Source organism: Chanos chanos, chromosome 11, assembly GCF_902362185.1.
Source record: "Chanos chanos chromosome 11, fChaCha1.1, whole genome shotgun sequence".
Lineage (NCBI taxonomy): Eukaryota > Metazoa > Chordata > Actinopteri > Gonorynchiformes > Chanidae > Chanos > Chanos chanos.
In genome coordinates, this window is record NC_044505.1 from 1,577,223 (window position 1) to 1,642,500 (window position 65,278).

The 65,278-nt window shown below is 42.8% G+C and overlaps 5 protein-coding genes across 5 annotated transcripts; 2 read left to right on the forward strand and 3 right to left on the reverse strand.

Annotated features, from left to right (window-relative positions):
* Nucleotides 1–1,079: 1,079 nt before the first annotated feature.
* plrg1 (pleiotropic regulator 1) lies at nt 1,080–7,928 on the reverse strand. Its single transcript, XM_030788036.1, has 15 exons — nt 7,847–7,928; nt 7,560–7,666; nt 7,076–7,212; nt 6,672–6,725; nt 6,418–6,511; nt 5,809–5,899; nt 5,271–5,372; nt 4,775–4,867; nt 4,379–4,528; nt 4,062–4,163; nt 3,660–3,762; nt 3,177–3,285; nt 2,789–2,928; nt 2,170–2,363; nt 1,080–1,288 (listed from the first exon to the last, which is right to left on the reverse strand). The coding sequence occupies exons 1-15, from the start codon at nt 7,853–7,855 to the stop codon at nt 1,229–1,231; spliced, it is 1,545 nt and encodes a 514-aa protein (XP_030643896.1). The 5' UTR covers nt 7,856–7,928; the 3' UTR covers nt 1,080–1,228.
* A 3,333-nt stretch (nt 7,929–11,261) lies between these two features.
* fgg (fibrinogen gamma chain) lies at nt 11,262–16,753 on the reverse strand. Its single transcript, XM_030787993.1, has 9 exons — nt 16,638–16,753; nt 16,480–16,527; nt 16,099–16,282; nt 15,752–15,836; nt 15,468–15,598; nt 14,968–15,101; nt 14,179–14,363; nt 12,284–12,561; nt 11,262–11,705 (listed from the first exon to the last, which is right to left on the reverse strand). The coding sequence occupies exons 1-9, from the start codon at nt 16,701–16,703 to the stop codon at nt 11,506–11,508; spliced, it is 1,311 nt and encodes a 436-aa protein (XP_030643853.1). The 5' UTR covers nt 16,704–16,753; the 3' UTR covers nt 11,262–11,505.
* Nucleotides 16,754–28,607: 11,854 nt separating this feature from the next.
* Nucleotides 28,608–30,120, forward strand: lrata (lecithin retinol acyltransferase a). The gene is made up of 2 exons (XM_030787994.1): nt 28,608–29,129; nt 29,397–30,120. The coding sequence occupies exons 1-2, from the start codon at nt 28,608–28,610 to the stop codon at nt 29,547–29,549; spliced, it is 675 nt and encodes a 224-aa protein (XP_030643854.1). The 3' UTR covers nt 29,550–30,120.
* A 15,446-nt stretch (nt 30,121–45,566) lies between these two features.
* On the forward strand, nt 45,567–46,691 carry npy2r (neuropeptide Y receptor Y2). The gene has a single exon (XM_030788249.1). The coding sequence runs from the start codon at nt 45,567–45,569 to the stop codon at nt 46,689–46,691; it is 1,125 nt and encodes a 374-aa protein (XP_030644109.1).
* A 2,751-nt stretch (nt 46,692–49,442) lies between these two features.
* Nucleotides 49,443–60,359, reverse strand: map9 (microtubule-associated protein 9). Its single transcript, XM_030788250.1, has 13 exons — nt 60,282–60,359; nt 59,941–60,055; nt 56,339–56,935; nt 55,764–55,978; nt 55,487–55,586; nt 55,043–55,095; nt 54,005–54,078; nt 53,339–53,501; nt 52,544–52,630; nt 52,190–52,351; nt 51,924–52,069; nt 49,943–50,078; nt 49,443–49,562 (listed from the first exon to the last, which is right to left on the reverse strand). The coding sequence occupies exons 1-13, from the start codon at nt 60,357–60,359 to the stop codon at nt 49,443–49,445; spliced, it is 2,046 nt and encodes a 681-aa protein (XP_030644110.1).
* Nucleotides 60,360–65,278: the final 4,919 nt, after the last annotated feature.

The window sequence follows — 65,278 nt, forward strand, 5'->3', positions numbered from 1 at the left end:
CAAACCTGTTTTACAGACTGACTCAACTTTTTACACCGATCAACTCAGACCTTGTGAAAACAGTCTTCCTCTGCTTCTTACTTCCTCAGGGGAAAAAAATTATAGTATTTCTTTTAAGAAAAACACCAGGGTCTGTTTAGACCCAAACTCATTCTGCTCTGTCACTATGTCTTAGGGGAACAGAAATTTCACCCTGTCAGCGAGACCAGAAACACGGTGGAACTCAGCGACCATCCCGGAGACAACGGTTACTGGGAGGAACTGAAAGGGGACGGGTGCAAACACTACCGCAACACCGTTACCAACGGTTACCTGGGTAAACCGCACCCTTCACTCACATTTTCAGCCTCTCATTCTTTTCAGTCCATCATCTCTGTGAACATCTCTCACAGTTCAGGAGCGCTGTCCGTCATTTTAACTGAAAAAAAACAAAACAGCAGCGACTCAGACGTGACTGTGGTAGGGAAGAAACCGCCCACAACCGCTAATGTTCGCATTCTTTATTTTACAGCACAATAAGTCAGTGGTTTTAGACGTGGTACTGAATCTGAAAAGGTATTTTTACAAAATGGGGGGGGGGGGGAGAGGGGGTGATAATGAAGTAGCCTAACGGAGAGTGTTGTACAGGACAGAAGTCATTCTTTAAGTACGAAAAACACGAGCGTCTTTTAAAACGCTTTACCTCCCCTGAGACAGGTTCCCCACCATTTCTGCACCAATAGTCGACTGTAGCAAACTGATATACATGTATTTACAAACCTCACCCTCTTCCAAACTTGGCTAAACTTAAATCTGGTCTGTTTTAAGGATTTGACCCGAATGGTGGCTACGTTTATACGAAAGCGAATCACTACGGAGCGGAGGAGTGGCTTCTGAGAGCTGACGACAGTGACCAGAGTCACGAGAGAGCCGTGGTCCTTCAGAGCAAATACTGCAGAAAGTTCCTGGCCGTCAAGAGCGGACGCCTGGTGGGACTGCCCTCCTACACCGAGGACTGCAAATGGATCTTAGAATAGCCAGAGCTCAAATCACACTCAGAAACATCTGACAAGCTTTTTATTAAAAAAAAAGTCATTTTGTTAATGTGTGTGAGAATACTCTTGAAGCATTTGAGTAAAATTACAGATGTGTGTGAACGTAATTGTTGTTTCAGATGCGAACAAACTAAGAGGCTCAACAATTCAGATGAAATAATTAATAAAATAAAAAGTATTGTTTAGAAAACAGTTCAAAATCTCTTTCTCTTCAGGATCTCTGGTTTCCAGTTGAGAGGGTGGGTTTCCTCAGTCTGCAAGACATCAAAAACAATGTAAAATAATCAGACAAACAGATGTAACAGACACACAGATGTAACAGACACACAGATGTAACAGACACACAGCAAACTGTCTGCCACACTCATCAAACAGGAGCACAAAAAGTAAACAGCATCTACTAGCACAGTTAAACTGTAAACACCACCCACTAGCACAGTTAATAAACTGTAAACACCACCCACTAGCACAGTTAATAAACTGTAAACACCACCCACTAGCACAGTTAATAAACTGTAAACACCATCCACTAGCACAGTTAATAAACTGTAAACACCACCCACTAGCACAGTTAATAAACTGTAAACACCACCCACTAGCACAGTTAATAAACTGTAAACACCATCCACTAGCACAGTTAATAAACTGTAAACACCACCCACTAGCACAGTTAATAAACTGTAAACACCATCCACTAGCACAGTTAATAAACTGTAAACACCATCCACTAGCACAGTTAATAAACTGTAAACAACACCCACCAGCACAGTTAATAAACTGTAAACACCATCCACTAGCACAGTTAATAAACTGTAAACACCATCCACTAGCACAGTTAATAAACTGTAAACACCATCCACTAGCACAGTTAATAAACTGTAAACAACACCGACTAGCACAGTTAATAAACTGTAAACACCACCCACTAGCACAGTTAATAAACTGTAAACAACACCCACTAGCACAGTTAAGAGCAGCTGGGTTGAAGTGAACCAGATGATGTTTGCTTAACCATTATATTATTACAAACATACTCCCCAAAAACAACAACAACGACAACCTTCAAATTCAAATGAACTGCTGCACTCAGAGGTGTGTGTGTGTGTGTGTGTGTGACTGGTGTGTAGAGTCTTACCGCTGTGTCGTCTTCTTTGTAAACTTTAATGGTTTTGTCAGCCTCTGCTGTGATCAGCCGACTCTCAGAGTGATCGAAGACGCAGGCGAAGATCCCGGACTCGCTGTCCAGGGAGCCGGGCTGCACCGCCGCGTGGATCCGCTGGAAGTTATAGCCCGTTCTCCAGTCCCACATGTGGATGGTGCCGTTATCAGCTGCATGGGAGAGACAAGCCAACTGTCACATCTGAGAACTTAACTGGGAGCTATGCTGGATATTTAAGTCATAGTGGAGTTATACTGGGGCTTTAGCATTATACTGGGCTATACTGGAGAATAGGGTGGGCTGATGAATGGGCTGTAGCCCTCCATGTGGCTGAGTTTCTCACTGGTCTGGCTGTGAGTTTGTGTGAGGGACGATTAAACCATACTATTCAGACTGGTTATCAATCAATCAATCAATCAATCAATCAATATCAGCCAAACCCATATCAGGCACCATCACTCTGTATCACTCTACATCGCTAACGCCTGCAGCTCAGGGACAGGATTCGCTCCAACACCACTGTGTCCTGTCCTACTGTTTCTGTTCATGGATTATATTAGATTACAGCGCTGCCTGAGAGATGACAGTCTCTCACCTCCAGACACCAGGACACCGTCAGAGTTGACGGCCAGCGTATTAATGATGGCGTTATGCCCAGACAGATTCTGAATGAAGTTTCCGTCTGGAAATTTCCACTGTTTGATGTTGTCTGGGGAGCCGGAGGCAAAGGTGTATCTGCGGAAAAACGAATCAAACTCAGTGAGGATCGAAAACGAAATGACATGGCTGTGATCAACAAACCGGGATCCAAACTCCAAGCTCCCGTCACAGGAGAGAGGAAAGTGCATTTCATTCACCTCTGCAACATTAGTTTTTATTCATTTAACAGTTAATAACAGTTAATTTTTCATTAATTCTTGTCAAGTAAGTCATTCATTTTGTTGTGACTGTGAGTAAAGTGGGCGTGTCTGACTGGAACTCACTGTCGGGGGTGGAGAACCAGAGCTCTGACAGACTTCTTGTGATTGGTCAGTGTGGCTCTCGTCTTCCCAGCAATCAAATCCCACAGCCGGATGGTGGTGTCATGACTCCCTGTCCAATCAGATGAAATAACGTTACATAACATACATAATGACACACAGGAAGTGACATCACAGGCAGTAGAGGAGACCCATGAGGGGGAGAGGACATGACGGTGGAGTGACATCCCCATGAAAGAAATGACATCAACAGGTGTCACGTGTAGTGTGAAATAAACATGAAATCACAGTTAAGATGTGACCTCATTCAGATAGTGACATCACCATAACGGATGTGTCACCAGATGAAGTTTACCACCCTGTTGGTCATCTAAGACAATTTTAAAACCATGAGCTGATCCGTGTGCCTGGCTGGAGAGGCGTGGAGAGGGTGAGAGAGGCGTGGAGAGGGTGAGAGAGTGAGAGGGGGAAAGAGAAGTAACGCACCTGTGATAATCTGAGGCTCTGCACTCTGACACTTCACTGTGGCCACTGTGTTAGTGTGTCCTGTCAGCGTGTGCACGTTGGCCTTGGTCCTGATGTCCCACACCTGACAAAGTCAGACACACACACACACAAAGTTAGAACTATTAGTCTGTGGATATCAGATTCTTTTTTAATTAATTACTCTTCACAATGAATGTCTTTATTAAAAAAAAAAAGTCAGGTGCTAAAAATCTATGATAGATATAAACACTCGAGGAGAACTGATATGAGAGGGACAGAGAGACACTGAGTGGGAGAGAGAGAGAGAGAGGCAGATAGACACTGAGTGGGAGAGAGAGAGAGAGAGAGAGAGAGACAGATAGACACTGAGTGAGAGAGAGAGAGAGAGAAAGAGACACTGACTCTTGCGGTGGAGTCCCGGCTGCAGGTCACCAGGACGTCTATGGTTGGATGGAGATCCAGGTCATACACTGCGCTCAGGTGGCCGTGGTAGTGCCTGATCACCTGAGATTAGCAGACAGACGTTAAACGCACAGAAACAAACTCGCCTACGCACAGTGAGCAACGCCTCGTCAGGAATCTGGGAGTGACTACAGAGGAAGCAGGAAGTGCTTCTGTTACACCAGCAAAACAAAACAAAGTATGTGTGCAGAAAGTCCCCGCCGAAAAGCACTACAAACATGAACCCCCCCTGACGCGCGTCTGTGGTAAAACCGTACCTTGTTATACTCGAGATCCCAGCATTTGACCTGTTTGTCCTCTCCACAGGAGAACAGGTAAGGACTCCGCCCACTGACGGCCACGCCCCTCACTGTACTGATGTGTCCAGTCAAAGACAGTTTCAGTCTGCCACTGGCTAGGTCCCAGATCTGAGCAAACACACACACACACACACACACACACACACACACACACACACATTAGACTGGGGTATAGTGTGCTCTTTAAACACAGATTCATGGACTACTGCCAGAAAGATCTCTGCGGTTGTTCTGCTGTCTGGGCTTTGAAAAAATAAGAACACTCTTATTAATAAAATGCCAATAATAAACAAGAGCTCTTGGATATGAAACGTCATCCCTGCTGACACAGACACACACACAGAACCAGCTCACCTTTATGGTTCTGTCCGCCGAGCCCGTCACAAACCACTGGTTCCCCGGTTCCACAGCAATGGACCGTACCCAGCCAAGATGACCACTGATCACCTGGAGGAGGAGGTACCAACAGACCACATATGTCAATGTTGATTGGCTATCACTAATAAATCACCTTTTTTAATTGGCTGACAATGAAATGATCAGTTGGTTGTTGGGTAAGATTAGATGACATCGACCATTATCAGCTGTGGGACACGATGTGTGATGGACACAAAAACATCAGGCTCAAAAAAACAACATCAGTACCACTCATGTGTCCCTGGGCCATCTCTTCAAATCAACACCGACCAGCTATTCTGGGTTTTCACCAGTGCTGAGATGAAGAGATGACATCCACTGTGGGAGAACTGTTCATGCATATGTATAATGTAATCTGTAATCTGTGGAGGTGTCTGATGATGTCATCTGTAACATGTCTGGTGATGTCATCTCTGACAGCCATAGGACTCACTCTGTAGAGTTTCCAGGGCGGGTGCCACTGTGGTTTGGGCATCGTGGGAGCCTTTCGCACGGCCAGCGCCGAGCTCTTTGTCCCGCCGCTCTCCAGCAGAGCCTTAAATAAAGAAGTAAAAAATTACACTACAGAGCAACCAGAGTAAAAGATTACACTACAGAGCGACCAGAGTAAAAGATTACACTACAGAGCAACCAGAGTAAAAAATTACACTAGAGAGGAACCAGAATAAAAGATTACACTACAGAGGAACCAGAGTAAAAAGATTACACTACAGAGCAACCAGAGTAAAAAGATTACACTACAGAGCAACCAGAGTAAACGATTACACTACAGAGCAACCAGAGTAAACGATTACACTACAGAGCAACCAGAGGAAAAGATTACACTACAGAGCAACCAGAGGATGTGACTGAATTCTTAACACACCAGGCTTCACCCCCATATGGAAAGCAGCAGCCCAGCTGAGCTCTGTGACATCACTGTGGGAAGGATTAAGAGTGTGATTGACAGCTTGGGGGAGTGGTTAACTTACCATAGAGTGTCCAGGTGGATGAGATCTCTCTGGCGCTCCTGCATGTCTGTGAATGTCGCTCACACTGGCCGCTGTGCGACTAGCATCTTGTCTGTGAAACGCCACATGACACACATGTTAACCCGCACGTTAACTGGCACAGGCTTTCTGAATTAATCAGTGTGACTTGTGCAATAATCTAACAGGACATATTAACTGACTTCATTATGTCTAACAAAAAAAAAAAAATTCAGATTTTGACATTAGTTGACAGTCACATGGTGCATGCCTCATGTGAACAGAATGAAAACGTTTTGACACTGAAATTCTATACTGAGGAGAGTGACTGGAACTGTGTGGGAGTGGTCGGGGCTGTATGGGCGTGGCCGGGGCTGTACGGGTGTGGTCGGGGCTGTATGGGCGTGGTCGGGGCTGTATGGGCGTGGTCGGGGCTGTGTGGGTGTGGTCGGGGCTGTGTGGGCGTGGTCGGGCTGTATTGGCGTGGTCGGGGCTGTGTGGGTGTGGTCGGGGCTGTGTGGGCGTGGTCGGGGCTGTGTGGGCGTGGTCGGGGCTGTGTGGGCGTGGTCCAGGCTGTGTGGGCGTGGTTAATTGGCGTGTGGGGGCGTGTACCTGGCCTGTGATGGGGGCAGGGCCAGAGCCAGAGAGTGAACGCCAGCCTCACTGGGCATCTTCTGTATCTGTGTGTCCGCCGTGAGAGCCACACCTACAAACACACACACACACACACACACACACACACACACACACGACTTGCTCATTACACTGCCAAACACGAGGTTCATTGAGAAAACATGGATGTGAAGCAGGTACCAGCCCAAAACCTCAGCTTCCCTTCCCACAAACCCACTCCCACAGAGCAGTACCTGGTCCGGACGGATATGGGTGGGTTCCCGTGACCAAGTAATCGGGTTCTGAACCTGTAGGGAGAAGAGTGGACTCCATCATAAAACATGTTTACCTTCACACTCTCAATAAGGTCACAGGATTCCGAACTTTTAACATTTCTAGTTGGATTACTCTGACTGGGCCGTGAAAGGCACTGCCTGCAATTTACAACAGATAACTGGTCTAAAAACGATTCATAAAAAATTTGTCTCAATCATCATGAATGGTCTCAGAGGGACAGAAAGCACAGTCAAGAAAAGTGCGTGTGTATGTTACAGTCGTGAGGGAAGAATGGTTTCATAAGTAGCGTTACACTGAATGTAAACAGTGCTGTGCCCATATGAGAGGGTGTTTCGCGATGTGACTGTTGAGCGACGCTCACCAGTGAGCGGATGGCCCTGCAGGCCGTACGGGTCTGTGGCGCGAGCGGGTCCTTTCTCTCGGCCTTCCTTTAACACAGGCATATGCAGGACCGGTCCGTACTCCGCGCGCAGCTTCGCAGCCATCTTAATCTTCTGGCTGACGTACAAAACAACAACGAAATATTTCACAAGGATCCATCTGTCACGGATTTACAGCACCAACTCACGAGCGCGGGCTAAAACCTTGCTTTCCCTCAAAGCCTCCCCCCATTTATAGCTCAACTTGGGGGTCTGATGTGCACAATTCTGAGCCGAAGTTTTCAAATACAAACTACATGTGAACAATTTTCCCGAAAATTAATTCACGGTATGTGCAGTTCCTGCTGCAATGTACAAGCCACTTCTACAGAAATCCAATACGCTTACGATTAGCATTAATATTTTCAGTTTTGTACAAGTGGAAAGCACGTAAAGCAATATTTAGTGGCAGCTATGGTAACATACCTTTCTTCATCCAATGCCAATGGTTTGGCGTGATCGGATACAAACATGTCATGTGTTCTTTTCAAAGACCTGAAGACAAGTGTATGGACCGAGTGTTTCTGAACATCCTGAGAGTGAAGAACGACAGAAAGTTACATAAACACCGAAAAATGAAAACTCTTAAGGCGCTAAGCAGGCTAGCACAAATCAAGCCCATCTTCCAGCAAAAATCCACCAATGCGTTGGAGTTTGCGCTGCGCCCCAAAGACTTTAAAGAATATAAAGAATATGTAAAGTTGGACACATACCTCCGTCATGTTGTAGCTGAAATGTATTGGCGTGAAAGGCAAACAAAAAACACAAACAACTTTACAGGATTCAATCCAGAAACACGCCGAACACGACGTACAGGAAGTGAAAGCCGATTGAGCGGTCATTTCCGTTATAGCGTACATTTTTGCGGCGCCATCTATTGCCCGGGAGAAACACTTGCATTTTGTGTTTGTCAAGTGAATCCATCGCTGTCTGTAACGAGATAAAATAAAAACGAGATTCTTCAAGTCGAGCATTGTTTTGTTTTGTTTTTTTCAGTCAGTGTGTATTGCAATAACAGGATAAAACAGATAGAAGCTTACAAAAATGCACAGGGATAACATTTCAGTGAGGAACTATAAATGTGCAGTCATAAATATATATACATATAGGGCCTATATATAAAGATATTTATCCATTAATCCATGTGACAACAAGCGTAGGTGGTTGACTGATGAGAGTTGCTGAAACCTGAGGTGGAGTGATTGGTAAACTAGGCTAGCTATAACTATGTTTCAGAACAACTTTAAAATATTGCGGCATTTCGAACTTTTGAAGGACAACCCTAACAAACTTAAATGCAAACTCTGTATGCAAGAATTCGCTTATTATTCAACAGCATCGAACATGACAAACCACTTGAAAAGGGTAAGTTGCATAGCTAGGCAGCCATACTGCATTCGTTTCAGACCTATTAGCTATTTGTTGTGCAGGAAAAATAGATTGAAGACAAACGTTTACTTTTTCATTTTAAAGGTTTCAAATCTTAAATTTCAAGTGTTTAATTTGTTTATTTATTCGTTTACACTTAAGATTTATTTATTATGTTTAAGGAGAAATACAGTAGCCTAATAAGACGAGAAGTTATTGGCCCTGTTTCGGAAAGCGGGTTTAGTGAAAACTCAGAGTAAGTAGTAAACCTCCTAATAGAAGAGCGCTATGACTTTATTTTGCCGGGAGAATGAAGCCATGGGGCGCTTCTATTAGGAGGTTTACTACTTACTCTGAGTTTTCACTAAACCCGCTTTCTGAAACGGGGACATTATTTCATAGCGGGCAATGTCGTGAATTTATTCGAAACTATTTCATTTGTTTATTCATTTACATGCTGTTTTTAATGTTTAAAGTAAAAAAAAGGGCTATAAGAGATTGATTTAAAGAGAAATACATGTGTGCTGGCTGTCTCATTATTCCGATAAATCCATATGGGATATGTCGGCAATTCAGTGGGCCGCAATTCAAATCCTGCATCATATGCAGCTGTCTTTTATCGTTTTTTTTAGTTCTCAAAAATATGTTCCCATAAATCTGTTGCACTTGATTATGTTAATGTGGTCGAAATCATCACTGAAACTCATGCCAGTGGATTTTCTATTCGTCAGATAGTCTATACGAAAAAAAAAGGAACGAATAGTCGAATCTTCTCATTGAACAGCCAAATTCAATATTTATGTCTGTCATGAGATCCACATAACAGAAACACTCACACGCACACAAACTCAACTTGTGGGCGTTTAGTTAATCAGCACACAAAACTGTACTGGTGTATATATATATGTGTGTGTGTGTGTGTGTGTGTGTGTGTGTGTATATATATATATATATATATATATGTATATGTATATATATTTATATTTATATTTATATATATACTGAATGAACTGCTGGTCTAAACTAATTAACAGTGCTGTCTCTAGTGATATACAGATACATCGTCCAACTCTTTCTCCTCATCTCCAAAACGAGAATGCACATGACAGTAAGGTAAATTTCACAGTAATTATGGATATTGTTTTTCACAGAGAGTCACTGAGGTAGCCCTGGCATGACAGAGAAATGGGTAAACAGGAAATAAGGACAACTGGTGGGCGGATGCTGGCCGCTGACCCGACCTCTAAAGCAGTTCAAAGTACTGACACACCAGAAGTGACTGGATGTTTACTGATTCTTACAGGGTTCAGTGAGGGATTATGAAACAGTTCCAGTGCAGAGAATGTTCCGGCGTCCGTCTCACAGAACTGTGAGCGTCTGTGTGTACTCACTCACTCAGAAAAAGTGGGGCAATATTGACAGATCGATCATGTTTTTCTGAAGCAGTTACACAGGAGTAAATACACCCACTTTCAGGAGCAAACACACACACACACGCACATACACACACATACACCAGTGCTTGTCAAGGCCTGAGTTTGGTGATGAAATGGTACAGAAGACCTCTCTCTCAAACACAGTGTGACATTAAGCCGTTTGGATGGTTGTCATCCTCTGTCACAGAGATCTTCAGCAGGGGGGTCCGCGACCCCTAGGGGGTCCCCAGAGTTACTGCAGGGGGTCCACCACATTATTTGATCCCAAATTTTTTTTTTCTTCCAAAAATTAAAATATGTCCAAAATTATACTTTAACATAAAAACAACCTATAATAAGAAAAAATAAATCTTTTTATCCTCCACTTATTTGGTTCACTTCTGTACAAGTAATGTAAGTTAAAATTGTGCATGCTTGATTTTCCTAAATAAAAGAAGAATTACAAAAAAAACATGTTCTATAAATGTATGTCAATAATTATTGTTTTAATGGCTTAGCATTGTGTACAACCATTACAAAGTACTTTTATACGTGGCGCTATAGGCCACTCTACTCATTATTGTCGGCCTGGTTTAATAAACAACACAGTTTTCTATGATATGTTAGGGGGGGGGTCTCTCTGCCATGTCTCTATCAGCCAAGGGGTCCTTGGCCTGAGAACCGGTGAAGACCTCTCTGCTATCATTGACCTGTTCTATCATTGACACAGAGCTCTCTGGGAATATTTAACCTTTTTTTTTCTTTTTTTTTTGGTCATCTTTCTTCCTCCCTCATGAAGATGCCCCAGTTCACATATGTCTGCACACGTGTAGTTCACAAATCATCTCACATACGTGTCCTGACACAGTTACCACCTCAGACAGCCAACACTGTCAGACACCCCCCCACACACACACACATTTCACCTCATAGGTATCATCAAAAACAAAACACAAACAAACAGACAAACAAACAAACAAGCAAAACCCTTCAAGGAGAATGAATTTCCCTTAACTTTGCATCTGCTCAACCTTGTGTTGCACAGAGTTAGAGCAAGAGAGAGAGAGAGAGAGAGAGAGAGAGAGAAAATGTGGGCTTTGCGCCAGTCAAACCTCAAAAGGGAACATGACCCCCAGGCTCAGAGTCAGTCACGATGACGTAACTTTGACCTTTCATCGGTAAATATTTAGTCTTTTTCTGTACTTTCTTTGAGGATGGCATGAGAATCTGTGCTGTTTTTAAAAACATACGTAAACTCTTTTTCTTGTGTCATTTTAACTATAAACATGACGTTATAGACTACTGGGTTGGCCATATTTTTTTATGGATCACACGAGACCACACGTTTTAGAAAAGGAACCTTTTATTGTCTGATCGATACACTTGCCAGTTTACTCAACTTTATACAAAAATATTGTGTCAAATATAATCATGAGTCTAAAGGAAAATTAAACGTCAAAAACAAAAAGACTAAAAACTATAAACGAAATTACGGAATCAATTTTTTTCTTCTTGAATTTTTGGAAACACCGCTGTGAGAATCCGTGTTGTGCTGTTGAGGTCCTGTGTCTGTAGGCTGGCTTTTTGTTTTAATGTGGAATGTCTCCCATGCCTCCAAACTGTTTGGCCCCTGCAAACTGGCCTTCTTGTCCTTTTCCGCCGATTCTGTTGATGGGAATAATTTTCATGGTGGTCTCCTTCAGGGAATACCAGCGGCTGTGCCACGTGGCCCAGATTATCCCGTTGTCGTATCCGTATTCACCCGCATCCTTCTGTGTGTATTTCCCACCTGTCGAAGACAAATCGAAAAACTCGTCAAATGCTGTTGTCTTTTCAACACAGTCCTGGCCTTAACACCTGTTCTACACTGTTCTGATTCATCTCTGTGTAATCAGACCAGACTCATCTGATCAGCGCATTAACAGGCAGTGAATGATTTAACTCAAGCCAGGCCACAGATAAAAACAGAACGCGCAGGAGAGGGAGGCTTTGATCAGCAGGTTGAGAAACAGTGTTATGATCATTGTTGTTTTCTTTAACAGTGATTTAACCACAGCACTGAGCAGACATGCTCTTTCTCACAGCCGCTGTGACTTGCTGTTTCTCACAGCCGCTGTGACTCACTGTTTCTCACAGTCGCTGTGATTGGCGGAAACGAGAAATGGCATGGTGCTAGAGTATAGGTGCCTCAGTGAAGAGCCCCAGGGGAAACAGAAAAACCCCCAAAAAGACCCTGAGACCATTTGGCACTGATCAAACACCTCCCTGTCTCTAGTCCCTGGCATGGCGTTTTAACCCAGCTCAGTCTGGCCAGAGTAACGCACTTGCCCATTAGCAATATTGGCACTTGGCACTCAAGTCATGTACCTGGGTAGTATTTTCCATTGAGGTGGGCAGCATGACATCTGTTCATCCACCAACCGGAGCCGTCTTGGAGGGCACAGTTACCCTGGAACTTGTCGTTGTCTTTGTCGGGCGTGCTGAACTGCATACCAGCGTGTGATGTATAGAACTTGTCGCTGGGGTCGTCGCCGAAGTCAAAGCCATCGAACGCGTCTCCAGCGTCTCCGCCAAAGTAATACCCGTAAGTCATACGGTACATGTCCGCCTCAGGACCCACTTTAAACATTGCGTAGTCGGCATACCTGGCACGGAACAGAGTAACGATGTCAGCGCATGTTTAATGGGGATCTGAGCCAGTGGCCCGAAGTCTGTGATTGGATGTTCAGTGCGGAGGCGACAGCATGATGTCTGTGATTGGATGTTCAGTCCTGAGCCAACTGCCTGAAGTCTGCTCAGGACTGAATATCCTGAACATCATACAATCTGGCCAATAAATACAAGAATCAGAGCAGAACAAAGTCCAAGACAGTAAAAAGAAAAAAAGAAAAGCATGTTATCTGAGGGGGACAGATTCACTGACAAGCTTACATGAAGAGACAGTGACAGACGGCTCTTCCAAAGTCTAACATTCATTACAGGAAATACAAACAGCTCTAGACAGCCACGAGCTTTTCTCTGATTCTCTCTAAACGTTGGTAAAGCCACTTGAGGAAAGCATTCTGAAAATTCAGGATCAGACGTCTGTTTACTGTCTTCATATCAGAGTGTCCAGCTGACACTGAAGCTGAGAGCAGAGGAGTGGAGAGGTGTTATGAAGCTGAGAGCAGAGGAGTAGAGAGGTGTTGTGAAGCTGAGAGCAGAGGAGTAGAGAGGTGTTGTGAAGCTGAGAGCAGAGGAGTAGAGAGGTGTTATGAAGCTGAGAGCAGAGGAGTAGAGAGGTGTTGTGAAGCTGAGAGCAGAGGAGTAGAGAGGTGTTATGAAGCTGAGAGCAGAGGAGTGGAGAGGTGTTATGAAGCTGAGAGCAGAGGAGTGGAGAGGTGTTATGAAGCTGAGAGCAGTAGAGAAGAGAGGTGTTATGAAGCTGATAGCGGAGGAGTGGAGAGGTGTTATGAAGCTGAGAGCAGTAGAGAAGAGAGGTGTTATGAAGCTGAGAGCAGAGGAGTGGAGAGGTGTTATGAAGCTGATAGCGGAGGAGTGGAGAGGTGTTATGAAGCTGAGAGCAGTAGAGAAGAGAGGTGTTATGAAGCTGAGAGCAGAGGAGTGGAGAGGTGTTATGAAGCTGATAGCGGAGGAGTGGAGAGGTGTTATGAAGCTGAGAGCAGTAGAGAAGAGAGGTGTTATGAAGCTGAGAGCAGAGGAGTGGAGAGGTGTTATGAAGCTGAGAGCAGAGGAGTAGAGAGGTGTTATGAAGCTGAGAGCAGTAGAGAAGAGAGGTGTTATGAAGCTGATAGCAGAGGAGTGGAGAGGTGTTATGAAGCTGAGAGCAGAGGAGTGGAGAGGTGTTATGAAGCTGAGAGCAGAGGAGTAGAGAGGTGTTATGAAGCTGATAGCGGAGGAGTGGAGAGGTGTTATGAAGCTGAGAGCAGAGGAGTAGAGAGATGTTATGAAGCTGAGAGCAGAGGAGTAGAGAGGTGTTATGAAGCTGAGAGCAGAGGAGTAGAGAGGTGTTATGAAGCTGAGAGCAGAGGAGTAGAGAGGTGTTATGAAGCTGAGAGCAGAGGAGTGGAGAGGTGTTATGAAGCTGATAGCGGAGGAGTAGAGAGGTGTTATGAAGCTGAGAGCAGTAGAGAAGAGAGGTGTTATGAAGCTGAGAGCAGAGGAGTGGAGAGGTGTTATGAAGCTGAGAGCAGAGGAGTGGAGAGGTGTTATGAAGCTGAGAGCGGAGGAGTGGAGAGGTGTTATGAAGTGGGTGGATTTACTTTGTGTTTCCCTCCCAGTCCTTCATCTCCAAGCGGAGCACATAGGGGAGGGAGGACTGAGTCGTCAGCAGGTGCATCTTCTCGTTACCCAGCCAAAACTCGGTGGTGTCGGTCGGGGACAGGTAGCCAAAACCGTTCTTATACGGGATCCAGTTCCTGTTAAAGTCCACGCTGCCATCACGTCTCTGGGTAACAGACAAATGTCAGATTTTAAATTTCAGGGTCACACTAAGACTGTGTGATGAATACACACTGGGACTGATCTCTTTACTCTGTTTCCCCTCTGTTCTCAGTTTGTGGCAGTAAAAGGCAGAGTCAGGGAAGGGAGAGAATATTTATGAGACACGAGTTCACAGTGAAATGTGCCACCTAGGCGACAGCGCTAAAGAGACCCTCCACAGCCAAACGGACAGACGTCGTGCCCTGTGTCTGTGAGGACAGAGTTATTCCCACACAGGCCTGACCATACGCCTGTCACAGCTAATTTTAACTTCTCAAGTTTCAGATTTAACAGAGAGATGAAGCTAAACTAAGCCCACATCATCAAGAACCAAGTTGAAAATGAGATAAATTTGATAATTAGTCATCCTAAACATATAAAACATTTTTAAATGTTTGCAGATGTGAGCTTAGTCACTCAAGCTGTTAGCGTCAGTCCTAGGACCGTTAATAAAACAATAAAAGCATTCTGGAGACAGATCTGTTATAATGTCCCTTATGAGGAAGTGTTTTACCGTATCCTGTTAAATATTTGTGTTAAGTGTGTTAAGTGTTTGAGATGACACCGACCCTCTGAAGCACAGTCCAGCCACGCCCGGTGCTGTCGATCTCACAGTAGACCAGGAAGGACTCCTCAGCTTTCTCGGGTTTCACGTAGTACAGGCCGCTGACCTTCCCGCCGCGGTTCGCCACATCCTGACAGTCTGGAGAACACACAGCAGGAATGTCTCACTTTTCAGCATTTCCCATTCTAACAGTGACGTTTCAACTAACGCGCGACAAAATACGGACAGCTGTTAAAAAAAATGCTTTCACATCACAATCTGATGAAGGATCAAATCTGGTCGTCTGACTTCAGAGAAACATACGGTCGGACCTCATGTTGCGAGATGTATTTTTTCATGTTGTCTTGTTTAAAACTTTGTGAATGAGGTTGTTCTGTCAGTTAAGTGGACAGAGCAGACAGTCAGTGTGTTATGAGAGTGGGCTAAATTGAAACAGCAGAGGGTTAATTAATGTGTTTTGGGCGTGAGGCTGGAATAAGCCAAAAGAGCAGATGAGTGTGGTACCTTTTCCTGTGACGGGCTGGATCCCCACAGTGTCTTTACATGGCTCCTTACACTTCTGTTCCAGCTGCAGAGACAGCTGCTTCAGGTCCAGCATTCTCTTCTCATTGGCTGACAGAGCCTCCTGCAGCGCACTGATTACAAAAACGTGTATGGTGTAAACAAAGCCAAACAATGTATCATCAAAAACCTGTGTGTTAGTGTGTGTGTCTGTTAGTGTGTGTATGTGTGTGTGTGTGTGTGTGTGTGTGAATGACTGTGTGTATTTATTTGCACATGCCACTCACTAGATTTGCCCCTCCTGAGCGATGATGGTTTTTTCGAATCGTAATATGTCATCCAACATGTTGGACGACTGTCTCGTGTGGCCGGCTGTGAAATAAAAGAAAAAGAAAAAGAAAGAAATGTATGCTTTATACGCTTCAAGACATCACAGGGGACATGACTGTCATCCTGTAATATCTTAGATACACCTATAAATAGAACATCTGTGTGTGTGTGTGTGTGAGTGTGTGTGTGTGTCCACATCAGTGTCCTGCGTTAGCCAAGCTCAGAGCATGGGTGCCAGCCCCAGGTGGCTGGTCTGTGTTGTGGACTCAGCCCTGGGCTCTGAGCTCCCTTCGCCCTGCCGTACCTGTAGAGGCTTTCTGAGCCTTGGTGGCTGAGTCTTTCAGGTAGACGATTTTATCACTGGCTCCCTTGGTCAGGTTTGTAATTTCGTCCAGGATGTCCTCCAGCTTGGTCAGTTCTTCATCCATCTCTGGTTTGTATTTTTGCAGGTAGTCTGCCACGCCGCAGGTGGTGGGGCAGTAAGTGCCCTGTGGAGGACAGAGGCTCCGTGTCAAACAGAGACTTTCCAGTTTCCAGTTCCATTAAAAACAGCTCGGCTTTCATTCGGCTCCATTTCTCGCGCATTGACGTTCAAGCAAGCGTTTCTTAAAGGTAGTTCCTAAATATGATTTTTAAATAAATAAACCAAATAAACAAAATCTTTTATGCCATAAAGGGTACTTACGAAAGCGTCGGTAATTTTACATGATTCGTAGAAGTCTCCTCTGATTTGCTGCGTGAAAAAGAGTAGCAGAAACGAGTCATTCTTTCCATTCTCAGACTCACACAGAGGCCAGCGGTGCTGCCCGTGAGCGCTAGGCTTTACTGTGGGGCTGTACTCACCGCTGAGGACAGAGAGCAGAACAGCAGAAGGCAAGCGGCAGAGTAGAGGAACGAACCCATTTTCATCTCCCAACAGCAGCAGACGAGTCGTCTGAAATCTGAGCAACCACTGAGCGGTCAGAGGATATTTATCCGATCAAGGTCCTTGTCCTGGATGGAGATAACGGATCACTGTGCAAACAAATGCCTACACACACACACACACACACACACACACACACACAGACCTCTTACTCAGGCCTCTGAGTCACCCACACACCTGCGAAACACCAGGACAAATTTGCACAATCATTGACTGGAAAAGCGATTTTATGTAAGAATGGTAGTGAGTAAAATACATGACAGATAATAAAACACACTGCTGGCCAATAAGGACAGATTATCAGAAACAAAAGTCATTTGTGACGACACAGATCACTGGAAACCGATCACTGATGGCAAAGCAAATGGCTAGTAAAGTAGATCGCCGAAGCAGAGATTGTTCGATTAATGTAAAGCAGTGTTAAACTGGGCCAGCTACACATATGGCTGCAAAAGAAGGCCTTTAACCTGCTCACAGTGTTTATTACAATCAAAAATGAACCTGAGGTCCATAATTGTTGACGTACACAATGAAAAATGATAATCATTGTAAATTAATGTATCACATGACTCATATGAATCTCTACTATGAAGCTGTCTTCCGGAGCGAAGTCTGTGGGTGCTTTGTATCGACAATCAGAGCGCGTGCATCTGCGCAGAATCACCAGACCCCATCAAACGTCGCTGCAACCCGTCCCGTTAATGATTATCAACTGTCCGAAATGAGGGAACGCTCGAGAACCATACCCAAAAACAAATGTACCCACACCCCCCCCCACACACACACACACACACAGAGTGACTCATTTGATGACAGAAAATCAGCAAAAGTACTCCAAACAGAGTCAGAATGGAGCAAATTTGTTTGGAGAGACAAAGTGTGTGAGTCATGAAGAAGTATTGCTTATTGATTCCCGTCAACGGCATCATTTCCATACTCATATTTTAAGACTGCTGACTCAACTGTCCACTCCCAAAACCCAACATGCATTGCTTGCGCTTTGCATTAGCAGTCTGAGGCTCAAATGATGATATCACACATTTCAGTCACTGGACGCCGTCAGATGTTTGAACAAAGCGGTTTAGATCTGGCAGATAATTGCCGTGGTTATAACTCGTCAAACAGTCTATTTTGAAAAGCTTCTAACACCTGTTGAGATACTTTGCAGAAGGAGCATGGAAGATGTTATACACAGACTACCCACCAGAGGGAGGCAGAGCACAAATAAACGTATAGTCCAGCAGAGTGTTGAGTGCACATACAATCTTGGCCAGTGGTAACAACATTTGGCACCAAAACCAGCATTACATATATTAAGCATGTTATACAACAATTTGAACAGCGGCAGGGTTTATTTTGACACGGTTTTAACCCCTCTTACAACTGGAAAAGCCCCTGGTTAGATGTACTTGTTAATGCTTATATTCAAGACTCATTACTACACTTATAACACAGGGTACTAGTAGGTCAGAGAACTGACCAAATCTGATGTAGGGTCTGCTGTTGTTAGTGGTTGGTCGTATCCTGGGATTTTCCCTGAACAACGCAGTCATCACGGCAAGGCTGCGAAAAAACGACATCTTCGCCGCGTACAGGTAAGTCACAGCTCCTACTAAGCTGGAGTGTCTCGCACGTTCCTGGTCGCTCGCTCAACCTCAACGCGCACAGAAACCTGACGTCATACATGACGTCTTCATGTTTATGTTTAAGAATATTTAAGAGTTTATTTGTCGGTTAACACAGGGTCAACGGTACAATGAAATGTGTGAGAAGAGAGAAACAGGTCAACTCAGCAATAAGAGCACAGGTATAAATGTCATACAATATCATATATAACGTTATATTCATGTTGTGTATTCGTATCCTGACAAAGACATTTAATTTTGCAGAGAATACGCACAGAACACGAATATACATGAATTATTTATACATGAATGGCTTGATTTTTTCCATGCGCTTGCTGACGTATTACGAGGGGGAAAGCAAGACAAGCCCGAACAATGAACGGTGACAGTCATTTAAACTTTAGCGATGACAAACACGCTTCACCTGTATGATAACGTTTTAAGTGATAATGAAAGAGCGACAACCTTGGAATGTTTTTAGCGGCCAGCACACTCTTTTCCTCTGCAGACAGAACCTCTGCTTCACTCCCAGCTATTTACCCATTGTCCACTGCCCCCCCCCCCTCCCCAAACACACACACACACACACACACACACACACACTAAAACTCTAAGTAACAAACCCTCTATGACATACCGAGACATACTCACACTGAGACGGTACGTACAAATCTTTAATGGCTGCAAATTATTGCATAACACAGAAAAAAATCGTTAAATACTAAAGAACAAAAATCAAACCTAAGCAATCTTATAACATGTCATGGCATGGAAAAAATGTTATTTTCATTACTTTTCTTCTTAGAGAGGGTTTGGGTGGATTTACTGCACTGATGCTTTGAGCGTGTGAGATACTTAGTCCCATTGCAGAAACACGGTTCCCTCAGCTATTCAGAGGTGAAGAAAGGAGCCTTTTAATGTGGATGTAAGATACTGGTGGATTCCTGAGTTTCTCTGAGAAACCATTGAGAAAGTTTCACAGCTCTGTGAGTTTGTGAATTTCAGCCAAACGCCTCTTGTCAATAAGCTTTGGGGAAACTGAATGGCTCAAAAATACAAACTTTGTCTAATTCTGTTGTACCAACATCACATGCCCAGTGGCCTTATTCTCCTACTCTGTTTACACCACTTTAATATGGAAATATGCAAATCACACAAACAAACCAGGTCAATTAGCTATAATTCAATACTTTTTAAACAAATAAAAAAAAAATAGAAATATAAACTTTTTTTTTTTTTAATTTCTCAGCCTGAAACATCACTTGATAGTGATGCATCCGCAACTGCTATTTTACAAAGCCCCTTCTCCTGAGCACAGACTGCGCAGACGTCTCCATTCACCTGCAACTGCGCAGACGCCCTGGAGACATCAGGGGTCGCAGAGACAGAGCATTTTGCAATTGCCTAACCTGTATATATGTCCCCGTATGTATGCGTGTGTGCGTGTGTGTGTACATGCGTGTGTTTGTGTTTTTTGTGTGTGCATGCATGTGTGTGTTTGTGTTTGTGTGTGTACATGCATGATTGTGTTTGTGTGTGTACATGCATGTGTGTGTTTGTGTTTGTGTGTGTACACGCATGTGTGTGTTTGTGTGTGTGTGTGTGTGTGTGTGTACATGCATGTGTGTGTTTGTGTGTACACATGCATGCATATGTGTGTGTTTGTGTGTGTACATGCATGCGTGTGTTTGTGTTTGTGTGTGTACATGCATGCATGTGTTTGTGTTTGTGTGTGTACATGCATGCATGTGTTTGTGTTTGTGTGTGTACATGCATGCGCGTGTCTGTGTTTGTGTTTGTGTGTGTACATGCATGCATGTGTTTGTGTTTGTGTGTGTTTGTGTTTGTGTGTGTACATGCATGCGCGTGTCTGTGTTTGTGTTTGTGTGTGTACATGCATGCATGTGTTTGTGTTTGTGTGTGTTTGTGTTTGTGTGTGTACATGCATGCATGTGTTTGTGTTTGTGTGTGTTTGTGTTTGTGTGTGTACATGCATGCATGTGTTTGTGTTTGTGTGTGTTTGTGTTTGTGTGTGTACATGCACACACTACATTACAGAGACATGCAGAAAAGAGACACAGTAGCGAGCACATTGGTAACTTAATCCCAGCAAAGAGTTTTATGACAGATATATGTGCATGTGCTTTCCTGAAAGACCCAATTTTCACACAAAATGAAAAGGTAAAATGGCCTGCGAATTTTCATATCAAATTACCAATACGTCAATGTCAGTATTAAAACAATCACCTCAGAGCACATCCAACATTCTTCTCACTACTTCTCCCAGGATTTTACTCTCAGGACTGTCTCTCTCTTCAATTCAGATGACCAAGGGAAAATTCTCCAAGGTTATCCAAGGTCATCACCGGATCTACCTCCCTCCCTGAATGTTTTCTACCACAGTTATCTTATTCTCTTCTGTTCTGACAACACCTCACTCTCCTGAGAAACTCATTTTAATCACAATCCTTAACATCACAGGATGTTTACTGGTATGTTTACATCTGTAAACAACTTTACTGTTTGATAAACATGAACATTGATGATGGGTAAATAATGTTACGCAACTTAATCCAAATAGTCTCACATTTTACGGATGTTCTATCTGATGCTGACGCTGTCAGAGTGAAGCCTTGTAACTTGCTGGAGTTTATTCTCCGACATGACACAGAAAGTGATTTTAGAGAAGGTCATGACACAGGAAATGATTTTGGAGAGGGTCATGACACAGAAAGTGATTTTGGAGAAGGTCATGACACAGGAAGTGATTTTGGAGAATGTCATGACACAGGAATTGATTTTAAAGAATGTCATGGCACAGAAAGTCATTTTAGAGAATGTCATGGTACAGAAAGTCGTTTTGGAGAAGGTCATGGGTGACTCTGGCCAGATGCCTTTGGAGCTCCTCATTGGTCACGACTGTGTCGGCCCTGACGACAGGGTCTTTGATCTAGCGTTGTCGACAGGGTAGGCCATGGCAGCTGTAACCCAAGCTTTATATAACTGTCCGTACACGGAGGGTAGAAAAATTAAGCCTTACCAGACAGGTCCTCCAATGAAATGGATCAGACTGTGTTCTTACAGTCCAGAGTTAGAGCTGTCAGGAACCTAGCATGAGCGGAGCCCTGTCTGAGGAGGGAGAGAACACCATCGACGACGGCTTCGTCGGTGAGCGCTGAAGAGGAAGAACGCTCGCCAAGTGGAGAAACACAATCCAGCGTCTCCTTTGAGTGGGTGGTGCAGACATGGTTTGTCTCAGGAGGAAGTTTTTGATTCGGGCCTGGGCTCCACAATCAGAGATCCAGGTTTACAACGCTGCTGCCAGGCCAAACTCCTCTCCACTCAGCCACAGAAAGCAAATCACCTTCAGCTTCCAATGATGCCATTCACAAGGTCACTGGAAAAGTTCTGGCAATTTCTTCAACATCTCAAAGCACCCAGGTTCCCCAGACTCAAGGCATGTTTGAGATTGAGTTTATATGGAGGAGCATGTTGATCAATGGGGCTCTGAGAAGATTCCAGAAGTCCCTGTTGAGTGGCAGGGTTCTGGATTTGGTAGAGTGCTGATCAGAACTTTGTCCCCGGTTCTTCCCGAGGCTGTGACCGGGATGGAGCAGAGTCAGAGTCGTTTCTCAGAGCGTGATGTTGAAAACAATGAGCACAGGAGGATTCAAGCTCCACATCCCTAAGTTCCAGGAGAAACATAAGAAAAAACCCCAAAAAACTGAACTTTTACTCAGGTGTTGTCTGTGTGTGTGTGTGTGTGTGTGTGTGTGTGTGTGTGTGTGTGTGTGTGTGTGTCTGTCTGTGTGTGATTATTTGAGTAATGATAATTTTCATTTACATATGAACAACATACCTTTGAAATCTACCTGATCATCTATACTGACTGGGTACGATAAAACCTCACACACACACACACATCACCACTACATACATATTAACAACAAAACTTCACACACACACATCACCACTACATACATATTAACAACAAAACCTCACACACACACATCACCACTACATACATATTAACAACAAAACCTCACACACACACATCACCACTACATACATATTAACAACAAAACCTCACACACACACATCACCACTACATATATATTAACAACAAAACCTCACACACACATATCACCACTACATACATATTAACAACAAAACCTCACACACACACATCACCACTACATATATATTAACAACAAAACCTCACACACACATATCACCACTACATACATATTAACAACAAAACCTCACACACACACATCACCACTACATACATGTTAACAACAAAACCTCACACACACATATCACCACTACATATATATTAACAACAAAACCTCACACACACATCACCGCTGGACATATATTATATTAACATTTAGAAGAGGAATCAGAGGTCAGAGGTCAGAGGTCAGAGATAGCTGTCAGTCCAGTGCACAGTTCCAGTCCTCAGTAGTTCTGTATTTACTGTGATATATGAGATATAATATGATAAAAATATCTCTGTTTTCACGAGGACAAACACTCAGAGAACACAGGACATAAAGTTTAGCCCACAGATGATTCCACTACTCTGCCGAAATAAAAAAAAAAAAAAATATATATATATATATATATATATATATTTTTTTTTTTTTTTCAGAAATGTAATAAACAGGTTTTTTTTGACATATGGGAGTTTTCCATTTTTAATTGGACTCAGCAGCATGACACAGCTGTGGGTCTGAGTGAAGAAACTGTTTCGTGAGTGAGGAGAGCAGACTTAATGAGGTCATCTGTGTTTGAAACTTAGTCTCTCATTCAGACAGTGCAGTCAGATGGCAACAAGAAATAGAGAAAGCAAGAAAGGAAGGAAGGAAGGAAGAAAGAAAGAAAGAAAGAAAGAAAGACAGAAAGAGAGAGAGAAGAGAGAAATATACTGTCTGACAGTGGTAGGCCTCACAGGAGGCCATTAAAGAGCCCTCTCTTGGAGAGGCCTCCTCTCTGTCAGTGGATTTACAGTTTTCACCTCAGTCTGTGGGGGTCACTGGATTAGTAGGTCAGGAGACGCTGTGCCCCCCCGCCACCCCCCCCCCCCCCTCAATATTTTACGCCCAGGTTTGCCTACTAAACACACACACACACACACACACACACACACACGCTATATGTACAGCCCACCAGGCCCTAAACACACCATAAATACTGTTGTCACGACACCCCTGCAAAAGGACACGCTTCCTCACAAACTGTTTACAGAAACATCGCATCATATTTCACTCCCACTGCCACTGAGCAGACAACACCGCACACATCAATACGCCACTTTTATTAACAGCTCCCAGTTCATTTACCACGACACCAGTATTCATCTCATCATCTCTTATCACCACGACAGCCTGAGAAACACAGCGAACTGTGTTTATTCGACACGGGAACGCAAACAAGTCTGACTGTGCTACAGTCCTATCCATAATTGGCTGTCTTAACGCCAATATTATGATGAATCTGACCACACTGTGACCCAAGTTTATGGCAGGAAAAAATCTTTAGCATCCTGGGTGGCTGACATAGGACTTCACTGACCTGAGATTCAACTCTCGTGTCTGTGAATCTAAACAGCAGTGAACTCTGCCTGAACTTCCTTCTTCCAGATGGAGAGAGTCAGTCCTTCCTCTCTCCCTCTCTCTCTCTCTCTCTCTCTCTCTCTCTCTCTCTCTCTTTCTCTCTTTCTCCCTCTCTCTTTCTCTCTCTCTCTCTTTCTCCCTCTCTCTCTCTCGCTCTCTCTCTCTTTCTCTCTTTCTCCCTCTCTCTTTCTCTCTCTCTCATTCCCAGATGCACTTTTTCTCAATCTCCAGATGCCCAGACCACTGATAAGAAACGTTAGTGACATGTAGTGTTTTGGTCAACGCCAGTGCTGTCTCAACGTTTGTGAGATGGTTTGAGATTCAATTGTTATTGTTTTGAAGGGGGTTACTTTCAACAGACCAGGTTCAACAGTGAACACATATGATTTGTCAGAGCCTCTGAACACCCCCCCATCCCATCCCAGTCATCCCAGGATGCTCAGCACCGTAACACAGACCCCACCCCCGAACACTGTCCTGGTTTTCCTGACACTGTCAGTGTTCAGTGCTAAAGATTTCACACTAAACCGGTACGTTAACGGCGGCTATTAAACTGAATTCACATTCTTAGAACCCTGTGTAAGACAGAGAATGTTTTACATTCTTGAATATTTACAGCACAAACATTGACATAATATGATTATCTAGCAAGAAACAACCAAACAAAACATGTACTGTATTTTCCTGCAAAGTTATTGCTACAACTAATTGTAAATTAGGACAGAGACTATGGCTTATGACCTGTAAGGATATACCCTTTGTATGAAATACACAGAATTTTTTCTGCATAAGCCACTACTGTGTAGTGCTCTAGTTTAAGTGCACTGACTCAGTCAGGAACTGAGAGAAAAAAGTGAAATGTGTTCTTCCGTTAACACAATACGGGTTCGGCCCAGTTTTAGAGGAATACTGGTGGCGGCGTTCTGGCGTTTTTTAAATCTGTGGCCCAGATAAAGAGGCCCGTTTCCCTGAGGTCAGAAAGGTCAGCGGCTCAACCTGTGCTGCAGGTTCACTCGGGGGTCAGAGTTTTGAAATCTGACCACCTTCAGTCCAGAGATCTTACAGACATGGAAAACACTGCCAGGACCAGCGTAGCCTCTTTAAAGTTTTACATCGCTGACCCCAGGATAAGCAAATCACTTTCATTCCCACAGGACAGAGAACACACCGACTGGTTTATTTAGCCCCCGTGGTCTTTCTCTGAAGTTAGACGTTCAGTTAGACGTTTCAAAGAGAGTTGTTACATCTCCCCTATATATCAGATTTCTGTTTTTTGACCAGGATGGTGTCATACATACATGGTGACATGGATGTTTTTTGACCAGGATGGTGTCATACATACATGGTGACATGGATGTATTTGCTTCAGGGACCAAAAGCGCACACTCTTGTGATGTTCTGTGTGTTCATATTCTGAAGATGAGAAGAGCATCTTTGTTTTTGTTTTTTTTTATCTTTAATTTTAAAAAAAATCTTCTGTTGGGAAATCTGGGCAAACGAGTCATTATAAAAACAACATTTTGGGAAAGGTAAAAGCTCCGATTCTGTGCAGCACATTCCTTCTCTCTGGTCAGTTCTTATCTGTCGTTCCATAAATATGACGGGAGTGACTTGGCGAGAGGCAGAATTCTCTACGGGTGAGAGTTAGTTCACTGGCCACTGACCGATCTCTGGCTTCCTTATGACCTCCTTCAGAGGCCTGACCTCCTTCAGAAGCCTCCTGCTGCTCCACACTGGGCATGCGCTCCGCTCCATGTTTTTTTTCTCTTCCGATGTCTCCCTGAACGCAGAGGGCTTTTTGGGTCACAGTTCTGGACTGTGAATGCTTCCTGACCTCGTTAAAACACAAAAGTTTAAACTAAGAACAGAAAGATGATTCACTAAGTCTTCCTTCTCTAACAATGGTGAATCAAAGGGCTTTTCCAAAAAATGTAACATAAAACTTTCCATAAAGCCAGCATCAGCCGAAAATATATTATGCATGCATCTATGTACAGTATGTTTCTATCTATCTATCTATCTATCTATCTATCTATTTATCTATCTGTTAGGAGTGTAATGATTCACCGATATGATCAGCGATGCGATTATCACGATTCAGCGATTTGATTTGGTGCGATGTGATACGATGCAATCTGATATAGTTCTTAACATTCATTTTCATTCCTTCTTATAAAATCCAAATATCTTCCAAACTTTAGATTTTAGATTTGATGGTGAACTGTTAACCGTGTCGACGTTGTCGGACATGTTGCTCTTGTTTTTACCTCGCAAGCAACGCTAACATTGCTCTCGTTAAAGGTGTGAGACGCTGTGTAGATTTATTAGCGAATGAGAGGCGGCCGGTATTATTTTGAAAGTAACACGACTTGTTACGTTAGATCAATGAGTCTTCCGCAGTAGCTTAGTTTATAGTAAAGTAGAATTAGCAGAAAAGCTTCAGTCAACCGATTCGTGACTTTAGAATTGGACCATCCACCGGCTCATGGTACATTTAGATCAATCCAGGGGTCCGTGTATCAATGTAGTCGCACCGGTTTCCGATTTGTATTGGTGAATACAGTCTATCTATCTATCTATCTATCTATCTATCTATCTATCTATCTATCTATCTATCTATCTATCTATCTATCTATCTATTTTTCTATCTAATCCAGTGTATACAGGTAATATATGAGTTTGACAGTTACCCTTGAATGATCTCGTCACACAGGACCCTGGACTTCCCAGTTCATTTATTGTTTATGACATTACACCACATTATTATATGATGTTGTGATATGGGCTCTCCCATTAAGTAAACATCCAACTCAGAGCTGCAAACCATCTGTCCTTGGTCTGTCCCTTCTCCTAACTTCCCAACAACAGGAACCCTAAAGCATTCCTCTGTAAACATAACCAGTGTCCATCAGGGCTTTTCTAGCCTTTCATTTTAAGGGAAATTTCTATCAGTTCTGGAGAGACACAAAGCTGCAATGACTTTTAAGACCAGCAGGGGCACTATGTTGTATTCCACATCTAGAAAAATCTGATCACTGACAAGTATTATCGGGCATAATGCAATAACGTCTTTGGTGTCATTTGGGATAACTAGCCTACATTCTTATGCTGATCTACAAACAATAGTTCTACTTGAGTCATTGTTTGAAACAAAAGGACAGCGACTTTACGCTGGTTCAGGCAGTAATTCACACCTAAGCCTGTTCCATTGTCTCATCAATGTACAGATGACCAAGAAAAGCGAGAAAATACAGGGATCCCTACGCACGTGCAGCTGGGAAGTCTGGGATCAGTGTAGTTGTAAGAGTTTGTATGTGCTTTATAGATGTTCCGTAAATGTATGTATCTTTATAGATACTCTGTAAGTGTATATATCTTTATAGATGCTCTGTAAATGTGTATATCTTTATAGATGCTCTGTAAATGTATATATCTTAATAGATGCTCTGTAAACGTGCATGTCTTTATTGATGCTCTGTAAATGTATAGATCTTTATAGATGCTCTGTAAATGTGTATATCTTTATGGATGCTCTGTAAATGTGTATATCTTTATGGATGCTCTGTAAATGTGTATATCTTTATAGATGCTCTGTAAATGTGTATGTCTGTTGAATAAGCATGGAGTGTCCCTGTTCCGCCTCTGGACTGTTTTCTAGGTCAAAACCTTCTCTTTTGTTTCTCGGGAGTCAGACAGCTTTATGCAGACTCAATGCTCCACATCTTTTTAGGTGGCACTGGTTTCGTGCACCACATTTTGTCCAGATTAAGAATCTCGCTGGCAATCAAACCAGTCTTCTACATGATTTCACATATTTGTGTGACGACCTCAAAACAAAACCGAACAGATCAGGAAAAAGCTACTGGGATTACCAGGCAATCTGAACTCTGGGACAAGGAGTTACTGCAGTCTTGTTTGTGTGAATTAGGGTGATTTCAAAACCCCCTGTATATATTTCTTGTAATCTTTTGGGAGCACAAATGAGAGATTTGGGGGGACAAACAGCTCAGTGTGAGCAGCCAGAGCCAGCTAATGGCTTGTTGCATTGTTAGAGCTAATCAGCTCCAGTCTAATAGGGGTCTCACGTTTCTCTGTAATTGGGGGGCGCGCGCGGGGGGCAGAGGTGTGGTGTTGTCAACAAATCCTGCACTATGAGGCAGTAATGAAGAAATCAAATTTTACTCTGCAACACCGCATTCTTTTCAAAATTTGTAATTAAAAGATGAAAAACGATTTTTTAAAAAAATTAATTTAAAAAATTCAGCGACACAGACGCGCATCTTTACGCTATTTACGGATTATTTGTCCTGTTCACGCATTACGTGACAATGTGCAAATTTTTAGACAAATAAAATTACGTGATTGACGCAACAAGAAAACATTATTCGAAAATATTGTGAACAAAGTCAGCATAACGCATTATTTCAAATATTTCGAGGCAATAACACTGATGTTTGCTTTGACAGTTCAGTCTAAAGACTAGAATAAAGCAAGTGTAATTCATGCTTCGTCAGGAGTTTCTTTGAGAATGCCACTTGCAGCCAATCAAGTTCGTGGGGATTTGCTCACCGTAAACTTCCCCCTCCTAACGCACTTAGAATATAAATGCTGTGTCCCTGTGGCGGACGGACATTTGACTCTCAAGATGCTGGACTCGCTGACGTATTTGTTTGAGAAACTTTTTCTCCTCTCCAATTTCAACTTGTTCGGAAACATATGGCCAGAAGACGAGCACACAGCAAAAAACAACACACAGTCTCTGAAGAGAGGCGACCTTTTGGAGGTGGAACGTACGCTGTTTATTCATTTTGGCATCTACCTGGGTGACAACAAAGTCGCGCATTTGATGCCTGATATTTTGCCCGCGCTAACTCGCAACGAAAAACGCATTAAAAAGGTTGTGACGAATAAGAGACTTATCTTAGGTTGCATTTACAAAAACGCCAGTATCCGCGTTGATACGGTTGAAGATTTCGCATACGGAGCAAAGATCTTCGTCAACAAAATGGACACGAGGGTGAAAATGCATGCGCTCTCGAACGAGGAGGTTGCCAGAAGAGCGGAGAAACTCATAGGTGCCATCCCGTACAGCTTGCTGTGGAATAACTGCGAACATTTTGTGACCTACTGCAGATACGGCTCACCTGTCAGTCAGCAGACGGAAAAGGTGCGCACCGCGCGGACCAGAACAAGTTTAGAGAGACGTCACTTCTGCATCCACGCAGCCTCACTGAGCGTTCGTCAGTGTTAGTTCTGAGGGAACGTGTATTGTCCTGAAACATTAGAGCGATATTATCAGAGTGAAATGTTCTCTAGGTCAATGTAACACTGACGAATGTGCGTGTGGCTCGTTTTTGTCTTTCAAAAACTATAGTGAAATCCATCCAGAAAACATGATTTGAACCTTTGTGTTTTCCCCCCTTCTCCTTTACAGTTCTGTAGCTGCCTGAAGTCAGTAGTTCAGGATCAAAGAAGTGTCCTGCTCTCCATCCTGCTGGGAGTGATGTCCATTTTATGCTTTGGTTTGGTGCCTTCAACTACACTTCCCACAATCCTCATCCCCTTCATGCTGTGGATGGCCGGCTGAAAAGACTCACCTACACTCCTGCATCAGACACGCCCAAACACAACACAGTGGCAGAGGGGACCAGAAACGTCACTGTGTCAGGAAACTTGTCTTCCTACGCATGTAGTAGTCTGCTCTCAGAGGAAACGGTGCTTATCAAGGCAGCATTTCAGTTTTCTGACTGTGAGAACACCTTGTGCCTTACTCCTTACCCCATATAAGCAATAACCTACCTTAACAACCTTTTTTTGACTGATATATGCCTTAATGTCAACAGGTATACCCCATCATGTAACGTAGAGGCTTACTGTCTTACCCTTCAGAGCTGGTGCAATAGCTTATATAATACAGAGAGAGAGAGAGAGAGAGAGAGATTTGTTAATCGCAAGCGAGACAATGCTTCTGGAAGCAATGGTTATTACACACTTATAAACTTTCATTATTAAATAATTCCATACTCATATTCTTACAGATAGCTGATAAAGTAAATGAATATCCATGATTTTCTCCTCTGTACAGATAATAAGCGTGTCAGAAAATGTTTTTTTAATGTGTAGATACTGTGCTTGAGAGTATTGTAAAAAAAAGTTAGAGTTCTTGATTTAATAAAAAAAACTTTATTTTGTACAAAATATTGTGAATTTGAACACAGAAATATTGTTCACGACGTGCTTCATGATAAAGAGAGAAAAACTGTTTGTGCTTCATGTTCAATATTCTTATGGATGATGGGGGGGGGGGGGGTGTGGATGTGGCCTGAGGGTTGGAGAAGCGGGCTTGCGCCCAAAAGGTCGCTGGTTCGATTCCCAGGACCAGCAGGAAAACGTCCATGGCTGCACATGGCCCTCAGGCACAGTGTGCTGCTCCTGCACCTAGTGGTTGCATGTGCACTCACTACTGCTGTGTAAGGATGGGTCAAACTCACTGCTCACAGTGTGTGTGTGTGTGTGTGTGTGTGTGCGCATGCAATCACAGAGATTTAATCTTTAATCTTAATGAAGGACAGGGGGTATATCATCAGTCCCAATGAACGAGTCACAATAAGAGAGAGAGAAATGGAGCCCAAAGTTCCACTCTGCCATCCAATGAAAAGGGCTGACCTGAGCCAACTTCAGAAAACAGTTTTAAATGAAAAAGTAAAATGGCACTGTTTTCACTGTTTACAAAGTTTACTGAGAAAGCCAGAAAAGATAGAGAGAAAGAGGGGGAGAAAGAGAGAGACAGACAGACAGAGAGAGAGACAGACAGAGAGAGAGAAAGACAGAGAAGGAGAGGGAGAGTGTAGAGAACAGACAGTTTGAGGAGACTGGCGCTGAAGTTGAACTTTGTGGAATTTGTTCTACTTCTGTAATAATCCTCTCTGTGCACGTTTGACCCCAGAAACCGATGAAATTCGAGCGCTAAGACGATTTTGGCTGGAAGACGTATCAGTTCAGCCAAAAAGGTCATACTAGAAAAATCTAAACATTATTATTATTATTATTTGACATGGATTCATTTGCTTTTAAAATTTCCCTGTGTACCTGTTTTGTCAGCTTTGTATTGTAGTGATAACACAGTGTTTAATGTGCAAAAGAAATTGGTTTTAAGCGATGGAAATTCAGTTAGCCCTTTGAACTGTTCCTTTGCACCGGATAAGCAGATAAAGCATACTTTAATTCCACATACGGTACTGTTATAGTCGGCAAACTGATTAAAATAATATGCCACACAGGTTTATGCTGCAGAAAAGCGGAAAGGGCATTCATCATTACTTGGCAAAATTCAGATATCTGAAGAAATAAGCATTTACGCGTTGCACAACTAAGCGCTTAAGCAAAGCTTTACATGGACTATATGCTTCTGCGGTCAGCTGCAGCCCACAGGCCTGGTATTGTTTGCACTGTGTGGCAGTTAGCGTGAATTTCACCTCAGTGTGAACCATGTGATGGGGACAAGCCTCTTACACTTTTTTGTGTTTATGGAAGCCTGTCCTTGGGCTGGTTCTATGGATGTCTGCTGAATGAAATGGACGGGTGATGAGTCGTTTCTTCTCCACTGGAGGGGAGGAGAGAGCAGCAGAGTGGTGAGGTTTCTCCCCTGACCCTGGGTTTGGGTGCGAAGAACAAGGCGCGGCTGCCTCCACTCTTACACTGGGGTCAGGCCTAAGCCACTGTGAAGCAGACACTGGTCTGCCGCGTAGGTGTCTGATGGAGATGGCAAACGTGGGTTTGACTGATTTTTTTGTACAGTTCACCTGCCCTGAGCCGGAGTACGTATGCAGCATGGCGCCATTAGCGGGCGAGGAACAGGTGGGTGGGTGGAGCCACAGTTGGGTGTGGTAACATACAGTCTGTGTGATGTTACCTCTGTGGTATGGCTGTCTGGTACCACACAAGCAAGAGAAAACTATGAAAACAGACACCTGAGAATAGTGCTGTTGCTCTATTAATGCAAGGTTGTATTAGTAATTAGTATAACCCAGTGTAATGGCCCTTTATCATGACCATTAGTGTAGGTTTTTCAGCATACAACATCAGACCAGCTACTCCCAACAACAGCCCAATGGTTTAAACAACTGCTGAATGCTTTAATATGCTATGAATAGACCTAAATTTCATTCTTTCATTACAGTCATTGTTTACGTTTATGTCAAATCTGATTTCACCCACAGCTGCATTGTAGCAGTCCTGTGTTTATCTCCGCCCTGCTCAGCCTGTTCATTTGAATGTCGTTTCTAAGGCCTGTGTGTGAAGTCCTTTCTCCTCACTGTATCCTGTGGTTCAGATGTGACACTGACATAAACGTGTTTCTAGGCGACAGGCGGACAAAACAAAACTCTTACACATGTAATTAAACAGATCTAATGATGTACCGCTTTCACGTCACACGCAAACCAAATAAGTCTGTGACCTCTTTCGCAGAGAACAAGGGAGAAGCGTGATGTTTAATTTGAAATGTCAATCTGAGGAAAATCAGATTTTCAAAGCTTTATTTACGCTCTCACGTGAGAGTTCTTTGAACGAAACAAAACGTTTTAAATGATTTTGACATACCTAAGAGGATTTGTATGAAACTCGTGTCAAATATCTACACGTCACTCCGTGGAACGCGTCAATCCGTGGAACGCGTCAAAATAACGTCTCCTGCGTCCTAAGCTTCTCTCGGATCAGAGACGAGAACAAACATGAACGCGACCTCACGGGTCACCAGTTCGCTATACGTGGTGTGATGGTGTTCGGGCCGCTGAAAAACACCATAGTGGCGGAGAGACGGATCCTTACTTACATTCCCATTTGTACGAATTCATTTAACGGACGCTTTTATCCAAAGCAGCTTCCAAGTGGCAGAGTACAAACCAAGCGCGAGGCCATTAAGGAATTGTCCGTGGCACGACTGCCCTGCCGCTAAAATTCTGTATTACGTCCTTAAATTCTTGTGAATTGTTGTATGGAGCAATACGCGCCACTGTGGACCAATAGATAAGAAAGACCGTTAGCCTCCCACATGGCCAGTGGCTGAAAGTGTCTTCAAAGGTTACCACCAGTTCAGTGAACAATACTGAAACTGTGTTGCCGGAAAGATGTTTCAGGTTATGAATACTGAACTGATCCAATGTTTTTTCCCCTTAAATTCAGCGCTCAGCTTTAAAGGGAAAGTGGTCAAAACAGGTATTGCCTTACTTTTGAAGCAAGGCCGTTCTGTTAAACGTTTGTTCGACTTAACTCTGTTCAGCTGAATCTATGGTCTGAACGCTCTCTTCTCACTATCATTACCTGAGACATCTACCACTAGTCTCTCCCATTGAACACACAGGACCTACACTCAGTACGCCAGTTGTGAAAAAGCGCAGACAGAAACTGTTCTTTGTCAAACGGCACCATCTAGTGGACAAAGTCATTAGCACACGTATCATTGGCCGGTGAGGGTCATCATTCTCAAACTGTTCTTCACATTGTACAATATTCCAGTGTCTATATATATTAAAAAAACCCAGCGACAGTACCGAGATGTCTCATATTTGTTCAACAGAGGTTAACTTCAGTTCCAGACTCCCTGAAACTGGCCGATCTCCCTCCCTCTCCATCTCTCTTTCTCTCTCGCCTTATTTCCCCTACTGTCCACCTAGTTTAAAGACACTATGAATCATAAAAAAAAAACCGTACTCAGAAGAGGGACTGACAATTCTCGTGTTTTATATTTACATTCTGTCTGTAAAACTGGACAGATGCGTATAAACTGTTTCCCTCTTTCTGTCCCTGATCTACAGAAGCCCGTGTTTTCTTCTGTAAATATTCTCACCTGCAGAGCAGACAACAGCGGAGTGTCTGTATCCCTCCTGCCCCCCGTCGAAGTGTGCGTATGTGTGAGAGAGAAGTGACGTTTGCCTTCGATTTTTCATCACAAGCTAATTTAGTTGAGACCTAGGGGTCGATTACGTCCATGTCTAAACGGTCCGACACACTCGCTAGCTCTCTTTTTTTGACCCCACACACACTCAGGTGATGAGAACCAGGTGATGAAATACTCACATGAACGGGGTTCGAATTGCGGGGGGGGGACTGGTGGAGGTCTGAACCCCCTAGGATTTGGACCCCCCCCCCCAAAAAAAGAGGTTAAAAACAACAGTTCGGGCCCTAGTTATAGCCCTGGAACAAGGGTTGACCGCACCCCCCGCCCGATTGACATTGTATAATTCTCGCTCTGTACATAAGTTCTAAACCTTCCTCTAAAACCTCAGCCAGCCGGCACAGTGCACCCAGCAGAAACAACATAACACGAGAATCATTAGATAACTTCCCGTCCACTCTACTGAATGAGGACGTGTTTTTCCCAAAACATGCTTTTTACAGACTTGTCACAGGGAAAGGCCGATAGGATCACAGCTAGCGCTGGCATCCGATCGAAGCATCACTGAGGCTGGACTCTGTACTTAGCCTGCCATCATAAATCTTTCATGGTTTTTCGGCACGAGTAACACAAGCACGTTTACCTACTTTTGCAAACATTAAGGAAAACGTTTTATATCGTGCGGTATAAAAAAGCGTCTCTATTGCATTTTGATTCGAAAAATTGTAGCTTAATCGCGGAATGTCTGTGAGGATGACGCGGGGTTTTGGCGGCGCGAGGGAGGCGCTGAGTTGCGCTCGCGGTCTGAGGTGGTTGGGACAGCGGAGCGCGCGGTTCAGTTCGGCTGAATGGCAAGGTCCCCAGGCATCTGATGTGACCGGGAGGAGAACCCTTATTCGACCGGCACAGCAAACACACGCAGCTGCTCTTCCATCAGGACACCGTATTAACGGGGGACCAAGGAACACGAACAAGTCATTAGTCCATACTGCACCTTCCCTCTCTCTGGTAATACACACGCATACATGAGGTGGGACGGAATAAAGAAGGCTTTAAACGCCAACTCGCATTCAGTCTAGCTCAGTGTCAGAGGCTAAATTAGGTAACGTGATTACATCATCGCATCATTATGCATCAGCATTACTCACTGTTGGCACTTATTTACGTTGCCCTGTATTGTATGTCCACATTCTCACATGTACCAAAAAAGACCAGTTTGTGTGTGTGTGTGTGTGTGTGGTGTTCTTGTGGCACTGTGTGAACCAGCAGTCCCTATGAGTACATAAGTATTTGCCAAGTGGCGACTCGCAGCCTAAATGAGCGAAACAGGTGAAACCAAAGGAGGAAAAAAGAAAAGAAAAAAAAGGAAAAAAAAAAGATCCAATCATGTGAGGAAAGTAGCAAAATGAAAGTTTTCTTGAAAATCTGTAAAAGAAAAGATGACTGTTCTGTTATGCTATATTCTCGTCTGCTGACTTATTTTTTTTATGTCTGATCCTCTGGGCTGATTTAGCCTCTGAGAGCTCTTTCCACTGGAAGAGGAAAAAGGTTGAGCCAAGGACAAGCATAACCCCGCTGTTTTTCACTCAAGGAGACCCAGTCTTGGCCTCAGGCCAAATAATGTGATTCTCCTCCTTAAGTAAGCCTCTGAGAGACAACACAGAGACGCTTTGAGACAGGACAGGATGGAAGACTAATTGAATTCTATAAAAGACATTCAAAGCCTTGAAATGAAACTAACAGCGAACTCTTTTAAACCCCATGAATTATGCATTACTGAGGCTGGATGTATAGGCCACCGGCATGCATGCTGTTCTTAATTTAGTTAAGTCCTTTTAAATCACGCCCATAATTTCTGATAGGGAGAAAATACGCTCCAACAATCACACACTCCAACAATCACACACTCCAACAATCACACACTCCAACAATCACACACTCCAACTGTCACACACTCCAACAATCACACACTCCAACAATCACACACTCCAACTGTTATACACTCCAACTGTTACACACTCCAACAATCACACACTCCAACAATCACACACTCCAACAATCACACACTCCAACAATCACACACTCCAACTGTCACACACTCCAACAATCACACACTCCAACAATCACACACTCCAACTGCTACACACTCCAGCTGTCACACACTCCAACAATCACACACTCCAGCAATCACACACTCCAACTGTTACACACTCCAACTGTTACACACTCCAACAATCACACACTCCAACAATCACACACTTCAACTGTCACACACTCCAACAATCACACACTCCAACAATCACACACTCCAACAATCACACACTCCAACTGTTACACACTCCAACAATCACACACTCCAACAATCACACACTCCAACAATCACACACTCCAACTGTCACACACTCCAACAATCACACACTCCAACAATCACACACTCCAACAATCACACACTTCAACTGTCACACACTCCAACAATCACACACTCCAACAGTCACACACTTCAACTGTTACACACTCCAACTGTTACACACTCCAACAATCACACACTCCAACAATCACACACTTCAACTGTTACACGCTCCAACAATCACACACTCCAACAATCACACACTTCAACTGTTACACGCTCCAACAATCACACACTCCAACAATCACACACTTCAACTGTCACACACTCCAACAATCACACACTCCAACTGTCACACACTCCAACAATCACACACTCCAACAATCACACACTCCAACAATCACACACTTCAACTGTTACACGCTCCAACAATCACACACTCCAACAATCACACACTCCAACAATCACACACTCCAACTGTCACACACTCCAACAATCACACACTCCAACAATCAAACACTCCAACTGTTACACACTCCAACTGTTACACACTTCAACTGTTACACACTCCAACAATCACACACTCCAACAGTCACACACTTCAACTGTTACACGCTCCAACTGTTACACACTTCAACAATCACACACTCCAACAATCACACACTTCAACAATCACACACTTCAACTGTTACACACTCCAGCTGTCACACACTCCAACAATCACACACTCCAACAATCACACACTCCAACTGTTACACACTCCAACTGTCACACACTCCAACAATCACACACTCCAACAATCACACACTCCAACAATCACACACTCCAACTGTTACACGCTCCAACAATCACACACTCCAACAGTCACACACTCCAACAATCACACACTCCAACTGTTACACACTCCAACAATCACACACTCCAACAATCACACACTCCAACAATCACACACTCCAACTGCTACACACTCCAACAATCACACACTCCAACTGTCACAGAAGCTGATAAAGCTGCTGAACACTCACACTGTCGTATACCCCTGAGTTCTGACTCACAAGTATGGGGGAGAGGCCTGGTTGTGGTCCGAGCGGTTCCAAATGGACCTTGTTCAGGGGGATTTAATGAGCCCACCACACCAAAAGCAAACAAGTGAGTTACACACTGCTGACCCAGCGTGGTCCTCCACTCATCTCATGTGACAACACCGGACGTCTGCATCAGCGTTAGGGTTTTCAACACCTACCAATACAATTAGTGTGACATCAGAGAGAGAGACACACGTCATAAAGACCAAACGAGTGTCTCTGAACAGCACTGAAGGCATTTTAGAGAGTTTCAAAAAGGAGAAGACTTCACCTCTCATGTTTATATAACAAGAGATGAAACAGAAAGAAAAGTCATTCACTAAACTTGTTTGACAAACGGTATTAATCATTTTTTTAAAAAATGACTTGTAGAAACCACAAAAAGGAAGCCTGAGGACATTAATCTAATCCATCAAACCCTGAGTGTGTGCACCTGACTGAAATGCGCAGTCTGAAAACATCAGTCAAGCTTGTAGCTTTTCTGAACAGCGGTCTACCGGGATCTGAGTGAAGCTTTTTTTGGGGGTTTGACTGCCGGTCACTAATTGGCACGAACAACACAACTGATCACAAGATTCCCGTCCAGTTGCCCACGTGTCTCTGACAGTCTCCTGAGACAGATATACTCTGATTTCACCTTCTTAACTGAAATAACGTCACAGTCTGTCACAGGTTAACTACCCACACAGCCATAGCACCTGTCTGACAGGTTCTCCACATTTCAGCCAGTGTACGTGGCTTTGTGGTTAATGTACTGGCCTTTACTCAAAGCAGTCTAGGTTTTCAACAGTGTACTATGTCATATATAATAGTAATGGCTATTGACTCTGAGAGAATGGACATGAGTACTTCCAATGCATAACAACATGGCCAATATAATCTTTTGTCTGAAATGATATGTCAGAGGTGTACATGTATAGTGTACAGGTGATGAATGATGTATTGGTAATGTATGGTGTATAGGTGCAGTGTATATATGTATAGTATATAGGTAATGTATGATGTATAGGTGCAGTGTGTATATGTATAGTATATAGGTAATGTATGATGTATAGGTGCAGTGTGTATATGTATAGTGTATAGGTAATGTATGATGTATAGGTGCAGTGTGTATATGTATAGTATATAGGTAGTGTATGATGTATAGGTGCAGTGTGTATATGTATAGCATATAGGTAATGTATGATGTATAGGTGCAGTGTATATATGTATAGTGTATAGGTAATGTATGATGTATAGGTGCAGTGTGTATATGTATAGTGTATAGGTAATGTATGATGTATAGGTGCAGTGTATATATGTATAGTGTATAGGTAATGTATGATGTATAGGTGCAGTGTGTATATGTATAGTGTATAGGTAATGTATGATGTATAGGTGCAGTGTGTATATGTATAGTATATAGGTGATGTATGATGTATAGGTGCAGTGTGTATATGTATAGTGTATAGGTAATGTATGATGTATAGGTGCAGTGTGTATATGTATAGTATTTAGGTAATGTATGATGTATAGGTGCAGTGTGCATATGACTGTTCTGCAGATTTCAGTGGCCAGTTAAAGGGATGATACACACTGACTGATTATTGAAAAAGTACCTGTCATTGCTGCTTGTATGTCAGTTTAACTGCAAGCTTGGTTGCTTTTCTCCCATCACACAGGTTTCTGCTCTGAGAAAAGCAGCAGCACTATCCACTGTCAGCCCATGTGCAGAGGACGCAGCTGCAGGTCTGTGGCAGAGTCGTGTGGCTGATGGTGAGTTTCATGGCGGCAGTCAGTGTAATGAATAGCACGCTCGTTTGAGTTTATGAAGTTGCATTAAAAGCTCAGGCCACGCTGCAGTGATGGGGTAATTGTGACAAACGGCGATGACACGCAGATGTGGGCCAGGCAGGGAGTCTCATTAGGGACTGGCTCTGCAAAGCCACATCCAGTAACACTGAGTTAAGTGCATTACAGAGACAGAGCCTTTTAGCCAGGGCCAAATCTTCGCTGTTTGCTACATTACAACAAAACAACAGTGTAATCAGGACTATTTTAAAGAGCTATTTTAGACTCGCATAACAAATCCACAACATAGACGGAATAATCTGTTCAGTGCTTCAGGTTATTATCTGGTTCAGATAAGTGAATTCTTTAGATGCCTGCACAAGATGCTGTCGACAGCCCACTGTGACTTTATTCCCTGGAAAAACTTCCACAAACATGAATATCGTGAGCGATGACACCCAGACGATTATTAATGAACATCTTGGGAGAATAAAGCGGTACCCACAGATGCTTGGAATGAGGTCATCTCTGTGCTACGCCTGACAGGAGCCACCGTAATTATGACTCATGTCAAGACTGTGCATTAATAAAATGAGGGAATGGATTTCGACAGTTAGTTTTCAGTTGTTTTTGGCTGTGAGTTTAAAGCATATCTGTGCATGTACATACATCAAACAATGCTCTTTCTGAAATGGTGTTTTTCTGTGTGTGTTTTTTACCCTCCATGTATACACAAACATGAATTAGACTGACTCCGATACTGCTCACAGATGTGATAACAAACACTCACAGCATTTTATCTTTGCTCTGGGACTGATTATTTAATCCATAACGAAGCTGAGTTTTGAAAAGTTTTCAAATGAAGAGTCCTGCTTTTTGTTGTTGTTGTTGTTTTTGAGGTGCAGGTGAAGACAGCTCTGTCTAACTCTGGTGTCTGAGATCTGTGAGGAAGCTCTGTGCTGCTCCTGCAGGGTCAATGCAACCCCCTGCATCTCCTTTCTATTTACAGTACCTACAGGCTGACCTCTGCACAGCCAGGACAATTACCCCCAGAGGAGCTCAGGCACACGGCAAGTCTGAGATGAGCCTCAGCCGCACCCCGTCTAAGTCCGTCAAAAAAAACCTCTACCCATCACCGCCGTCTCTGTACACACCACCCTCCGACTCAGACCTGCACCCATGACCAGGTAACTCACAATAACACTGTAGACACCAACCTCCAACCCAACCCTACACCCAGTCTCCAGTTAGCTCACAACACCTCCGCACACTACTCAACTCCACACACAACACAGCTGTTAGTGCGGCTGTCCCACTACTGTCATCGTGCAATTGCACAGTGGACTTTATGACTGCTGCTCTCTGCCCCCTTGCACATACTGCGCATGTACTGCGACATTGCACATTCACTGTAACAACTGCACATGTAACTTAATGATTACTCCAATACTAAGTCACTTTTCATAGATCTACCTCACTTTCATGGATCTAACTTAATGATTACTCCAATACTAAGTCACTTTCATAGATCTACCTCACTTTCATAGATCTAACTTAATGATTACTCCAATACTAAGTCACTTTCATAGATCTACCTCACTTCATGGATCTACCCCAGCTGTATTTTTCTCTTGTTTTTTTGGTCTCTTATTTTCTTTATAAAATTCTTTTACCTATTTATATTGTCTTCCATATAAGATTTTTCTACTTATTTATATACTGTCTATATTCACACTCGTCTGGTAACGGAGGATTAGCAAAGTAAGAATTTCATTGCACAGTGTAACTGCCTGTTTTGCTGTGCACATGACAATAAAACTCTTGAATCTTGAATCACACACCGGTCTCCGACCCAGACCTGGATCCTCAAAGGGGAAAGCCGGCGGATGAGGGCAAGACCTGAAGTTCAGAACTGTGGTTAGTTGTAAGAGTATCAGCATAATCTGCATACAAACCAGTCTCTCCAGACTCTTCAGTGATCATACGAGTGAAAGAAAGGTGCATGAAATATCCAAGTCTGTTTTATTTAACCACTCTGAAGGAAAATAGCTGAAATCTGACAGTAGTTAGGTTAGTTAGTATTGATGATTGGGTGCAGGGCTTCTAAAAATATCCATGTTGCACTAATTAGGATGTTGTTCTGTGAGTGGTGGTTGTATAGATTTAAAAGGTTGTGATTAGATTAACCTCACTCTGCCAGCGAACGAACAATCCCCATTCATCTGCATGTCCCGGATTAGATTTACATGGACTTTCATTCTATGTTTAGAGGTAAATGAAATCTGTTCCAATTCTCTATACAACATTACAGACACAAAAAATAGCAGTTAAATTCTGTTACAGGCTGACATAATTTCTGACATGAAGGGAGGACACGCCTTTCAGTGTCTGGGCCAAACCAGAAAAATCAATAATAATTGTGCCCAATCTTACAAAGCACCCTCGGTGCAACTCAGAGCAGAAATAGCAATTCCCACAACGGGAATGACAGATTAAAAGTGTGCCAACCATGGCCTTGCAGTAATTGTTTTTTTCCGTAAGATTTTGGAATTCTATCTCTCTCTCTCTCTCTCTCTCTCTCTCTCCAAAGTTCATCTCATATAACATCGTGGGAAAAAAACCCTCACAACGATGGGAAAACAAAATAACTTGAATTTTTTTTGCAAGAAAAAAAATGTATTTGTTTAAAGAGCCATTTTCCCTGGTTGCTACAAGTAAAATAGCAGGATCTGACCACGAGAAACCAATTCTCTCCAAAAAATGTTGTACCAGCTGCATGTCAAAATGAACTTTAAGAAGATAGTTCTCTCTCATTTTAGGTCCACCCGCTATTTGGAGAGGAGATACTCTAATACATCCATGCTAATGTTGTAAAAAGAGTCATAATAACTCTTTCTAATTTTCACAGACTAGTCAACATAAATTCTTCACATGAACTGTGATATAGTATAAAGTATAAAATCTCTGTGATGAATATTTTGACATCCTTTCTGAGTGACACTTGACTCAGACAGGTGAGAGACACAGTTTTCCCGCAAAGCCATATGAACATAATCGACTCAGCCACACAGCCTGCTAAGCTGTCCGTTTTTTACTATGTTACATTCATCATATTTAACTAAGTTTACCACTGCGCACTAAGAACAGTGACTGATCCAATAATTCAATACAACGTGCCTCGCACAATGCATGGTTGTTTCTACAAAAACCACCATCACACATTTTGTCAGCGAACTTTAACAGATCTGTTCCACTGCGTTACATACTCGTGAAACCCTAATTTAACGCGGCATTTTCTAGACGTTTCTCATCAGATCTTAGGATAAGTGTAAAAGGAAAGGAGAAAGACGGCAACCCTTTTATATTACATGCCTGTAGCTGACTTCCAAAACTATCCATTAAAAGCAGCCTCTGAGCGAATAAAGCTCAGTAAGCCAGGATCAGACTGGGCTACATATAAATTATATCTTAATAAGAATAAATAGCCTGTCACGCTTAACGCTGTGATATTTAACGGCGGCTGATAAGAACATGATTTAATGCTAATGCCAAAGCCGTCCTACATGGCTGAGATTATTGATGTGTGAGTGATGATGGATTGCGCTCAGACGCATTATAAAAGCCGCTGAGCTCGTTTTCTGTAAGGCTGAGCGGCTGCATAGGACTCGCTGGAACTCAGTTAAAGCTTAGTGATCAATAAATGATTGAGAATATGAGGGCGACTGCTTCTATCCGTCAGAAGCGCGGCAGGGTCGGTCTAATAAACCGTTGTGTGACGCCGACTCATCATCACCGCAATGAAATGTTGGAGAATTACCTCTCCCATCGTCTTCTCCAACAAGGTCTCCCATAAAGCTAAGAGCGTCACCTACTCACTCAAGCATGGCCCACATAGACGACATTTACAGTTTATAAATAAATCATTTGTTACTGTCAATTATCCGTGGGCTAATTTGACCATAATCTACCGTTACATAGGCACCTGTTGTTTCGACAGGCATCGTACGAGGATTCGCCAGGAATCAGTTCACCGTAGTTTCACTGATTTTACAGTACTTAATACTACGGAAGATGCTATGGGTTCCTAATCAATTTGTTAGTACACCGTAGAGACTGCATTACCATGTGTTCGCGTAATGATCAAAACGGTTTTCTGCACAGCTGTAAAGAGCCCGGCGAACCTTAATTTGATTTTACGACGTCACGTGAACTGTGTCCTGTAGGCGCAATTAAGATTCATTTCCACCTGATAGGAATCAGCGACACGGCTGTTGTGTAACTGTTACTCCCATTGTGTTCTGTATAATTACATTTCCTGACATTGTAGGATGCTTGAATAGCCGCAGCCTTGTATACATTTGAACTGCTCGAGCTATGTCAGGGACGTTGCTTCCCACGCAGTCCCCTTAATAAGACAATCATTCTGAGTATGTTGTATTGCGTAATACTGCGAGTCTAAATATGACAGACGAGTTTTTTACAAAATCAGGTGACCTAGACCACTATAAAGTTTGAGTGGCTCAGTTTGCAGTTCTCTGAAAAACACATTCTGTCCACTCTGGACTTTGAAAGAGTGAGCCAATGAATCATAAATTAATATTCGTAAAGTTGAATATAGACCCTGTAAAAACGTTTTGAATTGATGTCAGTCCTCTCCGCTCTACAACTTCTCGCGCAAAACCTCTGCTCGGTCTTCGATAAGGACGATGCTGAGCGCGCACGCTGCGCGATGTCAGTGGCGCATAAAAACGCAGGAGGATAAAGCGAGCCGTCACTAAGGAACAACGCCACTGTTTAAAGTAGCGTACAGTCACTCTAACGCAGGGACAGACTCAACCATGCTGGAAACGGGAGCCTGGGCGACTTTAATGAATTTGTAAGAGGAATTTAAATATGGATTCTAAGATTCACTTGAGGCACGTTTTTCCTCCGAGTTTGGTGAAAACGAAGAAAGAAAAATTGAACAAACTGGTCAACTTCTACTGAAGAATTTACATTTGATTCAGGTGAGTGGTACGTTACTTAATCAAGCAGAAAAAGTAACATGGAGATTGGGAGAGTTCTATTTTTTTCACGGATGTGATTTCTTGCCAAAGGAAAATATGAGCATAGTAAGATGTTTCAAGTATTTATTGAGCATGAAAATATATTTATTTTAACGAATATCTGAGGAGTTCGGTTCAACGTGAGTGTAGACAGAGTGCGAATTACACACCCCGAACTGTTGTTTTTACCTCTTTTAGGGGGCACACGTCTTAATTAGGGGGGTCAGACCCCCCCCCCCCCCCCCCACCCCCTCCCGTAAGTCGAACCCTGACTGTAGAGTATCCTCGAGTCCCACATTTGTAATGTATATACGCGGAAATGGAATTAAAACACGAAACACCTCATTTATGCATATATATATATATCTGCAACTGAAACGCTCATCATATTCGCCCTATGCATTGCTATCGACTATCTAGCTAATTGCTTTTTTCTTTTTTTTTTAGGAGTAGGCCTAAATAAATAAACAAAAACATGTACATTTTCCAACCTTAAGTTCCAACCCTAAAAACAGGAATGCCTGCTAAATCAGTAACATATATATATATAATTTTTAAAAAAGAGTACACATGAACAGACGTAAATTACTCAGACATATCAGAGGTGATGTAAAATGACGAGATCATAGGTGGAACTCTCATATTACTAGTACATGCTGAACATTGGTAGGCCTATAGATAGATAGATAGATAGATAGATAGATAGATAGATAGATAGATAGACAGATGTTTCATTCAAGCTTTTATCCCAGAGCATCTCACTACACTTTGAACACAGGTATATTTCTTACTTTAGATTTAACATACTGACAAGGAAGTGCACGGTGCTTTCTTACTGGTTGGTACGTCAGATATGAGATGAAGCAGAGACGTTGGCTTCAGGTCTAAATGTGAGAGGGAACGTGATCAAATCTGACACGTGTGAAGACCCTCTGCAGAGTCAATCTAAATGTCAGCTGCTGATTTTTGCCTTTCACCTCAAAAACCTCCCTCAAAGCTTCCCACTGTCTTCACTACAACCATATGAATGTTTTAAAGAATGAATGTTATTTTTTTAATGTCAAATCATAGCAGTTTGCCTATGTGGACATTTAACCGTCGGACAGATATAGTCATTTGAATATATGAGGTGAAGGAGCTTAGCCATTAAAACTGTTATTGTAAACAGAGTAAGGCATCAGTAAGAACTGCACATTATTGTGGGTTTCTACCACGAAGATCCAGAAATGTGCCAGCAGGGGTTAGGTCTTTCCAAATTTTACACTGACACCACTTCACACATTACAAGCTCTGTTCTGCTTTCCCATATGTCTGCTGACATGCATTCTGGATGGAAAGTGTTTGGTGAAAATCTCTTCTACTCAGTAAATATCTGTGCATCATTATGATACACATAACTGTGACTGGCTGCTGAGGCTCCTGTGTTCTTCTCCATTTACAGAGTGTCGAGAAAATCCAGATGATGGATTTAGGAAATCCAGACAACAGCTCCCAAGAGCAGGGCCCTAACTCACTGCTGGCGTCCGCCAACTGTTGCCTGTCAATACCTGAGTTTGATGAGAGCGCCCTCTTTGGGCTGGAGGACAGTACAAAGCTGGTTGGCGTACAGGTTATATTGATCTTAGCATACAGTGCCATAATACTTCTAGGGATGACAGGCAACTCTCTGGTCATATATGTTGTGTATAAATTTAAAACCTTACGCACCGTCACTAACTTCTTCATTGTAAACCTGGCGGTGGCAGACTTGCTGGTGAACACGCTGTGTTTGCCGTTCACCCTCATGTACACTCTGCACGGAGAGTGGCGCTTCGGACAGGTCATGTGCTACATGCTGCCGTACGCCCAGGGCCTGGCCGTGCACGTTTCCACCATCACGCTCAACGTCATCGCTCTGGACCGTTACAGGAGCATCATCTACCACATGGAGACCAAGATGTCCAAAGACGTCTGTATGGGCGTGATCGCTCTGACGTGGGTGTTCAGCGCCGTGTTGGCCAGTCCGCTCGCCATCTTCAGGGAGTACGGCACGTTCTCGCTGACGGCCGACCAGTCCATCCAGGTCTGCACGGAGAAGTGGCCGGGAAGCAACGCGGACAGCACGGTCTACAGCTTGGCCATGTTCTTCCTGCAGTACGGCCTGCCTCTGGCCATCATCTCCTTCGCCTACGCCCGCATCTGGAGCAAACTCAGGAACCACGTCAGCCCGACGGGCCGCAGCGAGAGACACCGGCGACGGAAGAAGACGACGAAGATGCTGGTGGCGGTGGTGGTCGTGTTCACCGTGAGCTGGCTGCCGTTTCACGCCTTCCAGCTGGCCATCGACATCGACCACAGCGTGTTGGACATGAGAGACTTCAAACTGCTCTACACCGCCTTCCACATCGTGGCCATGTGCTCCACGTTCGCCAATCCAATCCTGTACGGCTGGATGAACAGGAACTACAGGACCGCCTTCCTCGCCGTGTGCAAGTGCAGCCGGAGCACGAACGTGAGAATGAGGCGGGTTCGGACCAGAGACACGGACGCTCTCAACAACAAGTCCTACGCCGTTAACAGCTTGGCCACAGCCAATACCGATCTGTGAGTAGAGTTTAAGTTTGGAGAACCAATGCGCTCTTAGACAAAGATGATCAAAATAAAATGTTATTTATTGTTTGAGAAACAATGACGGACGGAGGAGGAAGCATCGGGGGATTTCCTTTAATATCGAGAGAAAAGTACACTAGGGGTTTGTTTTGTTTGTTTTAATATTTGTTTAATAATTGTATGGAGTAAAACTGTTGCTAACTCCATCTGCAACTACGCCATGTTCATTATGAGACTGTGATAGTGGTAAGTATTTGAATGTCTGTGCTCTTCACTGTGAACAGCTGAAAGGGAGCAGTATTTGAACTGTTCTATACATTGATAAGAAGACACGAATTGAGTCATTAGCGAATTGTGACATGTATTTGCTATTATGAAATGTGTTGTTAAGAATGAAGTGTTGTTTATGTGGATTCAGCGATAACAAATAAATGTAAATGTTTTTAAAGAACGAATTTGTTCTTGTTTTGAGGAACCTTTCATGTCTTTTGTGCATTGCTCTTTGAGAATAAACGTTATTGCATATGTACTGAATTGCATTTTAATATGTCGTTGGAATATATTGTGCTGCCGTGTAGCCATGGGTTAACACAGTGTGTGGGTTGACTCTCACTAACATATATGCTTATGTAATATGCTGGGGAAAGATGTATGACAATGTATCTCCTCTGATCTCAGTCAACGCTGTTTTTCCACCAGGATCAATTCTCCAGCTTTATGTCAGAGAGAGGCAGCTTTATGTCAGAGAGAGGCAGCGTGTGTCGGAGAAGGGCGGCGTAGCAGTCTCAGAGCAGGGTTGTCCGTCTCTGCGTTTGATAATAGCGTGCGTCTGTTAGCACGCAGCCAACACTTGTTTTTATTTGGTGAGAAATCACTGACCTTGGGCCAAAGACATACAAAGAGATCTCTGGAGAACTGCTCCAAATTCTTGCGACTCACCCTAAAGCGCACACAGTCGCTCCTCTTTCCTAACGACACCATGTGCTCTCTGCTCTTTCTGTGGTCAGCTCTTCTGCTCAGATGTATAAATAGTATGAAATGGTAAATTTGGACTGTGGAGTAGTATTCTGCAGCAGGATAAACATCTTCTGCTCTCTGTCACACTGGCCTCTCCTCTCAGAGCACTGAATACTAGACTACTGTTTTATGGTACATGTTTTTTTTTTTTTTTTATCACAAAAGATGTTTTAGGAACGAGAGAAGCATTATTGATATTAGCGTCCCTAATCTAGTATGGTTAGCTGACGGAGGAATCGGTTAGCAGACTGAAATAGCTGAACAAGTCGATAAATATTGAGCTGGAGAGCTAACGCACAAAAGCCCCGGCGTGGTCAGCGCTGGAGCAGGAGCAGGAGACCTCGGCGTGCGTGGAGTCTTCACACGAGAGCCACTCCTCGGCCCTAGACAGAGAGGTTCTGGAGTGACTCTAATCTCATAGACAGGCCTGTATTGACATCCTGTCAGTCAGACAGACGTGCATGCGTCTCCGAGAGCTTTCCCCGCGGGAGGGCTGTACAGCGTCGCTTTGGTTCTGTAATTGGGATCGTTTTTGTTTTTTGTTTTTTTTGTTGTTATTGTCTAGCCAGAGGGAGGCTCATAAAGACTTAAGTGGCTGGGGACTTTAGGGAGGGGCAGATGTGATAACATTTTCTGGATTAAAAAAAAAAAGTGAAACCGTAAGGCCACGCTATACTGCCATCTGCTGGTTAGGGTGGAGCATACGATGTTTCCTCAGGACACCTTGCCGAGAGGCACTGTGTGTGCATGAGACAGAGAGAAAGTTTGTGTGTGTGTGTGTGTGTGAGAGTGTGTTTGTATTTGTGTGTTTGAGAGAGAGAGAGAGAGAGAGAGAGAGTGTGTGTGAGTGTGTGTGTGTGTGAGAGAGAGAGAGAGTGTGTGTGTGTGTGTGTGAGAGAGAGAGAGAGAGAGAGAGTGTGTGTGTGTGTGTCTGTGTGTGAGAGAGAGAGTGTGTGTGTGTATAAGGCTCATTAGGGGCTGCATTCCAGACACAGACAGTGGTCTTTCACTCTGTCTCCTTTTCTCTGTTCATGTCTTAACAAGCAGGCAACAAACACACACAGTGTCAAAATCATGATATCATTTCAATAATTTAAAAAACAAGACATCTGATATACACAGTCGCTAGTGTGAGTGAAATCAATATGATCAGTTATCAAAACATATCAAAGACAAAATGTATGAATGTAAAAAATGAGACACTCCTGAAAATCAGACCAATGCTTTGCTGTGTCTCAGTAACTCCACAGGCTTCATTAAACTAATATAGTCCAAGCCCAAGAGTATCACTCATCAGCACTGGCATTAACGCTGGGAATATCTCATTGGCATTAACGCTGGGAATATCTCACTGTCATTAACGCTGGGAATATCTCACTGTCATTAACGCTGGGAATATCTCACTGTCATTAACGCTGGGAATATCTCACTGTCATTAATGCTGGGAATATCTCACTGTCATTAATATTGGGAATATCTCACTGTCATTAATATTGGGAATATCTCACTGTTATTAATATTGGGAATATCTCATTAACAGGCAGCAGTGGACACAGATGCATATTCACACGGCATTGTGTAAACATCCACAAAAACAAGTCCTGTTTTCCTGCTCCATTAAAGCCCAGTTTTGTGCTGAAACCCCTTCACCAGGAGCTCCATGATGACTGTGTGTCATGTTTCATCAGTCATTCAGACGTTCCCTCCCCAGGCCTGACCCCCCCCCCCCACCTCATTTACCAAAGGGCACGGTCTTGCTGGGGGGGCTCCAGGGTGGGGGGGGTTCGTCCTGCAGGATGGCTCGTATCTGTTTCTCTTTCCTCTCTCTGTTCTCCTGGTATTCCTTTCTTTTCTGTGAGACAAGTCAGAGAATAGCATGGCATTCTTCAAAATCAAACTCTTATTAATAAATACACTCATACATACATGCATACATACATATATACACACACATACATATACACACATGCACATATACATACATACATATGTATATACTTATACACATGCCCATATACATACATGTGTGATGGATCATCACAAACACAGCAGGTGTGTTTATCTGTAGGACCATGCACACTCATTACTTTCTATTTTACATATCAGACACTCACAACATTTTCTAATGATATCATTGCTGAAATAAAAAATTCCTTCATAAAGAGAATCATTAATTATCCGACACAAATTCGATTCAGTGCTCAGAGTGGGAAATGTTTCAGTCAAACTCACCAGCCACTTTGCATACATCTCCAGAGATAATCTCTCTCTCTCCTCTTTCTCCGATTTCTCTTCAACTCTTTTCACCTTCTCTTTTAACTGTTCGCTCTTCCTTCTCTCCACCAAGGTCTCCTTTTTGTCCTCACTCCTGAGAGGCAGTATTCAGTGAGGTGGAAAAGAAAGATGGTTTGTTTTTAAAAGTGCAGTATGAAAAGCAGGGGGACTGAGAACAGGGAAGTGACATACACAGGAACTCACTCTTTAAAGTGATCTACATTCACTTCAATACAACTTTTAATTACCAGTCATCCAATTACAATAACAATGTTCTAACAGATGTTTTCTTGTTGTGGTACTCTCACCGACTCATCGAATTTCCACTCAGAAACTCACAGCATTCAGCGTTAGTCAACACGCAGGTTAAAGGGGATAAAACCCCGTGACTCTCACACATGGTCTCGTGTCTTTCCTTCTCTATAGGCGCTTTCGCACCGGAGGAACTTTTCATAGTTCTTAGAACTGTTGGAGAAAGTACCCCCTTTTTGGCGTGTTCGCACCGCAGGAACTTAGAACGATTTTAGTTCTAAGAACGCCGTTTTGAGGGGCTTTTTTAGCCCCTACTCCAGGGTAGGTACTTTTGCAGCACAATAGGAACCTTGTGACGTAGGTGTACAGCCATTGGTCCAGACGCAGGTGGATGATTGCAACCGCCATCTTTAAAGATCCGTGCAAAATATAAAGTCTTAGAACGTATTTCATGTAGCTTTTGATATTCATGTCTCAGAATGTCTGGAATTGTAGGAGGGGGCACATGGTTTTTATGTTTTATTTTACCGGTATTTTATATCCCCAAACAATGACCATTTTGCAACGTCCAATGTATATTTGTACATTGAAGAGGTAGCGTATACTCCGCTTCGGTAGGTGCTTGTGTGTCCGCTTGTGTGGCTGTGATCCGCATTTTAACCTAAAATAAGAATGTGTTTATCCAGCTTACGATTTTAGGGCTGCGGCGGGGGAAAAGGGGGAAAAAAAAAAAACACGATGCCGCGAGCAAGGGTCAGGCACAAGCGCTATGCTAGCATCCGAAAAGTACTATGCCCATCAAGTCATTCACTGCTACTGCGGTGGTAAATGCATAAATGCATTGGGAAATTATTTTCTCCATTGGACTGGGTCTATCGTCATACAGTTTTATTTTCGTTAATGAGAAGGCAGTTATAGGTTATCTAATGTGCAATCAATATTTCTGTCATTCAAATTCAATAAAACTCATTGCGTATACTGTAGTCTAGTTTGTCGATTTCTTTTGCCGCAGTAATGGTTCTTTTTTTCCTTTTGGAGGTATTTAAAAGGTCTTAAAAGTCATTAAATTTGTAATTCAAAATGTGCAGCTATCCTGGTTAGTCGTAAACAACAGCTCTTAGCTGCTATACCGTCGGCCGGCTTACGTCACTTCAGCGTTCCTACTGGCGGTGCGAAAGCAAACAGAAAAAAGCCCCTAGAACGAATGTAGTTCTAGGGGAAGCTCCACAGGGGGTAGTTCCTATCGAATTAGACCCTAGAACTGTTCGGTGCGAAAGCGCCTTATGTCTCCTGTTATCCATTCATTCACATTATCCATCACCACCAGAACCACAATCCACAGACACAACTCCTCATGCTGTTCCACTGTCACTGCGGACTACAGGAGAGTGACAGTCCAGTGTCTGGAAACAGGACCCTGCTGTAGCTGACGACACAGGCCTGGGCTCTTCAAGTCTTCTACTGTCTTTATTCTCTTTGTGTGGACATACTCAATATTTAGTCTATATTTTCTTATATTCGTTATACTTCAACCTGAGACCAGTGACGGGGTTAACGCGCATTTTATTGACTATTTTTTGTAAACAAACAAACAAACAAACAAACAAAGAAGCCCTTTCAGGGGATGACAGAGTTCTTTGACTTTTCTGAGACTGTGGTGAGCAGATAGAGCTGTGGTCACTCTTACCATTTAGAGAAAGCGGAGGAGCAGTCTCTCCTTCTCTCCTCCTTCTCCTGCTCTGTCTTTTCTTTCAGTCTGCCCTCCGTCTGCTTTTCTCTCCTTCTCTTCTCTTTAAGGAGGGCATTGTGATCCTGCCTCCATTTCTCAAAAACCTTCTCAAAATTAACCAGAGGAGAGATCCATCAAAGTGAAAGCGAAATGAGAATAACATTTCTCCTCTCAGCTCACTAGCTTTCATATATATATATATATTTTTTTTTTTCTTCACTCACAGTTTTCGCTGTTTCTTTTCTCTCTTCCTTTTCATCCATTTCCTTTTGTTTCTTTCTCAGGTTTTCTTGCCCTTGTCTGACCTTGAGTCTGATCGCTTCTCCTTTCTGTGCTCTCCAGGCTTCGTAAGAGGCCGCGGCACTGGCTTTCTTAGCCAGCTCCTCCTGAAAACAGGGTGGACACAGCACCGTCACTCCTAATCCATGTCTGTCAGCTCTGACACCTCCTCCCTGTCACGTCTCTGATCACACCTCATGTCCACTCATATAAAACCTTTACTACATTAAGCAAACACATGTAAAACAAATGTTGTTTGATTTCTCTACGTGACTGCGATCTGTGAGAACTCCTTTCACCTCCTTCTTTCTCTTCTGCTTCAGTTTCTCCTCTTTTTTCGCTTCCAGTGCTGCTTGTCGTTTCTCCTCTTTCTTCTTCAGCCACTCCTGTCGAGTATCACAGAAACATCAGAGACAGTCACAGACAGGACAGAGACAGTCACAGGCAGGACACGCTCACAGTCACAGACAGCACAGTCACAGACGGCACACCGTTACAGACAGGACACCGTTACAGACAGGACACCGTTACAGACAGGACACAGTCACAGACAGGACACCGTTACAGACAGGACACCGTTACAGACAGCACACCGTTACAGACAGGACACCGTTACAGACAGGACACCGTTACAGACAGGACGCAGTCACAGACAGGACACCGTTACAGACAGCACACCGTTACAGACAGGACACCGTTACAGACAGCACACCGTTACAGACAGGACACCGTTACAGACAGGACACCGTTACAGACAGGACACAGTCACAGACAGGACGCAGTCACAGATGGCACAGTCACAGACAGGACGCAGTCACAGACAACACACAGTCACACAGAGACGCACAGAGACACACAGAGACAGACAGAGACACACAGAGATGCACAGAAACACAGAGTGACACACAGGGACGCACAGAGACATACAGAGATGCACAGAGACACACAGAGACAGACAGAGACGCACAGAGATGCACAGAGACCTACAGATATACACAGAGACACACAGAGACCTACAGAGACACACAGAGACCTACAGAGACACACAGAGACCTACAGAGACACACAGAGACTAATACACGGGGCAGACTGACCTGGTACACGGCCACACGGACAGAATCAGCGGCTTCGGGCTCAGCCTCCCGTAAAGATGCCTTCTGGTCCAGAAGCTTCAGGGAGCCCAGGTATCTGGACTCAGCTGTGTATGAACACACACTCCTGGACTTCCTGGAGGTGGATGAATGGGAACTGGAAGGCCTGAGGTCACAGACAGCCAATGTTAGTTCAACATCAGTCAAATACACAGGACTGAGATGATATTAAATGTAATATGTACTTTTATAGAAACATCCAGTCTGCTCCATCTCTACTCCACACTGTCTTTGACAAAAAGGCATTTTATTAACCACAGCTCTAGTCCTTACACTGTCATACTGCGTTTATAATCATACAGACATTTATATCTCTACTCCACACTGTCTTTGACAAAAAGGCATTTTATTAACCACAGCTCTCGTCCTTACACTGTCATACTGCGTTTATAATCATACAGACATTTATGCATATTATGATTTGTGATATTTTACTGTGGGACGTCTCCCGAATGCTTCACAGCAGACACCAGATTCCTAGTCTATTCCATAACTTCATTAAATAAAACAGGAAAGTTTATTTTATATTTGCATACATTAATAAAAAAAGTTAAAATCACAAAGGACTGATTGTATATGTTAAACATATTGATATGAAACTCCACTGGCCTGTTGTCGGTAGATTTCTCTGTGGTATGACTTTGCCTGCTCCCAGACTGGTCTGGTTGGTCCTCAGATGCCACCTGTATGACACACAGAGCATAAGTACAGGGCCTATATTCCACCTGTATGACACACAGGGCATAAGTATAGGGCCTATATTACACCTCTATGACACACAGGGCATAAGTACAGGGCCTATATTCCACCTGTATGACACACAGGGCATAAGTACAGGACCTTTATTCCACCTGTATGACACACAGGGCATAAGTACAGGGCCTATATTACACCTCTATGACACCCAGGGCATAAGTACAGGGCCTATATTCCACCTGTATGACACACAGGGCATAAGTACAGGACCTTTATTCCACCTGTATGACACACAGGGCATAAGTACAGGGCCTATATTCCACCTGTATGACACACAGAGCATAAGTACAGGGCCTATATTCCACCTGTATGACACACAGAGCATAAGTACAGGGCCTATATTCCACCTGTATGACACACAGAGCATAAGTACAGGGCCTATATTCCACCTGTATGACACACAGAGCATAAGTACAGGCCTATATTACACCTGTATGACACACAGAGCATAAGTACAGGGCCTATATTACACCAGTATGACACACAGGGCATAAGTACAGGGTCTATATTCCACCTGTATGACACACAGGGCATAAGTACAGGGCCTATATTCCACCTGTATGACACACAGAGCATAAGTACAGGCCTATATTACACCTGTATGACACACAGGGCATAAGTACAGGGCCTATATTACACCAGTATGACACACAGGGCATAAGTACAGGGTCTATATTCCACCTGTATGACACACAGGGCATAAGTACAGGACATGAAACATGTCTATCACTGGCCTGTTTAATGACCTGTTTCATGTTTGATTCTGATTCACATTTGATCTGCCATAGTCTTTACAAAACTAAAAAAAAACCCCATCTCAGATTCTCCAGGCTGCCATTATAAGATCCTCTGACTGAGATATTTCAATACTGCTTCAAAATACAAACTTACACAGGGTCTCTCAGACGCCGGCGAGACTTTCTCCTCAGACACAGTCAAACCTGCTGTCAGACAAAATAAAGACCCCATTATGTTACCATGGGAACGCTGGGAGACGAGTCCCCACGGTTCTGCTCCTCTTGGCAGGAGTTACAACACGACTGAGCTGAGTCATAGCTGAAATGGACGCTGGAATTTATGACGTCAATATTCATTACGAATAAAGCTCTGATCACACTGGTGAATTACAACTGAGACAGTGACAGGAACTCACTCTGCTGCTGATAACTTACACAGTCATGCAACAGTGCATTTTATTCTACTCTACTGTATTCTATTCTATTCTACCCTATTCTGTTCTATTCTATTCTACTCTATTCTAATGTAATTCTATTCTATTCTACTCTAATCTAATGTAACTCTATTCTGTTCTATTCTATTCTGTGTCTCTCATACCTTGGCTCTCGGTGCTGTCTGTGGACCTCCTGGGAGACTCTGGTGTTTTCTCTAAGGATGAAGAGTGCTTTGCTGTCAAAGCATCATCTTCCTCAGTAGCCTAGAGCCAAAACACAGGTATCCTCATCAGACCTCTATAAAACTGACACACAAACAGGATTTTGAAACCTGCTCACACTCAGAGTTTAAAACAAAGTCCCAAACTGACAACATCTACTCTTATCTCTGGCACGTGTAACTGGGTAAACGAGGTTTCGGGGGAAGTGTGTGGATTCACCTGAAAGCTATCGCCGCTGCACAGCTCTCTCTTCCCAGACGAGGTGGTGGACGGTGACGTGGTTTTATCGGAGAAGGACAAGCCCAGAGACACAGAGGAGGTGGCTGCCCTGCTGGGGGCGCTCTCTGCCTGACCTTCTTCTTCAGGCTGGACGACCACGCCCGTGGCTCTCTGCCGAGGTTTGGGTCGCGGAGGCTGCTCTTCAGTGACACCGGCTGTGTGGGTGAGAGGCGGGTGTTTAAAAGCCCTCTATTCCAAATCTGAATCAGTGCATTGGGCAGGTGGTTTAAAGGACCCAGCGATGCGACTAAGGGGAAGTCACAGTGTGGGCAACGCGGTCTAGCTGAATAGTTCCCTAACAGAGCAAAGAGGTTCAAAACAAACAACTGACAATTTCCACCCTGGCTTACAAGAGGGAAAAATAAAATGGTTTCAACAGATGAAAACAAGAAGCTGAACCTCTTTGTTTCTGATTCTGTCACACTTCCTGTAGTTTCGTTTAAACGGGGGAGAGGGAGAGATCACATCCTAATTTTGATTGCTTAGAGACATTTGCAATGGCTTTTGCTACTGACCTGTTGGGGATCTTGGCCTTATGCTTCTCTCCCTGGGCTGAGGGATGGGGAGCGCTCTTACTCCATCGATATCTGTTCTCTCCCCCCAAACATCACTCGACCCTTCTCCCGAGGGAGTGGGCCAGCGCTCGCCTTGTGGACTCCCCTGCCGACTGCCCTCTGATGGGAGGGGCAAAGACGAATCCCACTGACTGTTCTGAGAGCTCAGGGGCAAAGAAGGTTCAGATGACCTTGTCCTGGGAAACGCAGATTCTGATTGGCTTGTCCTGGAAGGGACAGATTCTGATTGGTTGAGCGAATCCTGTCGGCCCTTCTCTGAGGTTGGAGAGTCTCCTGAGCTTTGGTGGGCGGTCCTGGGCGGGTCTGAGGAGAAGGACTCCTGACTGTCGGCTTGTCCGCTTTTCCCCGAGTCCACCGGCTCACCTGCCTCAGGTGAGCTCCTCTGTCTGGTTTTCAGAAACGACACTCTCTTTGGTCTGACATTTCCATTGTCTTCATCATCAGACAGCAGGAAGTCGTTGATTTTGGATTTCATCTTTCCCGATTTAAACGATTCCATTTTCTTTTTTCTTGTATTGAGGAGCTCTTTAAATATGTCTGTATGGAGAAATCATATTCAATAATAATCAATGATGTCTGATTACATTCCCGTGGTAAATCATCTTCATATGTTTACATCTAGCCAACGTATCTATCCAACATAGCTTACTTTTACAGCAATTCACTCAACATATGCTCCTACCCAAATCCACTTACACAGTAACCACATAAGACAGACGCAAGGCTAAATTTTTAGCATGTCTTTTATTAAACGTTTTAGCATGTCTTTTATTAAACGTTTAAGCATGTCTTTAATTAAACATTTTAGCAGGTCACTTGTTAAACGTTTTAGCATGTCTTTTATTAAACGTTTTAGCATGTCTCTTATTAAACGTTTTAGTATGTCTTTTAGTAAATGTTTAAGCATGTCTTTTATTAAACGTTTTAACATGTCTCTTATTAAACGTTTAAGCATGTTTTTTATTAAACGTTTAAGCATGTCTTTTATTAAACATTTAAGCATGTCTCTTATTAAACGTTTAAGCATGTCTTTTATTAAACGTTTAAGCATGTCTTTTATTAAACATTTAAGCATGTCTCTTATTAAATGTTTTAGCATGTCTTTTATTAAACGTTTAAGCATGTCTTTTATTAAACGTTTTAGCATGTCTTTTATTAAACTTTTAAGCATGTTTTTTATTAAGCGTTTTAGCATGTCTTTTATTAAACTTTTAAGCATGTTTTTTATTAAACGTTTTAGCATGTCTCTTATTAAACGTTTTAGCATGTCTCTTATTAAACATTTACGCATGTCTCTTATTAGACGTTTAAGCATGTCTTTTATTAAACGTTTAAGCATGTCTTTTATTAAACATTTAAGCATGTCTCTTATTAAATGTTTTAGCATGTCTTTTATTAAATGTTTAAGCATGTCTTTTATTAAACATTTTAGCATGTCTTTTATTAAACTTTTAAGCATGTTTTTTATTAAGCGTTTTAGCATGTCTTTTATTAAACTTTTAAGCATGTTTTTTATTAAACGTTTTAGCATGTCTTTTATTAAACGTTTTAGCATGTCTCTTATTAAACGTTTTAGCATGTCTTTTATTAAACGTTTAAGCATGTCTTTTATTAAACGTTTTAGCATGTCTCTTATTAAACGTTTTAGCATGTCTCTTATTAAACATTTAAGCATGTCTTTTATTAAATGTTTAAGCATGTCTTTTATTAAACGTTTTAGCATGTCTCTTATTAAACATTTAAGCATGTCTTTTATTAAACGTTTAAGCATGTCTTTTATTAAACATTTAAGCATGTCTCTTATTAAATGTTTAAGCATGTCTTTTATTAAACGTTTAAGCATGTCTTTTATTAAGCGTTTTAGCATGTCTTTTATTAAACTTTTAAGCATGTTTTTTATTAAACGTTTTAGCATGTCTTTTATTAAACGTTTTAGCATGTCTCTTATTAAACGTTTTAGCATGTCTTTTATTAAATGTTTAAGCATGTCTCTTATTAAACGTTTAAGCATGTCTTTTATTAAATGTTTAAGCATGTCTCTTATTAAACGTTTTAGCATGTCTCTTATTAAACGTTTTAGCATGTCTCTTATTAAACGTTTTAGCATGTCTCTTATTAAACATTTAAGCATGTCTTTTATTAAACGTTTTAGCATGTCTCTTATTAAACATTTAAGCATGTCTTTTATTAAACGTTTAAGCATGTCTTTTATTAAACGTTTAAGCATGTCTTTTATTAAACATTTAAGCATGTTTTTTATTAAATGTTTAAGCATGTCTTTTATTAAACGTTTAAGCATGTCTTTTATTAAACGTTTAAGCATGTCTTTTATTAAACTTTTAAGCATGTTTTTTATTAAATGTTTAAGCATGTCTTTTATTAAATGTTTTAGCATGTCTCTTATTAAACATTTAAGCATGTCTCTTATTAAACGTTTTAGCATGTCTCTTATTAAACATTTAAGCATGTCTTTTATTAAACGTTTAAGCATGTCTTTTATTAAACGTTTAAGCATGTCTTTTATTAAACATTTAAGCATGTTTTTTATTAAATGTTTAAGCATGTTTTTTATTAAATGTTTAAGCATGTTTTTTATTAAATGTTTAAGCATGTCTTTTATTAAATGTTTAAGCATGTCTTTTATTAAATGTTTAAGCATGTTTTTTATTAAATGTTTAAGCATGTTTTTTATTAAATGTTTAAGCATGTCTTTTATTAAATGTTTAAGCATGTCTTTTATTAAATGTTTAAGCATGTTTTTTATTAAATGTTTAAGCATGTCTTTTATTAAATGTTTAAGCATGTTTTTTATTAAATGTTTAAGCATGTCTTTTATTAAATGTTTAAGCATGTCTTTTATTAAACATTTAAGCATGTTTTTTATTAAATGTTTAAGCATGTCTTTTATTAAACGTTTAAGCATGTTTTTTATTAAATGTTTAAGCATGTCTTTTATTAAATGTTTAAGCATGTTTTTTATTAAATGTTTAAGCATGTCTTTTATTAAATGTTTAAGCATGTCTTTTACTCTCTCTGTGTTTACTCCACAGCTCTGCAGCGGTCTTGGAGTGAATGGACAGGTTTTTTTGGGCTGGTCGTGTGGTGGGGACATGGGACATGGCACATGGGTCATTGGTCAAACCCACAACTCTCTAATTACCAGGCCACAAGCCTTGCCTTTAAACTTTAAAAAGTGTAAATTCAGTGAACTAAATACTCATAACTAAGTTTCCATTGGACACACTAAACAGGGGCCATTTAGAGAGGTGGTACAAAACAATACAACACAATAAAATCACAACAGAATACACCTCTAATCATTTGGGCATCACTGAATTACATAGGACTGTGTCCATTAAACTTTACAATGGCAGCCTTCAAATACAGAGTTAAAAATAAAAAATATAGACTGTCAGTCCAGGCTTTGGCCAAACACCTTAGTCTTTTCAATTACTATAAGACTGAGAGAGTGAGTGTGAAAAGTCCCGGGGGCTCTTATTTCTTATGTGTTTTAAAATGCCCTAGTGCTGTGAGAACCTTACCATCTTCATCATCGTCATCGTCGTCGTCATCATCATCAAAGTCATCAGAGTAGTTAAATCCATCGGTCGATGTAAATCTTCTTGCCCTGGCAGACACAGCTGCCTCCAATTCATCCTTTGAAAAAAAAAAAAAGTTTTCAGCTCAGCACACAAAAAATCTCACATTTGCAGTGAGAATCTGCCTTAGTCAGTTGTTCTGGAAAGAATTACATTTATTTTTGGTCACGGTACATGATGCAGAATGTACCAGTAATAACCATATGGCCCCATATTTAGATAATAACTCGAATGCTTTAAAATTTGTATAAAGGCATGCCGAGGGGGGTGTCTAGACCACATACTTGAAACGTCGTTCTTTTGGTGGTTTTCCGACTCTTCGTGTACGCGAGGGTTGTACGGAGAGGTTCGTGTTCGGTCATGCCTAAAAATCAAATGATCAGATTTTAACTTTATGCCCTTTGGTTACTGGTGGAAAAAATTGACAGTCGCAACATAAGTGTAAATCATAACTAAAAGGCAACGTTACACCACAAGAAGGTGAATCTGTTAATTACTATGTTAATGTAAATGTATTAACTCTACACAAACCACGGCTGTAACGGTAAACGGCACATTTTATAACGTTAGCGGGCTAGCTAATGACTTTTGAGTTCAGTGAACCAAAATAGTGTTCGAGACCTACCTGGGTCTCGAAAGCATAAAGTAACAACGGCGAATCTAACGATACCGAATAATTTACTTTTGGAAACGGGCACTTTGCTTTTCTAAACGAATAACTCGAATTTCTACCATGCTGGACGCCACCTGTTTACATTTGTAACTAGGAGACGACACAGACCGGATATTGTAATTATGTGTTTCCAGGTTACGTTTCCAAATAAAAAGTTAGGGAGGAAAAAATGTCATCTACATATCGTCTTGTCTCTAGTACAACAACAGCAATTGTGCACAACACACGTTTAAATACGGCCCGGTAAAAAAATAAATGAATAAAAAAAGGCAGAGGCACAGAATTTTTATTGGGAGCAATTTCTGTGTCCGACTCTGTGGTACATTGTTCTGAAACGACAAATCCAGAACGAACCACTAGGTGGAGCAAACGCGTTGCATATGTTTTGTGGGGTTTTTTGTTTTTTGTTGTTGTTGTTTTTTGGGGGTTTTTTTCAAATTCGTCTTTTGGATAATTGGACTAAGTTTACAGCTGTGAAATTCCACTTCATCAGTTTCTCCACCATCTATCTATCTATCTATCTATCTATCTATCTATCTATCTTGTTTCTCAGTCTTGCACTCTCTCCCTCACTTTTTCCTCTACTTACACGTCCATCTCTGTTCTTTAATTTATGTCCTGATGGTGAAATTAAGATCACTGTTCAGTCCTTCATTACTGTTTTCACTCATCCTTTCTTCGGTGGTTCACTTTAGATGGATGACATGGATGAAACAGGCTTTTGATTAATGACACGGATGAAACAGGCTTTTGAGAGCATTTTAATATTATACTTGTTTCCTTCTCTTGTGAGTTTCATGGACAGATGGTTAAACATGCACATTCTAACAATAATCTAACATTTGACCTCAGTTTTCTTTAAAAATAATGTTGTGCATGAATACATAACATATGAATATTCGGGAAAATCGTTTGATGGCAGAGGGAGTGTGTGTGTGTGTGGGAGTCTGAGCGATGTGAACACACAGTCATGTGTTGTGTGCTAAAGCTCAGTAGGCCTGACCTTGTTTTGTCACCCCTGTGTGTGGGAAATGCCGCTGTTCTGAACCACATGCCGAGGGAAACAGTGCCCCCCACTACCGCGGGCACACGGAGGCAAACGCCATCTCATTATCTCAGCATCGGTGCCCATCGGACACACACACACACACACATACACACACACACGCACAAAAAGAAAAAAAAATGCTGGGGTGGTTACGCAATACCAGCAGCCACGCTCAAGCCCCCCCCCCCCCTCCCCCTATCACGGCTGCTTTCATCTTCTGTATTAGAGCAGCGATGTCAATCAGCAGTGAGGATGGGGAACTTAACATGTAACCTACTTACAGATGTAGTCTTTCTTTCTTTCATTCCTAGGGGAGAGAGACCAAGCATCAGTTAGTTGTATATAGTGACTGACTAGGTTAGGTCAGCTTTGTGGACTTTAATAGACTGTGTTATGTGGAGTGTGATGGTGACTGTGTTATGTGGAGTGTGATGGTGGCTGTGTTATGTGGAGTGTGATGGTGACTGTGTTATATGGAGTGTGATGGTGACTGTGTTATGTGGAGTGTGATGGTGACTGTGTTTATGTGGAGTGTGATGATGACTGTGCTTATGTGGAGTGAGATTGTGACTGTGTTATGTGGAGTGTGATATTGACTGTGTTATGTGGAGTGTGATGGTAGCTGTGTTATGTGGAGTGTGATGGTGACTGTTATGAGGAGTGTGATGGTGACTGTGTTATGTGGTGTGATAGTGACTGTGTTATGTGGATCGTGATATTGACTGTGTTATATGGAGTGTGATGGTGATTGTGTTATGCGGAGTGTGATGGTGACTGTTATGAGGAGTGTGATGGTGACTGTGTTATGTGGTGTGATAGTAACTGTGTTATGTGGATCGTGATAGTGACTGTGTGATGCTGACTGTGATGCTGACTGTGTTATGAGGAGTGTGATGGTAGCTGTGTTATGAGGAGTGTGATGGTAGCTGTGTTATGAGGAGTGTGATGGTAGCTGTGTTATATGGGGTATGATGGTGACTGTGTTATGCTGACTGTGTTGTGGCTGTGTGTGCTGACTGTGTGGCAAGGCCCTGCATGCTGGTATCTTCACGCTCGTTGCTGCTTTGATGTCTTCCAAATGTCTGTGACATTACGGCCCCAGAAAAGGAAAAGAATGCATTCCAAACAAACCAGAAGGAAAGGTTTCTTATGAACTCTCCATTACTGTCCTGATGAAAACAACTGAGCTCTAAAAATATATCGGAGATAAAATGGGAACAGCGACAATCTAGAAGAAGAAAGATGTGGAACAGTTAAGTGAGTAACAGCTCAGAGACACCCTGAGAACAGATTGGTGAGTCTGGCGAATGCAGGACTGCTTTTGATGGTCTTAATTGCTATACTTGATACACTCAAGTCACAGTGAATGAAAGTGTATCCACATAGGGAGTCAGAAATGATCTGTCAAGCTGCAACACTGCCCCGCAGTCATGCACTCAAACATCAGGGAATACAGTATTTCTGTATTCTGTCTTGCTCTCTAATGTTTCCCAGCAAGGAAACCAGCGTTGATTTTCACAGTGTAAAATGTGCTTAGAGTTCCCCAGAGCCGACATTTTATATTGGTAAAATGTATTTTCAGAAGCTTTGGTGTTTTCAGATACATAAAGACACTCGGTAGTATTTCTACAAGTCGACGTGACTTTCTCCCAGTGTATATGACAGCAGTTAATATGCTGTGTGGATGGAGATGATTAATTGACCTTTAAGGCTGTGGACTCATATGATTATTTAATCAGAGAGCCTGGTGTTTTGACACAGGGCGGCTGCTTATGAAACCGTGGAGATCCCTGGAGATCCGCTGATGGAGTAATATGAGCTCCACAGTCCACGGCGACAGAGGGGACACAGCAGCCCGTCACTCAAAGCCAGGTCAGCCATGTCAGACGGACACTGTGCACTGGAGAAGTCAGGAGACCAGAGTGAGCCTGGGATAGCCAGTTTTTATCTTCACATCGAATATGAAAGGTTACTTTCTCCATGTGGGTGCAAGTATAAAAGCACCCAACCCCCGTACACACACACACACCAACACCTCCATGCACACACACACACACACACACATTCATAAGCCATAAAAATATGTTATATTAAACAGATATATAATATGATATAAAGCATATGTTTAAAAAATGTTATGAAGAGAAATGATCTCTTATTATGATCTCTTACTATCTTTATCTGTTCATTTATTAATTTGTCATATCTTCCTTCCAAATGTTATTACAGTTGGCCCTCCATATCCACAGGTTCTGCAACCATGGATTCAACCAACCGTGGATCGAAAATATATATTTTATCAAAAAAAATCCAGAAAGTTTCAAAAAGCCAAACTTGAATTTGCTGCAAGCCGAGCACTACGCTGAATCCACACAAGTGAAGTGATGTGTAGGTATAACCCTGCTCCAGTCATCTCCCAGACCCTCTGTCTCTCTCCAGTCATCTCCCAGACCCTCAGTCTCTCTCCCATCATTCCACAGACCCTCAGTCTCTCTCCAGTCATCTGACAGACCCTCAGTCTCTCTCCAGTCATCTCACAGACCCTCAGTCTCTCTCCAGTCATCTCACAGACCCTCTGTCTCTCTCCAGTCATCTCCCAGACCCTCAGTCTCTCTCCCATCATTCCACAGACCCTCAGTCTCTCTCCAGTCATCTGACAGACCCTCAGTCTCTCTCCAGTCATCTCACAGACCCTCAGTCTCTCTCCAGTCACCTCACAGACCCTCAGTCTCTCTCCAGTCATCTCACAGACCCTCTGTCTCTCTCCAGTCATCTCACAGACCCTCTGTCTCTCTCCCATCATTCCACAGACCCTCAGTCTCTCTCCAGTCATCTGACAGACCCTCTGTCTCTCTCCAGTCACCTCACAGACCCTCAGTCTCTCTCCAGTCATCTCACAGACCCTCTGTCTCTCTCCAGTCATCTCACAGACCCTCTGTCTCTCTCCAGTCATCTCACAGACCCTCTGTCTCTCTCCAGTCATCTCACAGACCCTCAGTCTCTCTCTAGTCATCTCACAGACCCTCAGTCTCTCTCCAGTCATCTCACAGACCCTCTGTCTCTCTCCAGTCATCTCACAGACCCTCAGTCTCTCTCCAGTCATCTCCCAGACCCTCTGTCTCTCTCCAGTCATCTCACAGACCCTCTGTCTCTCTCCAGTCATCTCACAGACCCTCTGTCTCTCTCCCATCATTCCACAGACCCTCAGTCTCTCTCCAGTCATCTCACAGACCCTCTGTCTCTCTCCAGTCATCTCACAGACCCTCAGTCTCTCTCCAGTCACCTCACAGACCCTCAGTCTCTCTCCAGTCATCTCACAGACCCTCTGTCTCTCTCCAGTCATCTCACAGACCCTCTGTCTCTCTCCAGTCATCTCACAGACCCTCTGTCTCTCTCCAGTCATCTCACAGACCCTCTGTCTCTCTCCAGTCATCTCACAGACCCTCAGTCTCTCTCTAGTCATCTCACAGACCCTCTGTCTCTCTCCAGTCATCTCACAGACCCTCTGTCTCTCTCCAGTCATCTCACAGACCCTCTGTCTCTCTCCAGTCATCTCACAG

Excerpts from the sequence above, each read along its gene's own strand:
- lrata (XM_030787994.1), top strand. The coding sequence starts at position 28,608 with ATGCTGGACTCGCTGACGTATTTGTTTGAGAAACTTTTTCTCCTCTCC. Across the intron at positions 29,130-29,396 it reads TCAGTCAGCAGACGGAAAAG|TTCTGTAGCTGCCTGAAGTC; the intron begins GTGCGCACCGCG and ends TCTCCTTTACAG.
- map9 (XM_030788250.1), bottom strand. The coding sequence starts at position 60,359 with ATGACCGAACACGAACCTCTCCGTACAACCCTCGCGTACACGAAGAGT. Across the intron at positions 55,979-56,338 it reads AAGGCCAAGATCCCCAACAG|CCGGTGTCACTGAAGAGCAG; the intron begins GTCAGTAGCAAA and ends TCACCCACACAG. Across the intron at positions 55,587-55,763 it reads GCAGCGGCGATAGCTTTCAG|GCTACTGAGGAAGATGATGC; the intron begins GTGAATCCACAC and ends TTTTGGCTCTAG.
- fgg (XM_030787993.1), bottom strand. The coding sequence starts at position 16,703 with ATGAAAATGGGTTCGTTCCTCTACTCTGCCGCTTGCCTTCTGCTGTTC. Across the intron at positions 16,283-16,479 it reads GTAAAATTACCGACGCTTTC|GGCACTTACTGCCCCACCAC; the intron begins GTAAGTACCCTT and ends TGTCCTCCACAG. Across the intron at positions 14,364-14,967 it reads GCTGGACTGTGCTTCAGAGG|AGACGTGATGGCAGCGTGGA; the intron begins GTCGGTGTCATC and ends TCTGTTACCCAG.
- plrg1 (XM_030788036.1), bottom strand. Across the intron at positions 6,512-6,671 it reads CCCATATCCGTCCGGACCAG|GTGTGGCTCTCACGGCGGAC; the intron begins GTACTGCTCTGT and ends GTGTGTTTGTAG. Across the intron at positions 4,529-4,774 it reads CGGCGGACAGAACCATAAAG|ATCTGGGACCTAGCCAGTGG; the intron begins GTGAGCTGGTTC and ends GTGTTTGCTCAG.
- npy2r (XM_030788249.1), top strand. The coding sequence starts at position 45,567 with ATGGATTTAGGAAATCCAGACAACAGCTCCCAAGAGCAGGGCCCTAAC.